Source organism: Polypterus senegalus, chromosome 10 (genome assembly GCF_016835505.1).
Source record: "Polypterus senegalus isolate Bchr_013 chromosome 10, ASM1683550v1, whole genome shotgun sequence".
NCBI lineage: Eukaryota > Metazoa > Chordata > Cladistia > Polypteriformes > Polypteridae > Polypterus > Polypterus senegalus.
In genome coordinates, this window is record NC_053163.1 from 141,835,472 (window position 1) to 141,907,560 (window position 72,089).

The window sequence follows — 72,089 nt, forward strand, 5'->3', positions numbered from 1 at the left end:
CACAGTTGGGTGAACGGATTAGAATCTGTGTAAGGTTCTAATCATTGCCAAACAAATCTGGAACACAGAATGAACATTAACAGACTAACTGATGTCCACTTGATACAAACTACTGTTCGTACGATGCAGTCAATGGTCGTTTTCTGCATTCTTTATAAAATTGAAGCTTCTAAGCAGAAATAGTACCGTTTATCGTTACCAAGAGCATAATCTAATTTTAGACAACATACATTTTCCAACATTCTGCTTTTTGGAGTCTTTGATCCACACTGTAGCACTATTAGTGTTTGTTGCTAATACACACCAGCCAAATACCTGCTTTCATGGAAGCACCTCTGTTTGCTTTCCCACTTGGGTAGCACGAACGTGTAGAGGTCACAATGTCTGCAAATGTGATATCTGACTTCTCAGCTCCACCAAATAAATTTGAGATTTCAAAAATGTATTTTAGATATCTGAACTGAGTCAATGTGACAAGGTCTGAATCCATTTTAAAAGATCTTGAATTCAACATTCAAAAATAAGCCAGGTCATTTTGAGACATCTGAAATGCATTTTATGATATCTCAGATATGATTTTAGATATCTTAAAGCATTTTTCTACCCATTTCCACATATCTACAATGCATTACAAGATAGCTTAAAATAAACAGGAAGTCCCATTAACCAGATAGGCAATTTTACAAGATGTCATTTGCGATAACTACATTTTACATATCAAACTTCCAGCAAGCTTATTTTCTGGTACGTCACAATGCACATGTGCACATTTCAAAGTAACTGCATTTTAGATATTTTGAAAAGTATTAGAGATCAAGAACCTATTTTAGAACTCTTAAAAAATGTGTTTAAAGTATGTTAAATGCATTTCCAGATATCAAATGAATTCTGAGAAATTTCAAAAGGGTTCATTTAAAAAGTGTGTGGGGGCGAGAAATATATATATATATTTATATACACACACATACATACATGCACACACACACACACATAAACATGCATTTATATTGCTGTGTATGAATTACATTAACTGGATGCAATTTCCTCCTCCTGAGGTTATATGGTGTTTGGGAAAATGTATAACACATGGGGCTTATAAGTAGGTGTGTGCTTTATTGGATTGCTTGACCAGAAGTAACCCTGAATTAGATTAAGCAAATTCAGGAATCGAGAGGTGAATGAATGCTTGAAATATTCCTCATTGGCAATTTTTTTTTAAATTGTGACTCCAAAATGCCATTGTAGACATGAGCAAGTTTCTAACTTGATTGATCTTCCAATAACCAAACAAATTGTTGGTTGTAATTTAGTAGGGGCTGTGCTCCTGCCACCGCTGCTGAACCTGTCAGAAGCTCTTCTCACATGCACACAGAAAGAGAATCTGAAGAGAAGAAAGCAACCATCTCAGCTAGCTGATCCAAAAAGAGAACTCTGGCACTGTCGGTTTGTCAAAGAGACATAAAACTGAAACTGGCTGATTACAGTCTGTGTTGCAATACACACCTGCACTCTGGCATACAAACCATCAGATGACTGATATTCTCCTGTGGAATGTGAGACAGCCATGTCATTTCAACCTGGAGGCACAATTGCTTGAGGTGCATCAATGGCAGGAACGTCGAAAACCATGCATTTCAATCCAGACCCATACATGCTTGGTTGGGGAGAAGTCTGGTCAACGCACAGGCTATGAGAGTTAAAAATTATCTAGAGCATGTTCGTTTGCACTAAGGAGGTATGGGTAGGAGTTTTTCTGGTAGAACACATCTCCCTTTGTACAAAGAAACAAGATCTGGACTGGTTCAATGATTTATCCTTCCACAGACACCAGAAATGACAGCACTCCACATCCTGCTGTTCCAGGCATTGTTTCCTTATAACAGGCATATACATGGACATTGTCACTCACCAGGGGCCTCATGCATAACAGCGTGCGTAGAATTCACACTATAACATTGCATATGGACAAAAGCAGAAATGTGCATATGCACAAAAATCCAGACGCATAAATCTGTGTGAACGCCAACTTCCATGTTCTTCCGCGACATAAATCCCAGTCAGCGTGAAAAGTAACGCACGTGCCCATGCCTGCTGTCCCGCCCTATCTCCTCCCAGAACTACGCCTATTTGAATATACAAATCAATATAAATAACCCTTAAGCTTAGCGTTCTGTGAAAAGGCAAAAGCAAGAACTTCAGCGAATACCAAGTGGAGGCAAGGAAAAACTTACTATTTGTTGGTTTAAACAACAAAAGGAAGTTGATTGAGTGACAGTGTCGGAGAAACTCGAATGCTTAAGTTGACAAAGTTGAACAGTGCTCGAAATAATAATAAAAAGTGGTCAGATATCAAATTCGCCGTGAAAAAGCGAGTCATAGCTCACCGCCCGAGTGTCATATGAAAGCTTATTAGGGTACAGAGGGGAGGAAAAAAAAAAAAAGTTTATTTTGTCATTAAAGTAGATCATAAACTTCATCTTAAAATAATTTACTAGTTTCTCAAATCCCATCATAACTAGAGTAGCACGTTAAAAGCTTTGCTTTATATTTGATCTTATATGTGCTCTGTGTGTAAATCACTATGTGCTTCTTAATGAGCGGTCTTCCTCCAACAGGACACAGAATCCATTAAATGTGATATTACAACTCTCTGAATAATTAAAATAATGCAATGTATATCTGATCATTTTCATGATGGGAGTTAAAGCATGTTATCAAACATGGGAACACGGTGGCGCAGCGATTGTTCATGTTTTAAGATGTTTGCTGCGCCATGGACGACCTTCGATGAAATAATTTATTGCAGCAGTACCATCTCTTAAATGTACTAACCCCCAATTCCTATCCTTACTTTTCCTTTCTCCAAATACCCAATCACCACACAATAAGCTCTGTAATAGACGTTAAGCCATCTGTAAGCTAAGAACACCGACTCTCAAAAGTTTTGAGGGAACACTGAAATATCTTCATAGTACATGTTTAATTATTCTATCCTTCCAGTGTTGCGCCAGCTCCAGCAAGCATACAGCGCGAGGCAGGAACAATCCGTGAACGGAGTGCCAGCTCCTTGCTAGCGCAGCAACGCCGTGTCCATGCATGTTTAAATTATTAACAATATAGATTTAAACGAAGTTAGTTTTATCTGTATAAACACATTTTGCTGCATTTTCTTAATGATATTGTCATCACATGTAAATACACACTTTATAAAGAGCCACAGGTTGTGCAATATTATAACTATCGCAAGTTTACAGTGAGGTGATTGTACTAATAAGTACAAACAGTTCTACAAGGAGCACCTGGACTGATTGATTGCATTTATAGTTCTTGGGATGAAACTGTTTCTGAACCACAAGGTCAGTACAGGAAAGGCTCCCAAGCGTTTGCAGTTTGAGAGCAGTTCAAATAGGCAGCATGGCTGAGAAAGTGTGTGCTTGATGCTGTATACAGAGAATTCTCTTTCCGATCAGCCGCTGTAGGTATTTGGTTCCACACTTGGATGCAGTGATATTAATACTCCGAGCGGTGCAGTTTGAGTAATATGGAAAAAGATGATCGCTGTGGAAACCCCTAATAGGAGCAGCTGAAAGGAGAAGGTGCTGCAGTGAGTGTAACAACGCTAAAGCAGCTATGGTATTTGGAATACTTTGGCTATTCCCTGGCCCATTATATTGTTACAGGTTAATTATAATCAGATCCCTTAAACTAACAATATGCAGTTAGTTTCAGTGTATATGATAAAGCCACATCAGGGATGTGGATCTAAAAATGAAAGGGTAACCACATAGGAACAGTAGCATAGCACTGCTTTGACGCTGAATGCCACCACTTTGCAAAACCGAGCAGAGAACTCGTGTATGCCAGGGTTGGACCTACCATGAAAATGTGTGTGTCTTTACGCCAAGTTTAGGTTTTATACACCGCAATTTGTGTGGAAATGTTCGTACGCAACACTTTTATGCATACACACCGTTATACACGAGTCCCCAGGTCTATAAATTGCATGCACCCCATCATTTCCTGGCAGAATCTGCTTTCATCTCCAAATAGGAGATGGTCACTGCTCCTTTTAATCCTCCTAATTGAGTAAGGCACAGCTTTGATAACAAGCAAGTGGCACTCATGCCAGGGGAACACATGAGTAACAACATCCTTCTTCCGGAACAGGCCATCCAAAGCATTTCCTCAGAAGTGGGTTATCCTAGTCTTCCCATTATCACCAGCCTAACTTCACACTGGCCAGCTCATATTCAATTCATTTCAGTTTGTCAGCAACACCATTCTGCTTTGTGATGGCCCATTAACAGCCTAAAGAGTACACAATGACATCAGGTTTGAGGAATACTTCACTGTACAGAACACAAAAAACTTTGTCTGGGACTCTACCAGCACCACTTTTTGACAGCAGTGGTGCAACATTCATCACACTCTGCATTAACGGGGTGATCCACGGACATTGGAATATTTTAACATGATATGAAAGATGATCAAAATACCAAACTAAAAACTCTTCCCGCGTGTTCCTTTTTCACTCTCCACAAGTATATAAGTGAGAAGTCAAGCAAAAATTATACATTTTATTGGCTAAGAAGATTACAATATGCAGACTTTTGAAGCAATGGGGCCCCCCTTCTTCAGGCAAGATGTAATCAGATGCAATGTTTACATCTTGCCTGAAGGCCAAGAGTTGCCTCAAAACTTTACATATTTCAGTCAATTTTGCCAGCCAATAAAAGGTCATTTTGATCAACTTTTCACCACATCCATAATGCTTAACACAGTACAACACCCTAGTACCACAAGCATATTACATATTTTTGCCTTTTGTTTTCATGGTTGTTGTGTGTCAGTCAGTAAGAAAATATTTAAGGTCTGATAGGAGAAACCCATGTGAAAGTGGTTTCCAGAAACTTCTAGGGGGAAGAAAAATGATCCTAGCTAAATATGGATTGCTTTAGACAATAAAACAAATTTATATCTTAAAAAGGTATCAAAGGCTCCAGGCATGCTTGAGCAGCTGCTGAGCTGCTCCAGCCTGAGGGGTGGGTCTTTGAATTATAGCCTTCCCTAATTAATACTCCATACATCTGTATACTCCAATATCACCTGCAGATGATGGCTGGAGCATTAAGAGCACCTCAGCCGGCAGCAATGGAAACCAAGGAAAAGAGCATTCGTTAACTGCTTCAGCACATTCATCCTGAGTTTATTTTTTTTTCTGCAGAGCCGAGTCTAGGATTATTTTATTGCCGTTGTAGCTTTCAGATGGTACTGTACACAGAAATACAAATTTTCACAGTGCATTTCCAAACACTGAACCTGATCCAGTCACGAAGCTTCACTCCCTGCTGGACACAATGAACAAATTTCAGGTGTTAAAATTTATGTATGGTGCAGAATGATCTTACTGGTTTAAGTGCCATACAACTCAATGTTTTGAGACCATGTTACCATTCTATAAATGGCTTAGGCTGATTATAATCACAAGTTTAAAAATATTTTGCAAATATAACTGGATTCATCGCATAGGCAAGAATGGGTTGTGGGCTATACATTAAAATTTCTAATGAAATTATCAGAATTAGGTTTAGTAGTATAGGGTCATTCATATTAAAAATATGAATTTGGCTTTGGACTTCCAGTCACATGCACACACTCACAATGTCACATTCTCCCTTTGGCTTGGATGCTATTTCAGGATACATTTCAGAAAGGCTCCTGCTGTATATCTGTCATCAGCAATGACTTATTAGAATAAGCTTTCCTCATTTGTATTAAGTGAGCACACCTTTTCAGAAAATGTTGCAAAACTGCTTACCAAGGGGATGTTAAACATTTAAGTATACACATAATTGCTTTAAGTGTTTACAGTATGTAGTTGTGTGGTTATGGAGAACATCTTTGGGCTACTTTATCTTAACCTTTCAGAATGTACCAGCTGCTTGCACTTCAAAAACAGGCTTTGATTCTCCACACAACAGTTGTCATAATGCAAATCACCAAAAGTTTGTGTTTTGGACAGAGGATCAATACCAAAAATGTCAAATAAAATTAGATCAGCTACAGCCAACTATGACTAAACTAATCAAACCAAATATGGTGACACCATATTAATGGCCATATTTATTTTAATACATTAGGTGAAAAATACTAAAATTCTAAAATCAGTGGTACTGGATTGGCATTTCAAAATTGAATAAATCAAAGTCATGTATAAGCCATGAATGGGTCTACAGGCACCATGCCACCACTGATGTGGAGAGCTTCAAGAAGATTCCTTTGGCAGTCTGGGGAAGAGGGTGAGAAAGGAAGTTTGGTTATAGCAATCCAATCCAGATTCTACAAGCAGAAGTGCATCAGAAGTGAAACTGAAGAAAAAGTTGGCATTATCTGCAGGAAAGCAAGAGAGTGTGCTCCAAGCCCGTAGTGTAGGACTCTCTCCACAGACCTGACCCATAAGGAGTTTAGAAGTGCAAGGGATTGTCAGCAGCCTGATAGTTCCCAAAATACATCACAGACTTCAGCATCAGACCAATTTAAACTTCGCTCTGCTATCATAAAACCCCTTTTTCAGAGGGCATATTGACCAAAACTTAAACTACACCTTTCAGAGCCACTTAAGTGTAACTGGTTACTTGTTAATACAGTACGGGGGATGCGGAATGGTGTAATATGCTTCTTTGTGGTCCATCAGTCAGAAATCAATGTGCAGGTAGGAAGAGTCAGCTGGTTGGCCTTTGTGCAATAAACTGTTCGATATTAGTAAAATGCAACACCTGCCTCCATTGAAGTGGAATCCAGACAGACTGCTAGCAAAACCCATATCCAGAAGAATTGTTTGAACTTACAAATGAAAAAGGGGAAAAATATTGGCACATTAATGGCATTGTGTTAAATTAAAATTCTGCTCTGGAAGCTTTTCTTTTTTTAATTTAAAACCAGAGAGAGACTTCATAATCTACATACTGTATATAAAACTGAAATTGTCAGATCATGCCAAAAAGCATTGCACCCATTTCTACATAACTTCACAATTTGTTAGTCTAACTTTGAATCCATAAAATATACATTGTATATATTCTATGCTGGTTTTTAAACACATGGGTATGCTCCCACTTATTTATCCGATAGTGTTATACAGTATTCATTCAGAAAGCTTAGATATACCGGATCAGTTGTCTCTTGTTGTACCTCGTGCTAAGTGCAAAACTAAGGGTGGTGCAGCTGCTGCACCTTGTCTGTGGTATTCTTTACCCCAATTACATCGTGTCACACTGAATTGAACTGATTAAAACTAGATTGAAGACATTTCTATTCTTTAGCAGTATCACTGAAGCTCACTATAGTTCCTTCATCAGGCATTTGTTTTCAATTTACTGTTGGTTGCGATTGTGTTTTACTATATTTTATTATATTTATGTTTATTCTAAAGCACTTTGGCTACAGCATTTAATTTTTAAATGTGCTCTATAAATAAATTGGCACAACAGACTGATTTCAGGGGCTTAGGTTAACTACAATTATATGTGAATTGTTAAGTGTTAAAAACATTTGCCTCTCAATAACGTTTGATAGTATCAAAACCACATTCCCCATTTTCTAACTGCTCATTTTATGGCAACCTAAAAAAAGGTCCTATTTTTGCTTAAGGCAAACTAAGTGAGCAAAGGCCTCATTTGTGACGAATAAGTGTTGGAGTAACAAAACACTTGAGACTGCAGGAGTAAGAGAGGGTGGACATGGTAGTGCTCGGCCATGAACACTGCACGGGGAGGAGGGGGGCATATGCCAAAGTGAGGTAAAAGAGCTAGCTTAGTTTTTTTGTTTTTGCCAAAAACTAACTATAAGCTAGCTCTTTTACCTCACTTTGCCAAGAACTGTTAAATGTTAACATTCGTAACAAAAAAAAAAAAAAAACTGACTCTTGGGCCTCCTCCTCATTGTAACAATCCCTGCATTTAAAAAAAAAAAAAACACACCTGTTTGGAATGTGGCTTACGTTAGCACAAGGAACGAACCATTTGATTTTTGCCACACCAAACAGCCGCCCTGTGCAGTCAACATTCCGGGAGTGGATGTAAAGGTGTTGCACTCAAAGTATTTGGGAATCCACATCAATGACAGCTTGGACTGGTCTCTAAACAGACACTAAAAGGGTAGAGTAGGCCCTTTTCCTTAGGAGACTCTGTGGATAGAGACATTCTTCACACCTTCTATAGATCTGCGATAGCCACTGCAGTTTAAGGCTGTAGTGTGCTCATTTATGGGGCACACTCTGGACCCAGTAGCAAAGGAGTGTAAACAAAGCCAAGTGTAATTATGTACAATTTTGCACATCCTTGGTGTGACACAGAGGACTTTTAGCCAGTGCATCAAGAAATGCTACTGGCGCTCCTTTATACTAACAGCAATGCCAATATAATGCCTCATTTGGACAGCAGAAGGCAGAAGTTTCCTTTCTTTTAAGAATTTCTTTAAAGTCATTCAAAGGCCAAATAATTCCTAACTTTAGAACAAGTACCAGACCTTTCATTGTAAGCATAATTACCTTGCAACACTGGGGGCTTTCCTTCAAAGCAGTTTTATCTTAAAAGGTAATGCCTACAGCATTCTCCACACCACAAAAGCTGCATACAAAAACCACCTGTAGCCATCACAGGTGTTCAAAAATAAATCACCTCAACCCTACCCAGCGGCATTAACATGCAGAGAAAAAGGAGGCGACGAATGTATAACTGAATATGCAAACAGAAAAAGGGAAGTTTTGCTAATACATTGTTTTACGTAAAACACATTACCTTTAGTAAGGCTTTAGGTTTACGTTTGAACGACCTCAGCTTGGTATACACCTCAAGGATTATATTTCTCACCAACTCCCAATTTTACCTCAAACATCGTCAAGCATTACCATCTTTCATAAGAAAATAAGGACTCATTAAAGTGCATCATACAGGCCACTCACTTCTGAATAATGTTAAGTTACTTTCCAAAGTTCTAGGAGGACTGAGGAAGTGCTTCCTTCAGTAATCTCACAGGAATAAACCAGATTTAAAGACAGACACTTGGCTTCCAATCTTCGATACCTGTTTAATGTAATATATTCACTTAAGTCTAATGCTAAGATCTTCTCTGAATGCAGAAAAAAAAAAAAAAAAAAAGCTTTCAATATGGTTGAATGGGACTGTTCACTACATTGCACAAGTTTTGGTTTGGGCTGAACAAGTGCAAGGATCAAACACTGTATACCAGGTCTAGAAGCTTTAAAATTTAACATTTCAGACTACATCAAACTAGAATGTGGTACTAGACAAGGAGGTCCCCCGTCACGACTGCCATTAGCAATCGCTATTGAGCCTTTGGATGTTCACTTCCGAGATAAAGGGGATAAACAGAGAAAGACTTAAACAGAAAATCACTATAAGCAGATATGGTACTATATATTAGATCCAGAAAATTCTGTGCCTGCAGTCCCAACACCACTAGATAAAAAAAAATCTGGGATTTAAAATTTGAATAAAAAGTGTGATTTTACCAGTCACCCCTCTATCACACATTAGATTGGACACCTTCCCTTTAATTATTGCAGATCAGTTTAAATACCTAGGGGTAAACATCACAAGTAAACAAAACCAAAATTTTTCTGTCTGCATGGAAAATATTTAAGCAAGACGTGCATAGATTGTCTACTTTCCACCTCAGTTTAGAAGGGAGAATTAACACCTTCAAGATGATCCTCCATCCTAAGCTTTTTCTATTTCAAAGCTTCCTCAAATACATTATCATAAGAAATTAGATTCAAATCATAACCTCATTTGGAATTCAAAACCTCCACACATCCAAAGGGCAACTACACAATGACCTAAAGCAGAAGGTGGCACAGCTCTACCCAACTTTCACTTTTATTATTGGACAGCAAATACACAGTACAGGCTATAAACCTGGACATTGACACAAATAGATGCACACACAGGCTTGGTCTGCAACAGAAATAAAATTCAGTACTTTATATGCCTTGTTTTGTGCCACAGTAAATACAAGTTATTGTCAATATACTAACAACCAAATTGTTGTTCATTCATTCAGAAAATGGAACCATGTAGGAAGCACTTCAAGACAGAAGCTTTCATTTGTGGCATCTCTACACAACCACCTTTTTCAACCCTCAAGCTTGGTTTTTAATGCTGGAAAACACAAGAGATTAAAATCAGAGATTTGTACACAGATAATGTCTTTGCATCCTATGAACAATTAAACTCCAAATTTAGCTTTCCATCGACATATCTGCACTCTCTCCAAATCAGAAACTTTAAACAAAAGCTACCCCAATTTCCCTCACCTCTCACTTATTTCTATTCCAGAAGAGAATGGCTTAAAGGCTTAAAGACTCAAGTAGCATCTAAGATTTATAAAAATATTAAAAGTCCCTTCCTTACAAAGACCTCAGTACAGTGGGAAAATGATCTCTCAACATTTCAGAAAAGGAATGGAAGGCAGCCATGCACAATTCATTCTATCACAAAGCATACAATTAAACTTAATCAAGCAGATCCGTCTCATTTAAAATTGTCTAAAAAGGTTTCCAGGGCAAGATCCATCCTGTGAACATTGCAATCGAGCTCCAGCCTTATTTGGCCACAAGTTTTGGGCATGCACCAAATTATGCTGGACCAAAATTTTTAAATGTATCAGAAAGCATTAGTCTCACAATCACTCCTAACCCATTAACAGCTGTGTTTGTTGTACTCCCAGATGGGCTTAAAGTGGAGAAAGACAAATTGCCTTTATCATGCAACTAAAACAGACATTTTGCTGAACTGGAAGAATCCTAGCCCACCTCTTAGGTCAGTGGGTAAATTTTATATACGATTTGAAAATTTGTAAAAAAAAATCTAATTCTCACTACTCATCTAAAACGGATAACATTTTAGAAGCTTATATATTGGGGACTAGGACTCCTCTCCCTCTTTTCTACTCTTAAGTTTTATTCTTGCTGTTGGCCTTCCTCTTGGGTGGGTATTGAACTGAATTTAGTTTTGTTAAGTTTCACTTGTTTAAATAGAATGTCACTTGCTTTTAGTAAATTCAATTAATTTATCTTAATGAAATTTGAGCTCAAGTGCTGGGAGAGTATCCTTAAAAAAAAACAAAAAAAAAAAACAAACAAACAAAAAAACCACACAACAGGAATTTGTTCCTTCATTGCCTTAACCTTCATAATTGTGCAGGCATTTGAAGAGATCAACTATTACTAGTATCCATTAAAAAATTAAAGTTCTACATTTTCAACAATGGCCCCATACAATCAAGCACAAGGCACACCCTCCCCCCAACCCAACTGTACTCAGATTGATATTACACATACAAATACAGCACACACTTTCTCATTTCACCCTTCTCAAATATTCCCAGTGCAAAGAGAAAGGATTATAGGTTGAAATATTCTACAGACTTCAACACAACCATGGAAAAATAGTTTATTGCTTACTTTTTCAAAAACAAACAAAAAACCCAAAAACACATGCACAAACACACACAAAGAGGCACTTCGTGCAAGACTAGTACTCCTCCAGGTACCAAACAGTTTTCTTTGAAAAACTCAAATTTTAGGCCCCTAGAGCTGGAAATGCCAGTCTTAGATCTGGCTGGTCTTCATTCTGCAAAACAGAAACGAAGCAGAGTTTTAATTATTAAAGATCTCTACTGTAAAATTTGAAAGGGTATTCAACCCAACTGACTACTAAAAGGCACTGGATGCCACTATTCTAGGCACATTTTTAAAAGTCTGTTCTTGAACACTGTTTAGGAGGTGTGCTGCAGGGTGATAGTGCAACAAAAGAGTTTTAGTCTTCTAAATAAAATGAGACTGAATGGATTAAAAAAAGCTTGTCAGATAGAAACAATCTAAAAACATTGCATAAACATTTCTGTGAAAAGATGGGAAACTGATTTGCACAGAACTAAAAAGCAATCTTTATACAAACAGGGAAAAATAAAAATTTAAATTCTCAAAAATAGAATTTAACAAGGAATCAGCATATAAACATTTCCAGAGTGTCCACACTTAAGGTGCAGCGGAGTATGTTACAGCCATGTCACATTTATATTAAAAAAAAAAAATCAGTGCAACATGCCCAGCAACTCAGTCAAACTAGACGCGCCTGATAAAGTATGTGTCTCAAATCAAAGACATGTTCTGCATGCATGAGATCTGAAAACCAATGAGCACAAACCTGGAAAAAGCAATGCATAAAATGCAGGACAAATGTATTGGACATTGCAAACAGAACAGAAGCTAATCCAGTTTTACATTTTACACAATAGAATGGGCTGGTCAGGGCCAATGGTGTGGCTGAACTCCCCAGACCTGTAAACCCTTTGCATGAACACTGGCTTTGTCGAGCAGCACACTGATACCTGGCAGCAAGAGGGGCAAGCTCACAATAATTTGGAAACTAGCAATTGCTGAAAAGTCATAAGGCAGTGGTCTAGAAATCACTAGAAATGTCAAATTACACATAAAATCGACATCCTCATGCAAGGAGCTCGGCTACTGCAACCGTCAAACTTGGCATTCCATCTGACTAAAAGTTGTTTAATGTGACATCAGCTTTACATATGAGCAAACGCCTTCACTTCTCTATACTCCACTCCATATACAATTTGAAATACTTTATACAGACAACATTTTTGCAAGAAATAGGGGGGTTTAAACGCAATAGTGCATTTTGCAATTGTAATTCAGTAATTTTCAAAAGCACTTCAATTACTGGAGTGTATGCCTCTACAATACCTAGTAAGTTATTATAAACAGCTAAAACCTACATCATGAAATGGTTCATTCAAATGTACAATTTCAAATAAGAAAACAGATCTTTGCACCTTATCAGGACTGCCGCTGTTCAGCACATTCACTTGGAGTATTGGCATTCTCCTGCAAAACAGATGTGCAGCTTAATTTCATATTATGAAAATTTGGATATCAGCTATCCAAGGATTCTGCATAGGAGCAGTTACAATTCTTTACATTTATTCAGCAAATGCTTTTACCCAAAGAAAGCCTTAAATTGCACCAACAGCATTTCCATACTCCTATAATTGGAACACTGCTCCATTGACTGTCCATGTCCTGGTTTTAAGTGCTTAAGTCCCTCTGTGCAAAAGGTTACCTTTATAAAAACGCTCAATCACCCATTTATCCTCCAAGTTAAGAGAAACTATATACTTTGGAACTCTGTACTGTCAAAACAGAGCGCAATTAATTTTATAAAACCAGATGGGTTATATTTGCTATTGCAGTTTACGACATTCGGAAATGAAACTGGTAAAGTCATTAAACTACAAAAACAAGCTTTCAAACCTATCCTACCTGCGAATACTCCTTGATCATAATCATCCCATCTTTATTTTCAACCTCAATGTCACTTTCTGTCTCATTATGTGTGCGGTTCTCCTCACTGTCAGTTTCCTCCTGGGTGCTAGGCTGACAAAAGTTGACAAATTTTAGCAACTGAAAGAATAGTCACCTTAAAGTGACAAAGTTCTGGTTAATAGCATTCTCTCACCTACCTCATAGGTTGGATCATCAAGACAGTCTTCATCTCCAAGTTCCTCATTTAAAGCCTCCACCCAGGATTGGTGTTCCTCTTCATCTAAATCATCCTGCTTTCTTTTGTTGCCTTTCCCAGAGAGTTTGGTTGGTGAACAGCGAATCTCTGAAACCCATACACAACACATCTTTGAGAAACTACAGACCCTAAGTCACTCAAAACAAATGTTTAATCAGCATAACCTGTTGATCTAATGTTAAAAAATTTGCCATTATATACACACACACACACTTTGCCACTGCTGTATTCCAAAACAGCAAGTGTTTACCTTCTGAAATGGGTACCTTGCCAATGCTACTAGGAACTGGATATCCCAGTGCACTTTGGAGTCTGTAAGGCATGAAGGACAGCAACAATCTGGTTACCCTGTGCAGGCGCTTCCTCCCACTTCGATACTGCCTTACAAAGGTTGGAGAATACTCTGGACCCAACTCATCAACAGTACTTGACAAACCAGCCAGCCAAGACAGAGCACGTAGCACACGTGTCTGCAAAAAGACAACAGTTTACTGGCAATAAGGTATTAGAAGATTGGAATTTCATCACAGAAGTTAAAGCATAAAACAGAGGCTAGAAAAGTTCAGACTGCTCAGAGTACAGTGAAATTTTTACTTGACTGAGACTAGAGAAAAATCATACTGCAAGTTTATAGTAAACAAGCGGCAAAAATTGAAGGCTGATTTTGAAATCAATCTACAATCTGGTAAAACTACATACATTCACCACCTGCTAGACACAGGCATTTCACCAAAGCTCATCCATCAATGGCTATAAATTTAATTGGAAATCCTGTATATATTCTGTGGATAAACAAAAAAAAGTGACTTAGACAACCCTTTGTCATAACATTTAGCTGGATTCATTTTAACCTTTAAAAAGGTACCCTTAATTGCAATGAAAATGACATATTACAGCACATACACAAATGATAACCTTCAAAGAGAACAAAAATTTAGACGAAACTAGACAAAGATTGACAATTAATCAATATTTTCAAAACCACGAGTTAAACTGAAAATGCACAATATACATGAGCAAGTACCAGTTAGGATAAATGGCTATAAGGCCACAGTTGAGAGTTTTTGCTCTTTAGAGTAATTTTTACCTATAAAATTGATCTTGTTTAATTAGTAGGGTTGTTCTGATCGCTTGGCCGTCATTTTCAGCCCCTGCTTTAAGCTTTATGCTAATGTAGTTGTAGTGCTCGTTTATGCAAGGTATTACTTGCATAAACTTCATGCAGTGTAAAAAGGAGCAGTGAGTGGAAGCTTGTTTAATCAGTGAACGAGAGGCAATTGGAATATTAGCCTTTATGTTAAAGAAAGTGGAGCAATAAAACTGGAGGTTTGGGAATTCATCCTGAGCAACTAGACAAAAATGGCAAGAAAACCTAATTTAAGGAATTCAGGCCTTTACTTTTGTCCTTTAAAATGGACACCGCTTGAGTTTTGACAACAGGTTTAAAATGCAGCAGTTTACACTTAATTGGGAAAAAGACTAAAATTTAAAAAAAAAAATGTTGCTTAGTAAACAAAGGGCTTTTTGTTAAAAAAAAAAAAAAAACAAAAACACGTTTGTTGGTGTGTCATGCATCTTAATATTGGTAAGAAACAAGTACTATTATAATAAGCCATTTTTATAATTACACAATTCTGAATGTCTAGTTGAAGAAACCTTTAATACAGTAAATACATTTTAACAAAAAGCTGTAGTACACATATTTGAATCATTTATCATTAAGTGCATGTATATTTACATTTAAGCAGTGCTTAGCTGCCAATATCAATTAATTGTGTGAGAATATATAGCTGGAGACATGGTGAAAAAAGGTGAAATACTGTATCTTTTATATAGGTCATTAAACTTGCCTGGTAATGCACGAGTGAGTAAAAGTATTAAGGGAAGCTGGGGGGTTTGAAGAAAAAAAAAAAAACACACCACACAACACAAAACACACCCCACCACAGAAGCAGCCGGTCAAATATAAAAATCTGCAATTGGTATCGGCCTTAAAAACCTGATCAGAGCATCCCCATTTAATTAGCTGTGCTTTTATTTTTGCCTTTAGAAAAGCACATTAGTGTTACAGTAATCCCTCCTCGATAGCGGGGGTTGTGTACCAGACCGCCTCGCGATAGGTGAAAATCCGCAAAGTAGAAACCATATGTTCCGTTCGTATGGTTATTTTTTTATATATTTTAAGCCCTTAGAAACTTTCCCACACTGTTTATATTGTCCACAGTTATATAGTAAACCCTCGTTTATCACGGTTAATCCACTGCAGACAAATGAATTTCCACAAAGTAGGATTCTTTATTTATAAATCTAATATTTTCACAGTCTGAGCAAAGAAAACCCGTTTACGACCTTCTAAACACGTTTAACATTTGGAGCCCTCTAGACAGGACACCCTTTAGTCAAAAGTTTAAACTGTGCTCCATGACAAGACAGATGACAGTTCTCTCAATTAAAAGAATACAAACATATCTTCCTCTTCAAAGGAGTGCGCGCGTCAGCAGCAGAGAATGTCAGCGAGAGAGAAAAGTAAACAAAAGCCAAACAGCCTTATTGATTTTTGCTTAAGTATGGGAAGCACTGCGATAAAGCTGCCACAATGAAGGGATCAATGTGAAGGTAGTCTTTCAGCATTTTATAGAGGCATCTTCTAAGCAAACAGCCCCTCTGCTCACACCCCTTCAGTCAGGAGCAGAGAATGTCGGAGAGAGTGAGAGAGACCGAAAAAAGCAAACAATCAAAAATCAATACAGGCTGTTAGAGCTTTGAAGTGTGAGAGCACCGCGCATATCTTATATCATTGAGTTTATTTTAATACGTAATACATGCTCTGATGGGGAGCTACTCAGCCATCCGCCAATAGCGTCCCTTGTATGAAATCAACTGGGCAAACTGAGGAAGCATGTACTATAAATGAAAAGACCCATTGTCCGCAGAAATCTGCGAACCAGTGAAAAATCCGTTATATATATTTAGATGTGCTTACATTTAAAATCTGCGATAGAGTGAAGCTGCGTATTTGCCTTTTCGCTATTTGTAAACTGTCATTTTCTTTTTATTCACTTTCTATGATGTTAGCTCTCTATTAAAAGTGCAATACTGGCAATTAATGACAAGTATAAACAGACACCAGAGCACGCAATACTCACTGCTAAACGGCAGCTATTTTAGTGTTAACCCATTTGTGTATATTCGTTCATAATCTCCGAAATCACCAGAAAACTTAGACAAAATTAAAATTTACAATTTTACTCAGTAAAAGTGCTACTTTGAAATGAACCAATACAAAAAAAAAAAAACAAAAAACTGGGAACTAACATCTTGCTTAGTGAAGGAAACCCACCCCCCAAAAGATTGTTGGGAATAAAAACCTGCAGTGTTGGGGGGTGGGTGCTCAAGAATGAACTTGAAAGCCATGGATTTAAGACTACAGGGGTGTATCAAAGAGGCTCAGAATAGGTCACACTACTATAAACAAAGTGCAATGAATTGCTCAAACTTCAAATGTTTTATAGTCTGCTTGTGGACACAAGCTGGACTTGCTTCACTCAAGATACTTTTAACTTTCATGGCACCATTATACAGCTCCGACTACAATCCATCCTACTCCCATCTTCATGCCTGAAAGAAATCAGCAGCTTCTGAGTTAGTCAAGCCAGAGAATTTGGTAGGTTTTTTTTTTTTTTAAAAAAGTTGTCACTGTTACCAACCAAAATCACAGCATTTTCATTTCATCTGCATTGAAGTACAACTTTAACATCTTTACTACCATTTCAACACACTACTGGTGTCACACAGAGTTAGGACAAGCCTGTGATAGGATAAACAGGAGCAGCCCTCTTGGTCAATCAATTGGTGGCTGTTTGAACAGCTTTGGCAGCCGAGCGGGTAATGGGGGAGGTAGGCGGTTACAAAGGGACTTTTACAATTGGAGTAACAGTTATTCACATAGTGACAGTGAGATAAAGGTGATGTTAAAAAGTAGTGAGAAGTGGTAAATCTGGAGTTCTCTAGGGAGTAAAGATGTTTTGGGTTTAGATTATCCCTTAAAAAAAGTGTTCCACAACTGGTGTGCCACGAGATGCTCAGTGTACTGCGGCACAATATCCCCAAAAGAAGGAAAAAGCACTATATGTGTAGCAGAACTACTTAAAATTGACTGCATTTCCCGGCGGTATAACCGAGCTTGCGGAACATTTTTTTTTAAAAAAAGATAACCAAAGTCACCCTGAGGACTGCCATCAGCCATCCATGTGCCTATACACCTCTCACATTCAACTGAATTGCAACTCATCCCTTGGATTACAGTTCCCACCTGGATATACAAGCGGTCCTGTGCCTACTTGTGCAAACTGGATACATCTTCTAGAGACCACACCCAGAACTGGCAGGACAAAACTTTACATTCCTTTTGAAGAGCCATTTACAAGGCATTTCTTTCACTCGTCCATCAACTGCCTTGGTATACTGGACTGTGTTGGATTGATAGCGTTTGTCATACTGTGTTGTATTTTTTTTATTGCCATCAGGGATCTGGGAGAGGGCCTTATATGATAAAAACCACATTCTGTTTATCATGAGTTTCATTATTTAATACATTTCATAATTCCTTATCTATGTATAGTGCAAACAGTTAACAAAAGGACTTTATGCGAGTGTGTGTGTGCGCAAGCATGTGTGCCAGGTCAAGGCTGGGTGAATTCCCCAGTCCCCACAAATAAAAAAGCCATGTGAATCTTAGCATCATCAAGACTGCTACAAGGCTGACGTTCACAAGTCATTGAAGAGAACCTACACACTTGTGTGGAAGGCACAGGAAAGGGAATGTTTGCGCTAAACAATTCAATTTATACAATACCATTTTAAATATGGAATAGTTTGAGGAAAGAACATCCAACCTCACCAACAAATGAACCCAGCCCAAGCAGCATTATATTAAAAAACACCACACACACGAAGATTGTGAAAAGGCAGAACAGAATACACTAGAAAAGGATTTTCGTTGTGTGGGAAAGACACGGCCCTGAACCCAGAATATGCAATTTGCAGAACTTTCTAATGAAGCAATGGTGCCAACTAATTTGCCATCTAAAAATCAAAACATTCTAGTTGCACCAACAAGGGCAAAACTATTTTCTGCATATTTTGAATCAAAATCTAAAGTGGGGGCAATTTGAGATTGTCAGTTCTATTAAAAAAAAAAAAAAAAAAAAGCATTAGAAGCAAATTACCGTGTTGCAAAATTGCATGTTGGTGGGGGTGGAACTATTGGTGAAACACAAACATGCACGTAAACATTCCATTAATGCTTGGGCCTAATGACATTAAGGAAACGTGCAAAGTTTTGTTGTTGGCCGATACTGTTAACACAGAGGGACATTCTGGAAACAATGCATAAAAAAATGCTGAAAAATTGACTTCATTGAAATGTACAGTGCTTTATTTGTGCTCACTTATCTGAAGAGGACAAAATAAAAGAATATTTAGCAAAGAGCTTTCAGAGCAGACAACTGATGAGGAAATTTAAGCAACATGATTTTTGTGGAGCTTAAGGCATTCAATGGAGTAATAGCATTAGAAAGGGGTGATAAAAGAGGGGTTTGTCTTGATTGTAAAACGACAAAATCCAGCAGTACATATTACACATTGCTGCATACATTGGGAAGCATCGATGGTCAAACACTTGTCAGAGGAACCATTGCAAACTATGAATGAATGGGTCATTATAAACCCCATTAAAACGAGCCTGAAACTCAGGGAATTTTTGAAATAGTGATCCCTTGTTATATCGCATTTAGACTTTCGCGGCTTCTAAATGTAAGCATATCTAAATATATATCACGGATTTTTCGCTGGTTCGCGGATTTCTGCGGACGATGGGTCTTTTAATTTATGGTACATGCTTCCTCAGTTTGTTTGCCCAGATTTCATACAAGGGACGCTATTGGCGGATGGCTGAGAAGCTACCCAATCAGAGCATGTATTGTGTATTAAACAAAACCCCTCGATATATGATATGCTTCCTGCGCGGTGCTTCGCACACTTAAAAGCTCCAACACCACGTATTGATTTTTGATTGTTTGCTTTTCTCCGTCTCTCTCACCGACATTCTCTGCTCCTGATGGAGGGGGTGTGAGCAGAGGGGCCGCCTGCTTAGAAGATACGGACGCTCCTCTAAAAAATGCTGAAAGACTACCTTCACATTCATCCCTTCCTTGCTGCTGCTTTATCGGGGCTTTGCATACTTAAAAGTCCAACAACCCTATTGATTTTTGATGGTTTAACTTCTCTCTCCGTGTCTCGCTCTCTCTGCACCTGATGCACACTCCTTTGAAGAGGAAGATATATTTGCATTCTTTTAATTGTGAGAAAGAACTGTCATCTGTCTGGTCATGGAGTACAGTTTAAACTTTTGACTAAAGGGTGTTATTTCATGTCTATAGGGCTCCAAATGTTAAACATATTTAGAAGGTCGTAAACAGGTTTTCTATGCTCTAACTGCGAAAATATTAGATTTATAAAGAATCCTACTTCGTTGAAATTAATTTAACACGGTAGAGTCTGGAACAGAATAACTGCGATAAACGAGGGTTTACTGTATAACTGTGCGGAGAATTATAAACAGTACGGGAGAGTTTATTTTTATATATTTTAAGCCCTTCTAACCATACCAACATATGGTTTCTACTTTGGATTTTCACCTATCACGGGGGTTCTGGAACGTAACCCCCGCGATCGAGGAGGGATTACTGTACACTGCACAGAACTGGGATTGGAATAGAAACCCTTATTGTATTATACTGGAATGTTAATGTTGGCTGCCCCAAGGCAAAGATATGGCAAGATTTGAGCTTTACTACAAGGTTAGTCAATTTCTATTAAATCAAAAACAAGCCCAAACCACACCAACATCTCGAAGATAAATACTGGACGGAGAAACCTGCATACATGGCCGATATTTGAGAACCTAAATGAGCTGCACAAAAAACTAGGTCAGAATGAAAATTTATTGATGCACTCTGACAAATTAAATGGGTTGAAACAGATTTATGACGAGGATCACTAGTAAAAGTACTAAACGATCAACCAGATTACAACAGAAAACAAGTAGATCATATTGGATTTGGCTCAAAAACCATTTACCATTGCTACAACAAATTTGAGCAATACCTTTACACAATTAATATGGACCAATGCAATTTGAATTAAAATCCTTTTGCAACTAATGCAATGAGACGTTAAGAAAATAAGACTACGTATATAGCACCTTATATGCTTACATGCAGCTCAATGTGCTTTCGACAGATCAACCAACAAGACATACCACACAAAAGTTCTAATAAATGTAAGTATAATACAAAATCAGCCAGGTATTATGAAACTTTAACCACTTAAATGTAAAAACAAACCTTCACTCTGATCAGGTGTTCTAATTAAAATTAGGATAACAGAACAAGATCTGATACAGATATACATCTATAGATTATTAGTGTTTACATTTTACCTAGACAACCCACTTTGTAGAAAGTTTAATATCAAAGTTAAAAATATACAAAAGCAAAAACAATCCATGACACCTTATTGGCTAAGTAAACAGATTACAATATGTAAGCTTTCAAGGTATCTTAGGCCCATTCTTCAGGCAACGTAGAAAATTCTACAGAAGCACTTCCCTTTGAAATTGAAGAGGAATTCTTAATTTTAATAAACAATGGTTGCTACAATTGAAATTCACAGGAGTTCCACTGGATGTTTTCTGGATTACAGTCAAGGAATATTCTCCAAATTCTGACATGGCTATTGCAGTTCGGCGCCCATTTTCTACAATGTATCTATGTGAACAAAGTTTTTCAACTAATTACAACCTATATTAATTTAAGTTAAAAAGTTAAACTATGATGTTAAATAAAAACACTTTGTAACTCCTATATTTTTGCTTTTGGTTTGTTGTGGCGAGGGTGAGAAAAGGTTGTGGAGTGGAGGTTGTGTATAGTATTTAAATTTGTTCTAATCAGACATTTTGCATGTGACAGAGACTAATAAATGCTCACAGTAGTAAGCTTATGTAAAGCGTGTCTGCGAGTTTACTAACAAAGTCTTGCCTTCGTTAAACATACAATCCTATCTCTCTCTCAAAAACAAACCCACCCTCAAGCCAAATGGCACAACAATGGTTTTCCCAGGTTACACAGGTTAACGTGCACCTATTTACACCCCATTCTCACTGAATGAGTTTATTGGTGAAAAAACAAGCACACGTAGGAGGCGATATGAAATGTGTGTATTCCAAATAACGATATGCGGTATTTATACAATTCTATGCACCTCACACAGATAACGAGCCTTCAGCTGGGAGAACTTTTTGCCAGAGTTCAGCTCCGTCAAGGATGGGGGATGGGACAGCAGGTTGCTTACAGCATGACAAATTTACAAAACAAAAATACACTGAGGGAGAGGTGCAATGGTATTACAGGTGGGCCGGGAAGGAGTTTAATTTTTCCCCCAGGAGGCTTCAGGGATTCTAGTGTTAAAGGGCTCAAGCACCTTAACACCCACCACACAAACAAGGACAGGATGAGAAGCATACACAGAAGCTTTAATGGTGTTAAACAGAGCATAAACACATTTTTAACAAAGGGATGGTTCTGCAAACATGAACATACCTTTTAATAGTAATTTGTTCATAAGAAAGTGCAAGTTGCACTTATGAATGCACAAAAGACTGCGTTGAATTTAAATAAGCTTTATATATTTCTCATTTATGAAAACTTATGTTTTTGTACAAGCAGTAGAAGTAAAAAGTTTGGAATATCAACAGGGATCAATTACCAGGAACAAAGACTATTAAAAATGGAGAATGTTAATTTTAGTACATGCGACCTATTTCTACAAAACACTTAAGCACTCACCACCACCACTTACCATAAATCTGAAGGGGCCAAACTGAGAAAGTCTATTCAGAACCAAGTGGATCACACCTTTTTTCTTGACATCTTTCTCCTGTAGAAGTGGAGGGGAAAAAATTCCATAAACTTAAAAATCAATGGTTCATCACATAGAAGCACCTTTACATGGTGTTTGTTCTTGATTTACCAGGATATGCATGTATGGACCCACAGAAGAGGAATATCTCAATTCTAACAGTAAAAACTGAGCCAAGAGTCATTTTGATGCAAACTTCCCAGTACAATTACAATGGCTTTTTACAAAGTAAAGTAAAGAGCGGTACAGTCTTGTGGTCAGAACTTCAGCCTAGACTACAGTCTGGTCCTGGATCAGAATTAACACAATACAGTACTCTTATAGTTCAAGTTCAAACATTTTACAAATGTTCATATCAAGTTATTACAGAAATAATTTGTCCCGACGTGGACATTAAAGGTTGTGTCTATTTTTATCAGTTTCATACACATAAATATACTGTACATATTCAAAGTAAAAAGTATATGAACCCCTAGGTATTCTCTATATTTATGTCTAATTCACATATAAAACATGGGAATATCTTCATTTCAGTCACAATAATGAACAAACAGTCTCCTATAACTAGATACAGATTGAGATTGACCATATTGAATAAATCATTCAAACTGTGAAACTGAAGGTTGGAAAAAATGAACCCATAGCCAATTACTTTAAAAAGCTCATTGCAGTCAGAACACCTGGAGTCCATTTAATAAAACGAGTTCAGAGGTGTGGCCTAGAATTACTTTGATTAAAAAAAAAATAAAAACCATATCCAGAAGGGAATCATGCCTCACATAAAAAAGCTGTCTGAAAAGCTACGATCGAGAATTGTTAATCTATATAAGGGAGGAAAGGGTTAAAAAGTTCTCAAAGATTTGATATTCAGTCTCCTGTTAGGCAAGTTGTCGATAAATGGAGAATTTGGTATTGTGGCTACTCTGCCTAGAAGTGAACGCCCTGCCAAGATGACTCCAAGAGCACAACATAAAGTCAGCAATGAGGTAAAGAACCCTAGAGTGACAGCAAAGGACTTGAAGTCATTAGACCTGGCTAACATGAGTCAACTATACGCAAAACATTGAACAAGAAAGGAGTCCATGGCAGAGCACCAAGAAGGATGTCACTGCTATCAAAAAAGAACATTGCTGGATACCTGAAGTTTGCAAAACACGTGGACACTCCACAACGGTACTGGGAAAAATGTTGTGGAGTGATGAAACCAAAATTGAACTATTTGGGAGGAACAAGCAGAAGTTCATTTGGCATAAAAAGGGCACTGCATATCATCAAAACATCATCCCCACAGTAAAGTATGATGGATGAATCATCATGATTTGGGCCTTTGCTGCATCAGGGCCTGGACAGCTTGTCATTATTGAGGGGAAAATGTATTCACAAGTTTATCAACAAATTCTCCAGGATAATCTGAGTGTGTCTGTCCATCAACTTAAGCTCAGAACAGGCTGGGTGATGCAACAGGACAATGACCCCAAACACTGCAGCAAATCCACAGCACAATGGCTTCAGAACAAACAACTTTGCCTTTTGGAGTTGCTCAGTCAGAGCCTAGATCTCAGTCCTATTGAGAGGCTGTGGAATGACTTGGAGAGCCATACACAGAAGACAACCAAAGAATAAGGAAGAGTTAAGGCAGTCCTGCAGGGAAGAATGGCATAAAATTCCCCCTGCACGATGTGCATGTCTGATCTGCAGTTACAGGGAACGCCTGGTTGAGGTCATTGCTGCCAAAGGAGGGATTTAATAACTGGTTGATGCAAGGTTCACTTTTTCCCCCCCACTACCACTGTGAATGTTGAATGCATTTGTAAAATAGACATGAAAGAATAGAATTGTATGTGTCATTGGCTTAAGCTCATTGTGTACATCAGTACCTAGGACTTCTATTTCAATCATAAAAAGTGATCTGATCATCTCTCTCATATACATACACGGTAATACATGGACTGTCACTCAAGTGCTGGTTCCCAGATCAAATAGATACTAGGAAATGGAGTAAACTGACAGCAAGCAGTTTTTCCTGGTGCCAAAGACTCAATGTATGCTTTTTAGGCCCACTAACCCTTTGTGAACTACCTTGACAAACACTATTTTGTGCATTTTATTTATTTTAAAAAACTGAGCAAAAGTGGAAGGAAAAATGGTCTATTGCAAGATTATAATTAACGAAAACTAAAAACTGAAACTATTAAAAAAAACATTTTCGTAAACTGAAATAAAATTAAAACTGAAATGAAAAACTAAAACTAAAGGAAACTATTAAAGTAGCTGGAAAGAGTAACTGAAAATTTACAAAATATTTTGAGTTTGTTTTTGAATTAATATTCTTACTGTTAGTCTTTAAACCTTGTAAGTTTTAACTCTAAAACAGAGTCATCCACCACAAGCCGCCCGCACATATTCATCCAGTGAACGGCAGCTGTTCACACAGCATTTGCGGTGAGAGAGCGAGCCGAGTGCGGGTGCATAAAGCGTGAGAAATAGAAAGCGATGTGTGTCGCCTTTCTTTGTGCTTCTTGTATATCAAGATGTAATTCAAATGGCTGAAATTAGAATGTGCTGGTCAAAAAAATGTTTACCATTTGGACAGGAAAAAAAAAAAAAATAAATAAATAACGTTTCAGTTTATTTCTCAGGTGTCTGCTTTTTGTTGATCACAATTCACCTGCCAATTCGCACAGGAGAAATCATTTTTACTTTCTCATATACGAAGTATAGAGGAGGTATAGTAACCATGAAAAAAATACAACCGATATTTTGATGAATCTTAACGTTAGACTAACTAGTGTCCAACAATACTGTTTTTTGGAATTGTGTGTGAGTGTGTATGCACAATACCTCAAAAACGCAACTAGATAGATGAAGTTCGGCATGTGGTTGTTACGCTATAATTGCAGATCTGTATTAACTTTTGGGCCAAATCCATCACCCGGAAGTGGTACTTTATCTGAACACATACTCAATGTTTATTTATGCTGCAGAGTCAGATTTATTCAACTTTACCTTTGTAATAATTGTTCAATATATTAATGTGTGTTGTCGATGGTTCCTTAATGTACATAATAAAAATATAATCATTGTCTTGCGGTTTACTCTTCAAATATCCATCCCAATAGAGTATACAAGAAAACTGAGGGGAGACCACTCCCGGTTTTTGAAAATAAAATGCCACTAATCGAGATACTGACTAGGTCATCATACAAGATCAGCATAGGGTTACTGACCAATCACTTTTGCTTTAAAAACATCACTTAACAATGAAGTGATGCAATCAAGCATAGAGCCTGACAAGTGATGAAAAACTACTAATGGGTTTTTGTATTTATTCCATATTTATTAATCTCTCATTTTTAGTTCATATTCAAAACTCAACACCTGATAGTGAAAGTAATTCATTAGCAGAATTATATTTTAAAATTTGTCTCCCTTTTTCAATGTTTCTCTCTCCCTCTCAAAATAGATAGTTGAAATATTCTTTGTTAACAGCCATATCATACATATTGCATACCAGGGATTTTTCCTGCCTTGCATCCATACCTGCTGCAGTAGGCTCCAGGTTTCCTGCAATCCTAGTTTGGATAAACAGGTTTAGATAATGATATGTTGTTCTTAAACTCAGATGTTGTCTGTTGTGTGCCTGTCCAGACTCTTATTACCTGCTCATTATAGGTTTACTGTTCTTATGGTGGGCTATTCAAGACTCACCACCCCTAACCTTGACACTGAATGCTGCTTGTTCTTCATTTCCCTCAATACAGCTAAGTGGGGTCTGCACACTGATTCAAGTCTATGAGCCCTGTTCTTCATAAGACCCTGTAATTTAAGAAAAAATTTTTAATTATAAAATTGTGTAAAATCGTTCATATTCAGTGTCTAGTTTTGATTATGCTTGCTTTTATCAGACAAAAACAAAACCAGATAGTAAACCAGTATAGTAAGCTTCCAACAACATTAAACTCATATCCAAATCTGTTAAGTGTACAGTTCTGTCCGATTGTGACACAACCCTAGGCGCTCCATGCCATAATTACTAAAACTAAAATATATATTTTCAAGTAAGGTCAGAATATAGAAAATATAAAAAGGAAAAACTAATAACCTTGCTCTATTGTATACAGATTAGTACTTTGGTAATACTACATGAGTAAATCAGGTTTAGTGCATACTATCCTGCCCCCTCAACCTGCTACCATTTAGCTCCTGTATTATAGAACACCAAACATCTTCATTACTTCACAATTTTAAATATCACCTCTCCACAACTATTTTAGAATTGGAGTCAATACATTACATGTTAACCAATACCTGCAGTCTAAAAATGTTTCTAGTAGACTTGCTAGATTTCATCTTCAGACTTTCAGTGGGAACACAAACAATATTTTACATTAGAAAATTTGGCCTTACCACTTTTACAAAATTTGAATCTCGTTCATTGTCTGTACATTCAAGACAAATTCAACTTTTTATATACAGGCTGTTAAACTTTTGGCTCAAATACCCACCCAACTCTGAAATCCATTTGTTGGGCTTTAGAATATTCTCCTTCAAATTTAATATCAATATTTTTGGAGAAGCATACCTTTTAAAATCAAGCAACACTAAAGAATTCTATTACAATATTCTCAGGGTTTAAAATATATACACAGGGAATGAAAAGTCAAAGCAAACAAGGTAGCACAGGAGGAAGACCTGTGGAAATGGAAGAATCAACTGAACAAAGAAAAACATGGTTAGTTTCAGAGAATTATTGTCAGAAGATACCTTTCCTGAATTAAAAAGTATAGAGATTCCCAAAATGAGGAGAGAAAATTAAAAATGGGTGGAGTGAATGGTCTGGCCACATTTATCAAATTGCTCATGTTCAGACTTTAAAAAGACCCCTTTATTGTTTCACATCATGGCATTTCATGAGACAACCACCTTTCTGGGATAGTATACAATCGGGTCTCACGTTTTCTATTGGAGCTTTAAAAAAAAAAAAAAAAAAAGATTCAGAGAGATTTGAAAATAAATTCAGAATTTACTTGGGTAACAAGCATGCACTACAGTAAAAATGCCATGTTTAAAACTCAAATCAACTTATGATACAAATAAGGAGTACATATCTTGCTGTAAATCCCACTACTGGCAGTCTTACTCAAAAAAAAACAAAAAAAAAAAAACACCAAAGTGACTTAAAAGAAAATGGGCATGTAAATTCTAGTTAGGATAGCCTATTTTATAAAATGCTTAAATGCAGAGAAATACGCCATTGAAATTACAAGTGGAGGAAATTTTTATAAACTTGTTCCTTCAATTAACATATGGCAGATGTAGATGCCAGTCAGGAACTGAAGGCCAATCCATCATTACAACACATTTTACACATCCACTCACACATGCCAGACCAACACTGAGATGCCAACTGGCACAAAAAGACCAACTAAAATTTATACTTTTATAATTCATTTAGCTACTTGAGATCTTTACAGTTGCAATACCCATTGAATGAACCACCACTAATTAAGAGGAAAGTAGTCACATAACCACTTAAGTATTGCTATAATGTAGGGGGTCCATAATCTGGTTTTTGACAACAATAAAATTAGTGTAATGTAGGATGGCAATGGATATTCAAAACATGCCTCCATAATAATGAATCTCTTTCTGAAAAGGGAAAAAAAAAAAAAAAAAAGTTTTTCAATTAACTTCTATCTATGCTTTTAAAACATTTGCAAACTTGCTGTCCCATTCACACTGGATAGAGGTTAATAAGGCCCAAATGTTTTTTTTTCCCTAAACACAGCAAAATTAGCATCTGAAGAAAAAATGAAGGCTGATACATTCATCATAGCTCAGAGGTCTTCATAGTCCAGTTTAATGAAACCGTACCAAATCAAATGAAAACAAGCTAACAATCGTGAGCCACCCCCTTAATATACATGGCTTTTCACTAATGGGTAACTAGAATGACTCAAACACCAGCTGCAATTACACTTTATACCTACTCTCACATAACAGATAAAGAGCTTTCTCCCCCAACAGCAAATTTGGGCTTTTTGGAGTAAAAATGCTTTTACGTCGCTAGAACCTTCATTTACGGAATCATGTTAGGGCCACGGTGAAGGGGGAAAAAAAATAAAATTACGGAAAGAGTGTTGGGTGGGGAAACTGACGAGAATAAAGTCGACAGATTGACTTTATTCTCATAATTTGCCATTAAAGTAGAATATCGCAAACTTAACCTTAAAATGATTTACTAGATTTTCTCAAATCCCGTCATAAGTTAATGTAGCACATTAAATACTTTGTGTTATTGAGCCATCGGTACGCGTTTCTTAAACTGATTTTCACTTGCACCAAGAGGCGGCGCAGGAAGCAATCAAAACACAGAATACATTAATTTCATGATATTACGGCTACCTGAACATTTAGAATGCCAAGATAAATACTTGATATCGTTTTGATGATGGCATGCATTAAAACATGTATTAAACACGAGGGGGCACGGTGGCGCGGAGATTGGGCAGCTGTCTCGCAGGAAAGGGGGTCCCGGTGTTCCCCGTCTTGAGTTTGAATGTTTTTCTGGTGGGTTTACTCGGAGTGCTTCAGTTTCCTTTCAAAGTCACGTAGGATGTGGGGTTGTTTTATGCTATGTTAAACCTACTAGTGTGTGTTGCTCGTATTCACCCTGGGATGAGCTGGCGCCCCGTTCAGGATTTGTTCCTACCCCGCACACGATGCTTTCTGGGATGGGCGCGACACTGAATGGATGGCATGAACATGTATAACGTTTTAAGTTCGGAAAACTCCGTGATCTAAGTTTATAACTAGTTTTAAATTTCACAAAAACGTTTATCATGGAGTGATTGGTTATGTGGAGAAAGAAAAATGGATAGGAACTGGGGGTTTGGTACATCAGATGGAAACGGCACGCATGCAAACGAAAGCCCGCTCAGAAGAACATCCATTGAATTCTGTGTTCGTGTCTCCGACCACCAGATCACGAACCCAACATTTACACAATATTTCAGTTAAACCAGTGCGATACCCATTCACACATTCAGTTTTTTGGAGCCTCGTCCCACCTGCCATAAAGTTCACTAGACTGAAGGTAGTACACCGTGCGGGCCACCCATGTTTAATAAATGCTTCATTTTCATGATGAACTGCGTTAAAGTGTTTTATCTTAGCATTCTAAATGTTCAGGGAGCAGGATTATTAAATGAATGTATTGTGTGGTGATCGCTGCCTGCGCCTCCTCTTGGAGAGAAAATCAGTTCAAGAAGCACGTATAATTAGCATGGTTCGGAGAACACAACACAAAGCATTTAATGCGCTACATTAATATTTATGACAGAGTTTGAGAAAAAAAATCTAGTAAATTAAATATATTTTACGATGAAGTTTGCTTTACGATGTTCTACTTTAATGACAAACTACGAGTATAACATGTCGACTTTTTTCGCGTCAGAGTTTTTTTTTTTTCCTTCAACGTGGCACCCATATTTGGCAAGACACGTATGTGCCAACATTACACCCAGGTCGGACGCAAGGGTATTTACTTTTAACGCGTCTTTCGAACGTACGATCTGATATAACGAAGCACTGCACCGCCCTCTTCGAGCTCCAATTCGATCCCCCTCCCTCAGACACTGTGAAGCACTAACTTAGCCGTCGCGTGTATTTCTGTTTGCAAGTTCAAAACTACTAGTAGCCCTACTGGACCTGTAAAATTTGACTAAGCGGGTTCCAAATATATGAAATGGCGATGAACTGAACTTCTCTATAGCCAATAGGCGTATTTATGACGTCCCTTGTGAGTAGAGCAGGCTTACAGAGACGGGTCAAAGCAATACAAAACACGAACGTCCACTATAAAAATAAAAAGTGTCGACATAAAAACATCGCTAAATTCCTGATATTTTAGGAGAATCGTTGAAGTATTTTTAGTCCTCAAAAGTGGACATATCCGGGAAAAGAAGGCTGCGTATAATCATCCTAATAATGAAAACGTACTGCATGGGTTAACCAGCATGCCATCATAAAAATGGCGACTGAGGATTTTCCAAAACTTGAAGGCAAAGACACTCAAATCACGCGATTCCACTCACCTTACAAATGTCTGCCCGGTCGTTGGTATTACTCTTCCCTTTACTGGTGTCCATTTTTCCGTCGCCGCCTGACGGAGCTGTGCTCTCAAGTTCTGCACTTTCAGCCTCCGGTTCCCCGCTGCCGCTGCATTGGCTTGCCCGGCATACACTACCATCGTCCCCATTGTTAGTCGCCGGTTCCACCGCGCCGCTGCTAGTGCCGTCTGCCCGGCTCACGGTGTCTGGTTCATTTGTAGATTTAACAACGTCCGTGTCCATGGCGCTGGAAATTTCGCACTCACCTTCCACGGAACTCGTTGCTAAAAGAAAAAACAACGAATAAAAGGGACCGACGCCAGACCCGCGCATGTAACTTTCCCGCCAATTTGCAAAGGTGGTGCCACCGCCAATCAAATGCACCCTTGTCAGCAGGAGCCACTTTATATAATTAATGAGCGCCCAATTGGACTGAGCGCCAAATCAATCCTTAGAGAACGTCAGACTGCGTCCGTTTATAGCCGTATGAGGTGCCGTTTAGGTTATAAATCATTCTTCACAGTAAATACACTCTATACGGAAATGCCTACTCTCTAAAGTGAAAAGGTTATATCGTATAATGAAATGCATACAAGGAAACACACATATTCTAAAGTGAAATGCATTAACTGTATATTGAAATGTATACATTCAAGAGTGAAATGCATACACTATAAAGTGAAAAAGTACACTGTATACTGAAATGCCTACAGTTTATAGTGGAACATATATACTGTATTGTGAAATGCATATGTTCTACAGTGAAACATATACACCGCATAGCGAAACAAATCCACTGTATGTTGAAACACGTTTGTTCTATATTGAAATGTATCACTGTACTCTGTGTAAAAAAGCACACTATATACTAAAATTTTTACACTGTACAGTGAAATGCATATGTTATGTAGTGATTTATATACCTTGTACACTGTATAGTGAAACAGACACACTGTAAACTGAAACACATGTTCTATAGTGCAAACTGAAACACTTAAACTGTGTAATGAAATGTATACATTGTGAAGTAAAACACATACAGTGTATTGTGAAATGCATGTACAGTATACTGAAATGCATAAGCTATATGATGAAAATTATATATCATCTATTGAGACACATAAACTGTAGAACATGCAGTTCACACCAAACTCGATTAATCATGTCTGGGAAGGCACTTTAGTGTCAATATATACGTATACTACATGAACTTTAACCACCTCTTTCAAATCCCCAATATTGTTTTATTTTTATGAATACCGGTACACTTCACTGATATCAAACTGCTAATAAACCAAGCTTCAGACAAACTAAATGCACAAACCTCTTAACCCTGAAGAACTGAATTTAGGGATTTTTACCAGGGTGGGGAGTTTTTTTTCCCCCTTTGGATTATTTGTAGGTATGTAATTAAAAAATAACTGTTAAATGAATACTCCTATTTGCGTTTAAAAAAAAACAGGTTTCTTTATAGCTACATATGGCATGTTCAGCTGACTTTCATAGATCCTCCAGTACCTCACAATCATAGCAGTGTGTGTCAATGAATTTGTTCATTTCGCAAGACAGCTGATTTCCAAGTGTTTCGTATGCAAGCTAACCTCTGAATTCTGTCTTTATCTGAAAGGGCAGCTTGTGCTCTACAACAATATATGGTGTATTCTGAACTTCTACCCTGGTCACTTCTTCTTTCAGACTTTTCTGATGCTGTGTTGTCAAAAAACATGTTGAAATGTCCTTATGGCCCTCCCTACTCTTTGCCTCCCTACATGATGTGGTTCTTGAAGAAATAAAAATAATAAAGTGTTTCATAATATTATACTACAGTTTTGTATTTATTATACAGTAACGGATTAAAAATGACAAATAATACATCACAATTACTTTTTTCCATTTCCATTAGTAATCATTTTAGCAAGAAAATTGGTTTCATTCATCTGAAAAATATAATTCATATTCTTAAAGTTTATTTTAAGTAACTACTTTAAAGAGCCCATATGTCCGGTCAGTATTCAGGGAGTGGATGCAGAGGTGGTGCACTCCTACAAGTATGTGGGGGTCCACATCAATGACAGGTTGGGTTGGTCTTGTAACATAGTGGAACTATAAGATGAAAGAGCAGAGCAGGCTATTTTACCATGGGGGACTAGATTCCTTTAATGTGGGTATTAACATCCTTCATATCATCTATGCTGTGTTGTGCTGGGCTGATAACATCATTTAAAGAAAGGTCCATTGACTCAACAAGCTAATTACAAGGGCCGGCTCTGTTGTGGGATGCACTCTGAACCCCCTGGAGTTCATAACAAAGGAGGGAATTAAAACAAAAGTGAGTGCCATTATGAACAATTCTGCACATCCACTTTCTGATACACTAACTCTGAGGACTTTTAGCCAACAAAGAAATGTTGCAGGGGCTCCATTATACTAATAGCAATACACCTGCATAATGCCTTGCTCTGTTTGTAACAGCCAAGTCAGAAGATTTCTTTCTTTTTAAAACTTCTTCCTTTTTAGACATTCTAGTGTGTGTGTGTGTGTGTGTATAGACATGCATGTTTATATGTCTATTTACATACTCAAGCTCATGGGGGACAATTTACAGGTTCAAATACTGATATTTATCAGCCAGACTGGGGGTTGGTGCTCTCACTTAATTGTCTCTCCTCTTGTTCTTCTGTAGTTCACCCAAAGATCTGGCCCCTTGATGACATCACCACCAGTCCAACCACTGCTGATGTCACTTTGATGACATAATTTCTCATACTCAGAATCCATCATACTGCCGCATCAGTTCCTATTCCAGCCACCCTGACTCCACCTCTTCCTTTTGTGCACTATATTTAAGCTCAGTTATTAACCTGTTAACCAGTTCCATTTTGAACTCTGCCTGTAAAGATTTTATTTTATTTTTGCAGAATATAGGGTGACCATCCTCAAACCTTTTTCTGTGTGCTGCCTGCTTTTTACTACACTATCTATTTATGTACAGGTATTTATTTATTTAAAAAGCTTCTGTAAAATAGCAAATTTCCCCCTGGGGACAGATAAAGTTCTACCTAATTCTAATCTAATCTATGGAACCTAAAATATCTGTCCATTAACATTATTGTGAAACTATAACAAGACCATATCAGAAACAGTCAGAGCCAACTGGCTACCTACATCTTCCTGTGCATTCTACAGTAAATTCTTTGCTGGACCATCTAATATGACCTAATAAGAATCTTTCCATCAGTCTATTTCAAGACTTCCAGTATCACAGATGTCTTTCCATCAGCAGGAGAACAACTTGGAAGTACAGCAGTGGCACCAAAGAGAAACAGAACAGAGGCAAGTTATTAATAGTTCATAAATATTGAATTAGTCATATCTTTTATACAAAAGACTAACAGGCAGAGATGCAATATGCACAGCTAATTAGCAGCTCTAATAAGGGTAAGCAAGAATAAAGTACTGATCCTCCAACCTGGATTAAAATGCTGAGATGAAAGGGGGCATCTCTGATATGAGTAGCCGGATCATTTCACAGCTTTGGGACCCTGTAGCTAAAAGGTAGACCTCCTACTTTTAGTTTGTTAATCCCTGCAATCTTTAGTAGTCCATCACCTTGAGATCTTAATGCATTCTCTGAGTTGTTAGTAATGATAAGCCCCGATAGGTAAGCAGGGCCTTGGCCATTTAAGTCTTTGCATTGTAAGAAGGAGGCTCTTCAAATCAAATCTCAACTAAACTGGAAGCTTCTGTTAAAATGTAAGAACAGGAGTTATGTTTACTTTCTAGTTCTTGTAATGATTCTTGTAGCAACATTTTACTGTAAGCTACGAATATCGGCAGAGTTTCTTTGCAGCCTTTGTCGATTTTCGTAAAGCATTTGACTCAGTTGATTGAGCTGTCCTGTGGGACATCCTAAAGGTTCGCAGGATCCTCTCGAGGTTGCTGGATACCATGTCTTGGCCTGTACACTGGTACTGGGAGTGCTGTGTAGAGTGGAGGCACAACCTCTGTGTTTTTTCCAGTTGTTTCTGGGGTTCATCAGGGGTGTGTTCTTGCTCCTACTCTGTTCAACGCTTGTGTGGACTGGGTGCTGGGCAATGTAATGGGGTCCAGTGGCTGTGGGGCATCTGTTGGTGAACAAAAATTCATGGATATTGACTTTGCTGACGATGATTTGATCTTCGCAGAGGAAATGGAGGCTCTGATCGGGGCACTCGAGAGACTGAGTGAGGATTCTGAGTGTCTGGGCATGCGAGTGTCCTGGATAAAAACCAAGATCCAGGCCTTTAATGACCTCTTGGGCACAGCCATTAGCAGTGTGTCTGTTTGCGGAGAGAGTGTTGACCTTACTTACCTCGGCAGTGACATTCATGTCTCTGGTGACTCTTCCTATGAAGTCAGTAGACGGATTGAGAGAGTATGGGGGGTCATGAGGTCACTGGAAAGGGATGTGTGGTGCTCCCGATATCTATGCAAAAGGACGAAGGTCCAAGTCTTTAGAGTCCTGGTGCTTCTTGTCTTGCTATATGGTTGCGAGACATCGACCCTATCTAGTGACCTGAGACAAAGACTGGACTCCTTTGGTACTGTGTCTCTCCAGAAAATCCTTGGGTACCGTTGGTTTGACTTTGTGTCGAATGAGTGGTTGCTCATGGAGTCCCGAATGAAGCACATTACCTGCATTATGTGGGAGTGTCAGTTACAGCACTATGGCCATGTGGCGCGTTTCCCCAAGGGTGATCCAGCTCATAAGATCCTCATTGTTGGGGACCTGAGTGGCTGGACCAGGCCAAGGGGTCGCCCACGTAACAGCTGGCTGTGGCAGATAGAGGGTCATTTCTGGAGAGTGTGGACTAGATCACATGTCTGCCTGGGGGTTGTCAACTGGGATCCTGAGTTGTTTAACTCGTGTAGTGGGTGTGGCAACGCACTATACCAGTGCATGCTACCCAACTTGACTTGACTTGACTTGTAAGCTGCACATATAATTGTTTAAACATCCCATGAATAGTGCATGGAAGTAGTTAATCCTATTAGAAAATAATGCATGGATTAATTTCTTAGTAAATTGAGTGCACAGTTACTGAAGTCTGTCTGTCATCTTTTCTTCAGTTGTAGTGTTTGAGTATAAAAGAGATTTAACTGGGCTGGAATTCTAGCCATTCCCATGGAGGTGCCCTCTTGTGCCATTGCACTGCTCTTTTTCTATGAGATATCACATCAAAAATAAATAAAAAATGACCAACATTGTTCTTGTGCACTGTACACCTTTCCTGAACCTATTAGTAATCAAAAGGCATATTGCTTTATGTAAGTTCTATGTAACGCCTGGCTTGTGTCTGGGAAGCATTATTTCCAAATTAACCCACTGGCCGTCTGCTGCATGAAGGTATAGAACAGAAGCTGTGGTTGTTCATTCTCCCATTTTCAATATGCCACGGCTTTATATAATTTGTGTGACAGCATTTTGCTGAGTGGATGAAGTGTTATATCTGGTTCAACACTGTCATTGCCTGGGAAGTTGGAGATTTATGTTACTCAGGTTTATTCCTTTCATAAGTTGACCAGAAATAAACTTGTGGCAGTTTTTACCACAGCATACTTAGCAGTATATGTACTTTAGTCGGTTTTTCTCATAGAAGGCATCTGTAACTCTAAGATATGTTAAAGACTGAAATGTATTTGCATATCTCACATTTCAGTGGGGTAAAATGGTTTGATCTTTATCGATGAATTGTGATGATATATTGACTGTCACAAAAATCATTTATCATGTGATTAGGCTCAGTAAATTGGAAAGGAAAGTTTGTCAGAAAGATAAAGTCATTATGTACTCTACACCATTATAAGACTGTAGATAGTTGAGTTAATGAGATGTGCTGTGCAGTCCTTCATTGGGAAGAGTTTGACTGAAATAACTGCCTTAAGTAAATTTAATTAATGTTACACTGAATCAGTTTGAAAGTGCATTCATTTTGTCTGAGAAAATACCTTAATTCAGTCCCTCATATAATACTAGTTAGTTATGTTACTGCTGTATGACTCAGTGATGATGGATTTCTTTTTTCATACTTGTCCTCAAGGAAAGCAAGCAAATACATAATACATATAATAAACTAAGTAATATCATATAGTGATATTTGCTAAGAATGCTTCCAATTATTTCAGAGTACTATCACTACTCTCACAGTCTGCTAGATATATGGCAATGGGACACATTTATTGTAACAATATTTCAGTATTTGAAAGTAATAATCAATACATTTTGAAATCTGCCAAATAAAATTATATTTTATATTGTGATATCTTTGTACATACTGTGTAATGCACTTTTCATTTATCAACAAAAACACTACCTCCCATTTAACTAAAAAGATGAAATTGGCAAGTTGGCATTTCTAGGGCACTAGGTATTTACTAAGAAAAGTCATTTCGATATATCAATATTTAGGGGTAAACCCCTCTATAGAAAAACAAAAAAAAAAATCTTAAAAAGACGTTGACTGATTTGATTGAAATATGGTGACGTTGTAAAAAAAAGAAAATTAGCCGACCCGTATTTATTTATTTGATGATTTTTGTCCTTAATAATGTTGTAGCGAGTGAAAAATTCTAACTCACTGTGTTTCTTTTTCACCACACAGCTGATGGCGATCACACAGAGAATTGGGGTGTGCTTCTTTCTATTAATAAAGCCGTCTGCAGAAGTGAAGTGCAAGGAGGAAAATCTGGTAAAGCTCAAAGAAGACGTGTTTAGCAAGCATTATGAATCTCAAGTGCTTGCCAGATGCAGCAGTTGTGAGCTAGTCAATTTCACGCACCTAATCCAGTAAAAATGATATTTAATATATATTGACCCCCTTCATATTGTCTGCAACCTTGTGGCAAATGTAGATGTGTGGCCTGTGTGCTGCACCAGACAATTTCATCCTTACTTACAAAGTTTAAATAAGATCATCACTAAATGTGGCAAGTCATGAAAAATAGTGATTATTTGGTTTTGCCGAATTACAGCTATTATTTTCGAGTATGTCCTTTTGTCTCATCCTAGGTTATTTACATTTACAAAAGACACTTCTACCGTGTTGGGGTGGCAAAGCTGCCTCGCAATAAGGAGACCAAGGTTTGTGTGCTGGATCTTCCATGCATGGTGTTCTCCCCATGTCTGCGTAGGTTTACCACAGGTACTCCAATTTCCTCTCAAAGACATGCATTTTAAGTGAGCTGGCAAAGCTTAATTGACCTTAGTGTATGTTTGTTGTGTGTGTGTGTGTGTTTTTGTGTAATTATCCTGGGTTTGTCGAGGGTTTGTTCCAGTCTTGCATCCTATGCTGCCTGGGATAGACTCCAGCATGCCTTGTGACCCTGTTCAGGACTAGCAGGTTCAAAATGACTTTTCCACTGTTTTAATCTGGACCCTTTTCTGAGAAATATGTTGCCCAAGCCAGTGTATGCAGCATTGCCAAAAACTCAAAGAGCAATCTTTCTTTCTTTCTTTCTTTCTTTCTTTCTTTCTTTCTTTCTTTCTTTCTTTCTTTCTACTTCCCCCACCAAAAAAAGAAAGAATTGAAAAATTAAATATTAAAAACTCCCAAACCCAAATGCCTGTTTTAGTAAGATTCGCGACTTCAAACTCACACGTGAAACATAATTTATTCAAAAGGAAACTCAGCTGTTTTGGTTATCATTACCGGTTATGATGTTCTATTTGACATGAGCTATGGCAGAAAGTGGTGACATGATGCACTTGGCAAGTGTGAGCTTTATTTTAATGTGTATACCATATGTGACAATAAATCTGAAATAAACTGATTACACTACATTTTTTAATTAGTACATAGCCTTACATTTTTGAAAAAGCCAACACTTTGGTCTACCTGGATATTGTAGATAGATAGATAGATAGATAGATAGATAGATAGATAGATAGATAGATAGATAGATAGATAGATAGATAGATAGATAGATACTTTATTAATCCCAAGGGGAAATTCACATAATCCAGCAGCAGTATACTGATACAAAGAAACAATATTAAATTAAATAGTAATAAAAATTAAAAAAATTAAAATAAAATTAATGTTCGCATTTACTTCCCCGGGTGGAATTGAAGAGTCGCATAGTGTGGGGGAGGAACGATCTCCTCAGTCTGTCAGTAGAGCAGGACGGTGACAAAAGTCTGTCAATAATTAGCACTTTTTGAAGTTAAAAAAAAATAACACAATGCAAATAAAACTGATGGAGCTACCGTTTTTAAGAATGCAATAAGACAAGAACAGGACAGTGCTTCTGAGTAAGCAAAAATAATTAGTAACTTGTGTTTTTATTTGGTGGTAGACATTTACTCAAACCCACTTTATAATGTACTAATTTTAGGCTTTGATGCTAATAGAGAGTTGAGGTTTTTATCAGTTTTTAGCTTTCTGTGAATCAACTGTAAATCACCTGTGTACTATTACTGAATACAGCTACTGATAATGTCCTTTAATATGGCATTTCAATCCAAAAGATTGTTTTTTTGTGTGAAGTGTTTTGCATTAAATTTTTACTAAAACTTTTAAAATGAAGATATTTGGATTGTGGAATTATTTGAAAATACAGTACATCATGCTTTTGCCTGAACTATCCTATGATGCAAGCTAAAGGCTGCAGAACTTTGCTAATTTTCAAATAACACAGCTACAATGGTTATAATGCATTCTTAGTATTAAGTAATGATTATTTGATTATGTATTGTTATTTTGGTGTTGCAGTCACATTTTGTGTACTTGTTTATCAGTTTTCTTGTCATTTTGGAGGTTTGGAAGATATGAATTTGCTAAGCACACGAAACAATCACTTTGTGATCATTATGTCATGATGGTCACACTCTAAAACATCTCCGTATGTATTAAGCAGTGTCCAGTCGTTAAGAAATTAGAGAAAATACTTATTGGGAGACTTGTGCTTGAGCCAATAAACCATGGGCTACAAGCTTAGTGTAGCCCTTATAATTTGGTGATTGACCAACCTTTACAAAACTATTATCTGGATAAGCCCTTAAAGAACAATGTTAACAAACCTGTGCCTCTCTGAGTATATAAACCTTACTGTGATCATCAGAGGTGACTGTGTGCAGAGGGTGCAGACCTATAAATATCTGGGAGTGCAGCTAGATGGCAAATTGGACTGGACTGCCAATACTGATGCTCTGTGTAAGAAAGGTCAGAGCCAAATATACTTTCTGAGAAGGTTGGCATCCTTCAACATCTGCAATAAGATGCTGCAGATGTTCTACCAGACGGTTGTGGCGAGTGCCCTCTTCTACGCGGTGGTGTGCTGGGGAGGCAGCATAAAGATGAAAGACGCCTCACGCCTGGACAAACTTGTTAGGAAGGCTGGCTCTATTGTAGGAGTAAAGTTGGACAATTTAACATCTGTGGCAGAGCGACGGGCATTAAGCAAACTCCTGTCAATCATGAAGAATCCACTGCATCCACTGAACAGGATCATCTCCAGGCAGAGGAGTAGCTTCAGTGACAGACTTTTGTCACTGTCCTGCTCCACTGACAGACTAAGGAGATCGTTCCTCCCCCACACTATGCGACTCTTCAGTTCCACCCGGGGGAGTAAATTCTAACATACACAAAGTTATTGTCTTCTTTTTTTATTTTTATTTTTTCATTTTTATTACAAAGTACAATTTAATTTAATATTGTTTTTTGGATCAGTATACTGCTGCTGGATTATGTGAATTTCCCCTTGGGATTAATAAAGTATCTATCTATCTATCTATCTATCTATCTATCTATCTATCTATCTATCTATCTATCTATCTATCTATCTATCTATCTATCTATCTATCTAAACTGTTCGTGAAGACTTTCATCTGAGTTCTCTTTGAACGTGACAAATGACAGAGAATGGCTGTCACTACAAAACTTGGACACTGCCATCTTATGTCCTGTCAGTTCAAAAGACCTATGCAATAACAGGGGCTATGTAAGTTGCAATATTGTAATGCTGGAGTCTCCATTGTCTAGATAGAGCTCTCAACTTAGGTCAGAACAAAGACTGACCTGAAGAAATATAATAATCTGCCAGGATATTAGGGAGGCATGCGGTCCAATTGTATTTATATAGTATTGTGTTTTCTTTCTATGGCAGGTAGCTAAGGTGCTTTCATGAATCCTGACTCTTTAAAGCTCATACTAAATACAAGTTAGCAAGGATACTTGAAGCCACCTTTTACAGCTCCAATGTGGTGTCTAAATGTACACCAGACACTGACCCTCATGTATCTCTGAGCACTTAGGCAGAAATAGATGTGACGCCAGAGGAGCAATTAGACTGTGCCCCGGTCAGACAGTGGACTGACTTGTGTAGGTAGGCCCATAGGACAGCAGGTTACTCAGTTTTTCTTAACTGTATTTTGTTTTCTTGTTTAGTTGCATAAATTCTTACTTTATAATCCAATTCTTTACTTTGAAATGTTCAGTCTGTGTGTGATTCATGTCTCTTATTAACTTGCTGTTTCTAGAGATGTGTCTGCAATTAACTTTATAGTTCTGTTTTGTGAGTGGTGCTTTAAACAAGAAATTCCTTGCATTTTCTATTATCAGCTGAATTGTTTAACTGTAATGGTCCCATTGTTGTAAATGTTATGGTATGCAGGACATACTGTAACACCTTAAACATTTTTTTGTTTTTATGTATTTTGGCTTTAGTTTCATTATGAATTCAGAGAGACTTCATGGGTAGCCTAAGTCATTCACCAAACGAGAAATGTTGTACTGTAGCTGTGCTGTATAGTAATGAAGCACCTTGGGATAGGGTTCACTGTAGAAGAGCATTTTGTAAGTTTTCCATCCATCTGTTTACTAAATTCACTTACTCCAGTTTTTACGGTTGATGGGAGAAGGAAGCACTCACAACTATGTGTTAAGTGAAAATAACCCAGGACAGAACACCAGTAGCACATATACACCTGCACTTTAGTGTTAAGATGTTAAGATGTATAAACTTGAGGTGTGGGGAGGAAGACCACAATACCTTTAGCGGTACCCATACAGACTTGGGCAGACTGTGTAAACAATGAGCAGGTTGAGAGCATGCGCTGATGGCACATTGCCACACCCACCACATGCCTAACCACCTAGATTTGGATCTGAGTGCAGCGGGTGACCCTTCAGCACCACACTGGAAAAGTTTTTTTTTTCCAGTGGCTGGAGTGCCAATCCTGCCACCAACCCCAAGTTCTCCCTGTAAATTGGAGGACCTAGTTGCACGGCTGAGTGTAGATTAACATCATACACAGGACACAATGACCAGGCTTGGCTTTAAATTCCGTCCTCCTATCCTGTGAGGTAGCAGCCTTAACTACTTTCCCCTCCGTACTGCCTCTTATGTGAAATGTCTCTTATTAACAGTTACTAACAATTCAATCACAAGTCCCCTGCACTATGTTTTCCTGCAGGAAGTGTTTACAAATTCAGTTTAGTCAGAACTCTTATTTTACACAAGTGGGCATATCACAGCAAACCACCTGTGCCCTAGCTGTCAGTGTTGACAGGTTCCTGCTGATTTTTTTTTCTTTTTAAACAAAAAGATTAATATTTTAATGGTGGCATTGCTATACACTAAAACCTGTGAGTACGTACACATTAGTGAAACTGAATTTTGCAGGCTTTTTTTTGCAATCCAGGTGCAACCCATTTTTTCTTTAGCTCAACATTTCATGCTTAAGCATCCCCTCTGAGGTAATCGAACCGTAACCATAGATGAGGTCCTGTGGTTCATGTTTCTTTCTGCTGAGTGATTCCAATTAATGTGCAAACACTTCAAATCATTCTGAGCCTTTTGATGATACAGGTAACAGTATCTTACAAGAGTGCTGTTCAGAAAGGTTTTGAACATCTGACAAAAGAGAGGGTTGAATACCAATTTCCCATGTTCACATCCCCACACATCATAACCTTTTATCTGATAATGTAAATGGTTTGGATGGCTAACTACTAAATGCAATTGTATTTTTAATTCAGCTGCGTAGAACTGAATATGAGGCTTTGAGCTCTGTTTAATTTAACAGATGAACATTACAGGTGAGAAAAGCAATTTTGGTAAATATTTTCACCACATGAAGCTTTTTTGTTTATTTACTAGTTGGCTTACTTTGACATAAGGCATGATTATTATAAATGAGATTGATGCTTTATGAGAAAAGGGTACTTTGATCTATGTATTGTGGTCAAATAAACGTCACAAAGCACAAAAATAAAGATTTGGAGACCGTCCCCGTATATTGTCGTCAGGCAATAAGAAAATGAAATGATTCAAAACCTTGAAAAAGTACAATGAACAATTTACTGTTTTCAAAAATGGCGGTTATATAGGATGCAAAACACATGTGACAGGAAACGGTTGGCAATGTGGTGATGTGGCAACAGGATCTGGCAACAGGATCTGCTGAGCCGGAAGTGAGGTGTTTTGTGCGGAAGTGACGTCATCAGTGGTGGCCGGAAGTGACTTCATTGCGGCCATTTTGGAACCCGGAAGTTGCGGTATTATTTTTCTTCTTGTTTTCTGTTGATGAGAGAAAAGAGTTCAGGTAAGTACCACGTGACAACCCTTTGTTTTACTCACCTTTAGGCTCTTTGACTGCCTCCTAATCGCCCATTTGTGACAGTATTGATTGATCCATTTCAAATGATTATATTCAGTGGTATCTCTGAATTCAGGGCATATGAGGCACTGCCCCCTGCCATTTCCCTGCAGGTCCTACTTTCTTCTTTTTTATGTATTTGCCAAACAAACTGAAGATTTTATACAAAGGTGGCTATTATTGTCTGGAAATGAGGGCAAACTGGATATAATCAGGACAGATAAAAAAGAGAAAGGCCCAGATGAACAACTCCATAAAAGGATAAGTACATCAGAGCCTGTAGTTTGAGAAACAAATGCCTCACAGGTCCTCAGCTGGCTTCCTCCTTAAATATATGCCAAATACCAGTGTTAATGATTCCAGGATGCTGACAATAATATGCTTTACCAGTCATCTTCTGTCCAAATGGAGGTGTTTTTTTTGCCCATTTTAACTCTTTTTTTCTTTTTATGTGACAATTTCAATTATGTTTTTTTTTTTCCTTTGAAACTCAGCCTCTGTGCCAGCATCCTGGAATGGTCTTTTCTCTGTTGCAGATTACACTCTCCATAGGTCCATACTTCCAATTCTTAGAAATGCAGGCTAGTGGGAATGAGAAATGGTGAGATCTGTCTTTGTGGCACACCTTGAGTTCTCTGATATGAGGATAGCAATGTGTCATTTGATATCTAAATGTCATTGCCATTCAGGCATGTCCCAGATTTATCCTTCTATAAATGGGATTTGTTAAGGAAAGTGTTAATATTCTGGAATGGACCAGCCATTAGAGTAAATAAATGTTCTTGCAGATCTAGTCCCCAAAGTAACCATTTCTCTGTTTGCTGTTTAGTTGGCTTTACCCCTTTCTAATATCACAACTAAATAATCTTTCTCTTGCCTCTCTCCATTGCAACTTGCCTTTGCCCAACTCAAGCCTCATACGGTATAATAGTCCAGGTGAATGTAGCAGCAAGGAGCTGCAAGAGAGCCAACCTAACATACTCTAGCTCCTTCTCTACCACAAAGGGATTGATAGGTTCATTTGGGGAATACTTAACCACAACACCACAGACTGAGACATAATGTTCTAGGAGAGAACAGCTTTTAAGCTCCAGCCAAATATTTTAGATTTCTTCTGCCAGTTAAGGCAATATCTTGCTTACTACAATATTGAAAAAAAAACTCCTTACAGGGTCTTTTTTCTAAGTAATGATGTCTTTGCCCTACTTCTAAAATGGACCTGACTGAGATCTGAGAAGAAACATAAAGTAGCCACAGAAAATATCCTAGAAGACCAGGGCAAAGTACACATTATACAGATGGTGACTGGGCTAGTGATGAAATCCAGGACACAGGAGTCAAAAGACAATGGTGCTATCAATTGATTAAAGTAGCTGAAGATGTATCTGGTCATAAGAACATAGGTGAACAATGAATATTATAGGGGACTCAGCTCAGCACTGTGAAATGCTTGCAATTATGATCAGTATGGACTATACTGTATATTACCAGCCTATATATGATGTGGTCTGACAGTCAGGGAGACTAAAATCCATTTGTAGAGAGTCGCACTAAGTCTACAATTGTGGACCTTGGTTATCAGATTAAATGCCAAGATATAATCTATAAGAAGTCTTTAATGCTATCTGTATATATAAAAGATGATACTCGAATGTAATGTCATTCTCTGTCCACAAGATGGCTACAGAGTCTGATGAGCGAAGGTTACAGAAACATAAAGAAAGAGGGACGTAAGGGCTAACATCTGGGGCCTCATGCATAATGTTCGTACACACAAAAAAATACAGATGCATTAATCTGTACGTTTGCCAACTTCCACGTTCTTCCTTTTCATTAATCCTAGTCAGCGTGAAAAGTAATACATGTGCCACTCCTGAAACTCCTACCAGAATTATGCCTCTTTGAATATGGAAATCAATATAAATAGCCCTTAAGCTCAGCCTTCTGTGAAAAGGCAATGGCAAAAGCACAGGGGAAATAGAAGAATTTCAGCGAATACCAAGTGGAGGCAAGGAAAAACGTACTAATTGTTGATTTAAACAGTGGTATAAACAACAAAAGGAAGTTGATTGAGTGACATAGAGTGTCGGAAACTTGAAAGCTCAAGTTCACAAAGTCTCACAATGCCCGAATTAAAAAACAAGTTGTCAGATATCGAAGTCGCTGTGAGAAGGCAAGTCGTAGCCCACCGTCTGAATGTCATATGTTATTAGGGTACAGAGAAAAGAAAAAACATAGGGACACAGTGGGAAAAAAGCTTGAAATGTCAACTTTAATCTTGAAATTTCTACTTTAATCACGTAGTTTATTTTGTCATTAAAGTAGAACTTCATAAACTTCATCTTAAAATCATTTAATTTACTAATTTCTCAAATCCCATCGTAACTAAAATAGCACGTTAAATGCTTTGTTTTGTATTTGTTCTTCTATGTGCTCTATGTGTGTGAATCACTACGTGCTTCTTAAATAGGCATTCTCTTCCTTCGACAGGACACAGAATCCATTACATTCATAATATTACAGCTCTCTGAATAATTAAAATACTGAGATGTATACGTGATATCATTGTCATGATGATAGGAATTAAAGCATGTTATTAGACATGGGAACACAGTGGTGCAGTGATTGTTTATGCCCCACGCAAGATGTTTGCTGCGCCGTGTTCGACCTTTGATGAAATAATTTATTGCAGCAGTATGTACTAACCCCCAATTCCTGTCCTTCCTTTTCTGTCTCCAAATACTCAATTGCCACACAATCAGCTCTGTAATAGACGTTAAGCCATCTGTAAGCTGAGAATGCCGATTCTTCAAAACTTTTAAGGTACATTGAAATATCTTCGCAGTACATGTTTAATTATTCTATCCATCTATCCTTCCCTTGTCACGCCAACTCCAGCAAGAATACAGCATGAGGCAGGAACAATCTGTGAACGGAGCGCCAGCTCCTCGCTAGCACTGCGGCACTGTGTCCTCACATGTTTAATTATTAACAATATAGAGTATTTAAAAGAAGTTAAAGTTTTATCTGTATAATATAATAAACATATTTTGCTGCATTTCATCTTAAAAATGATATCATTGTCATATGTAAATACACTCTTTTTTAAGTGGCTCAGGTTGTGCAATATTATAACTATATTGCAAGTTTACAGTGAGGTAATTGTACTTATAAGTACAAACAGTTCTGCAAGGAGCACTTGATGGACTGATTGAATGTATTTATAGTTCTTAGGATTAAACTGTTTTTGAACCGCGAGGTCAAACAGGAAAGGCTCTGAAGCATTTGCCGTATGAGAGCAGTTCAAATAGACAGCATAGCTGAGGCAGCGTGTAGGGAATCCATTCCCGGATGGGTTTATCCATTCCTGGGAATTCAGGAATCCCGCATGTCACTTCCGGGAATCCCGGGAATCCCGGGCTCCCAGGAATGACACAGTGCACGGGCATCTCACATGTGAATGGTTTTAGAACGACCAACACTTATTTTCAATAAAACTACTACAATATGTTGACACCAATAAAAGACTAACCTTATCTACAAGCAGTTCATGCTGTCATATAAGTACATGTATCTAGTTCAGGGGTGCCTAATGCATTGATTGTGAATGACTGGTAGATCGCAAAGGTTGTGCAGGTAGATCGCGTTGCATTCAAAATGTTAGTCTATCATATATCCTCCCTATGGCATTTGCCACTTGATTGACATACAGGGCGGCCAGCCTGAGATCTCTTTTCTTGTAACACGCTGGTCATCCCGCATGCACGATCAAACGTGCGTGCTACTTCAAAACTCTGGCTGTGATCTAGTTAGCCTTCCAATTTATATCGACTAAAGAAGGGATTTAAAAAAAATTGTTTGGGGTGGGTATGGACTGGATGTGAAATTGGAAGAGGATTTTTTTTCTCACACTGTCACAGTTGAAGTGCGTTTGTCTGATCTGTCAATCTATCATTGGTATTCCAAAGAAGGAAAATGTGGAAAGACACTTTTGGAACGTTCATAAAAACTACGAAACTGACTTCCTTCCAAAAAGTGATTTGAGAAAGAGAAAGGAGAGGGAACTAAAATCACAGTTAATCGGACAGCCATCATTTTTCAGTGCCTTGATTTGGGGAACATCCAAAACCTCGAGTCAAAGCTGGAGATGCAATGGAAAACGTGTGTGCAACTTGACAGCATACGCTACACAGAGCAGAATGAAAATTGTCTGTCAGACTTTGACAGCCGGTTTCAAGACTCAGCTTTCCTTGAGCCAATCGCTACATTTAAGTGCTATCCATTTAGGGAAGATGTTGAGGGTGATTTACTCGCATCAGAAATTGCAACGCTGTTTCACCGTGGGCCAAAAAACCGTGCCACTTAATTATTTTCAACTATAACTTTGTTATTTCTTGATCGATTTTTACACTTTTACACGCTATATATGCAAGCTTGGCTGTTCCCGGTTTCCCGGGAATTACAGCAGTTTCATTCCCGGGCAGCGTGTGCTTAGTGTTGTATACCGATAATTCTCTTTCCAATCAGCTGCTGTAGAGCTGTGATTTCTCAACTCAGATACAGTGATATAAATACTCTGAGTGGTGCAATGAGAGTAACATGGAAAAAGATGATCCGCTGTGGCAACCCCTAACAGGAACAGCTGAAAGAAGAAGAAGAAGGTGCAGTGAGAGTAACAGTGCTAAAGCAGCTATTGTATTTAGAATAGTTTGGCCATTCTGTGGACCATTATATTGTTACAGGTTAATTACAATCAGATGCATTAAACTAATAAACAATATGAGGTTAATTTCAGTGTATTTATAAAGCCGCATCAGGGATGTGGATCTAAAAGAGAAAGGGAAACCACACTGGAACAAAAGCACTGCTTTGACACTGGGTGCTGCCAGTTTGCAAAACTGAGTGGAGAACTTGAGTATGCCAGGGTTTGATCTAGCATGAAAATGTGCATGGCTTTACGGCAAGTTTATGTTTTATACATCGCGATTTGAGCACGGAAATGGGAGTATGCAACATTTTTGTGCGTATGCACCGTTTATAAATGAGCCCCCTGGTGATCACAAGTTCCTAAATGCACAAGATAAAACAGATGGACTTACCATAGTGCCATTTTGATTGTTGTAATAACTGGGTGTTTTTCCATGATAGTGTATATATACAGTATATACTGCATATATATCTGTTTAATTATATTGGCAGAGCTGTTTTATACCATAGGTTGTTTGGAGGAGTTCCATCTGGGTTGATTTCCATCATAGTGGATGTGACGTTTTTTACGGTTTGGCCTGGTTGTGCCCACTCCATCATTTGTTGGCACAATGTTAGTGTGCTGGCATTCTTCAATAAGATCCATTTACTTGTACAGTAGGAGCAGTTTCACCCCCTAGTTGTGTAGAATATTGAAACTGGAAGTTGCTAGTTTCTCATTTGCTAAATGTGATATTAAGAATGTATACTTTGAGAACATTTTGTGCTACAGAGTAGAATTATTCCTAGATAAATCACTTCTATAAATTAAATTTTATTTTTTTCATATCTTATATTGTTCACTGATATCCAGTTTTTTATTTCAGTACTGGTTAATGCATATCTCTATATTTCTTGCATCATTAGTTGTTTTAAGTGGGACAGTGAAATAACGGAAATTACTAATAGTTTATATAATGCATATTTTAAAGTTTGCCATTATTAGGACCTCAATTGTTCTCTGCTGGATGACATCATGGAAAGGAAGGTCAGTGGGAACCTGGGTTGACAGGAATACCAAAGTTAATGATGCATGTGAGGAGGCAGAACAGGTGTGAGAAGGTCTCAGTGTTAACAGCTGGCAGCATCTACAAACAGCTGTATATACTGTTCAGGCACATCAGAATTCCCTGACAATGTAATGCTAAATACAAAGCTCACTGACTGACTCACTCACTCACTCACAAGCTAAAACACAATTTCCTGTTTATTTAAATAGCTGGCATTTGCCATGATTTTATATCTAGGGTAGCATGTTATCTGCTACGAAAGGACAATTTGATATATCAGCATTTAATGGTTAACCCCACCCCCCAATAGAAAAATGAAATATCTCAAACCTGTAAAATGCTTTGATTGACATTTGGTGTTTTTTAAAGTTTGGTGCTGTTTATCAATAATAATGCTGTAGATATTTAAGGCTCCCTGTTTTTTTCCCGCTCAGAGCAGACAAGTGTAGCTGCCAATTGGATGCTACCAAGCACCACAACACCACTTGCCAGTAGCCTGAGTGGATGAATAAATCAGTGAAGATATTGTGGCAAGGAAAAAAGAAAGTTTAAGAGGCATCTTTCTGCCACGCATAAGTTAAGTCACTTTTTTCAGTGTCTCCATGCTGTCCTGACACTTTCACTTTTTTCACAGTTTACCCCTAGTCATGTTGTACTCTGGAACTCCAGTAAGGGAATGGAAAGTGAGGTTGTAGATTGATGTTTACCTTTCATTATAGGAGGTCCTTTCTATTCTTGTCCATCTTGTTCATCTATTCTTGCATCATTCTGTCTTTTTGGGCTCACCTTTGTGCCATAGTTGCCAGGGACGTGCGGTTCTGCCTCACCTGTGATCATGAAAAGTAATAAAACTAGCAATGATAACATAAAATGAATGTGTCCACTGGTCTGTGCTATAAACTTGTTTCCAGTATGATTCCAATAATTTTGATAATTTTTATAGTGAAAATCACTGAATTGGCACATTTCCTGTTCAACTACAGGGGAGAAACATGAGGTGTGACAGCGACGAGCCACACCTCACCTTGGACTGCACTGTCTCTAACACATGGGGTTGATGCATGCAATTGTCGTGTGCCTGTTGCTGTCTCTCTTTATGTCACCAATATAATGTTTGCAGACATTTTTATTATACACTCTGACTTTCCACAGTCTGACTAATATCTTTAATGAATGTGTGTGACATATTTAGCCTTGCTGATCAGATATAAAACTGCAGTGGAAAGACACAAGGTGAGACAGATAGTCCCATGCCGCACTGAAGGTGGTGCATATGAGCCCAACAGGTGCTTGTTGTGGTTCTTCTACGCAGATAAGTTAGCGACATCAGAAAGTCAAGTGCACTGCTTTATTTTTATTTGTTGATTTTTACTTTTTGTTGCGACTGACTGCCAAAATGGAAGATTTAAGATTTTTAAAACTAAAGGAAAATAAAGAGGACTTGAACAAGAAAGTGACAGAGATTTTCGTGGATAAGGATAGACGCATGGACTTCATTTACAAATAAAGTTCAGACCATAAACAGTTTTCAATTTTATAAAAAAAAGGGATCAGACTGAGGACAAAAACAATCCAATATTTAAAAAGTAAAATAGAATGCTGATGAGAAATAAAACATAACCAGTAGGCAATGTGCTTGCTGGCTGGCAACTGAATAGTAAATAAGCTACTCTTTTGGGTTCATATTTTTGTAAATCTGACTCTGAAGGAATCAGTGCCTCACCAGCCATGAACCTCACCACACGTCACTGATAGTTGCTTAAGGCATCATTCCAGTTGTTCACATTCTTCTCAGCCTTCTCCTTACTTTCTTTGAAACCCACTGCATCATCTGCATACTGTGGACACTACAGTGCCTCTTCTTTAACCCCTGCCATTGTGATTTTGAAAATGATCACAAATAAGAATGAGTTTAATGCTGATCTCTGACATCCTTCAGACTCTGACACTGAATTCATCTTTTTCTTCACTTACACTTCTTGATGCTGTTTTCACACTTTCACACATCTCTGGCATCACTCTAACATACTGTACATCTGAAGCACTTTAACGTTCTAAGGCTCCACCAAATCAGCCTCCTTGGCACTCTGTTGTATGGCTTTTTCCAATTTGTCAAATATCACACATAGGTTTCTTCTCTATATAGATTTCCATTAGTTGCCGTTGTGCTAAAAAGGGTCCGTTGTGGATTTCCCATACATAAACATTTCAGGCATCTCCTTTTTCAGTTTGTTTTCTTCATTTGGCAAATTACTGAAGTTCTTGCATCAGTGATCCAGGATATCCTTGGCTCTTATACTGAACTGCACCATTCTCACCTAAGAGTGACCTAATCAGAAGATGTTCTTCTCTTCTGGTGGATTCATCTTCTTGTAGACATTTTCAAATGATTCTTGCTTATTCTTAGTCATATCAACTTTTTTCCTCATTCTTGTTTGCCTTATATGCAGTATAATCCCCACTTTTGCAAATGCTGGAATGTCACCTTTTTTCCCCTGATTATTATACTGTACTATGGTGTCTCACCATTACAGTGTCACCTTGTCACTGCATCTGCTTCCTCTGGTCTCTCTGCACACTACTTTACTACGTGTTATTACTCTTGCTATTTCATTTCTGCTTTTTGAAGCATTTAATAAATGTTATATCTGAATATTTAAGCTGTTTCCTTCTCTTGCAGTAACTGCTGCTTGATTGCCGGTTCAATTAGTCTCACCATCTTGGTTGCAGTCTGATATTGAATACTTGGAGTCAGGGTTGAGTTGCAATACTTTTGCTTGTTACAACTTTTCACTTTTTTTAATTACATATTCTCATTAAGAAATAGTCAGTTTAGTTGGTCTTCTTTCAATTTTGTATTCAATAAGGTGCTCATCCTGTTTCTGGTAATAGATATTCACAATAATCTTTTCACTTTCCTCTTACAAAGTCCTTTATCTATATCCTCAGTGGACTTCTGTGTTGTACCCTTTACCAACATGGTCACTAAGATATCCTTCAATGATCAGTCTAGTATTGTTTGGTGTTTGCTTCATCTCCAATTCCAGCTCTTCCCAGAACCTGCCTTTCTCATCCACAGAGCACCCATGTCTCCTCATCACTGTACCGTGTCTTTCCACACCTTTTCTGTAGTTTCTTAGCCAGTATTATGTCAACACTATTTCATTTACATGCTCAGTCATGATGTTAAAGTTTAAATACTTCTCTAGTGTCCTTATTACCTTTCCACTTAAATGTGTTCCATGTGTGCCACTTGTACTCATTTCGTTTTCAAATTGTCCACTGTCATTACTGTCAAATGTGACCTGTCATTAATTTGATATTCCACTGCAACCTTATATTTTTTGGGTTTGAGCTAGCTTCATTAGCCTTACTTTCCCAGTGCTGTGAAGTATTCCTTACATACTTGTGAACACCACCAGGGTGTTTCTGTGTAGGGAATGTGCCAATCCAAATTGGTCTGCTTTTGATGATTAATCCTGATTGGTTTTCAACCATGTTTTATAGCCAAATGCCTACTGGACACCAGTCTTACCACCTTTCTCAAGCATGCTGTGTACCAGCTATGGCAATTATTTATTTTTCTATTTCTATTTGTTTTACTTTTTAATGTTTGTAGGTTTTTGTTTTTTCTTGGTGTTATTTTAACTTTAATGTGTTATGCATTTGACTTACCTAATTTTAGGATTGATTTCATTTTTCTGCTTTGTACAGTATTCTTGTGTGCTTTATAAAGTACATTATGATGATGCACTTTTTGAAATTTGCTATATAAAATGAAGACAGATTGATTAGCTAGCAGTCGGTTTATTGGTAAAAGCACATTGTGATAGTTCACTCTGTGAAAGTCCTTTATAAAACACAGACACACTGAGTGATTGGTTAACATTTATTTTGGTATCTGTGAAGGGTGATATATAAAATAATTATAGGTAGATGGATGTAAAGTTAGTTTAATATCCGAAAAGGTTCTTGTGACGGTCCTGCAGTCCCAGATTGAATTAAACTGGCTCTACACTAGATGGATCGTCCAGTGTGATTTTAAACTGTGTAAAAATTGTTATAGAAATTGAGGAAGTGGGTTCTTTGTCCTCTTTTTTATTCTATTTATTTTATTCATTTATTAATTTATCTACTTATTTTTACTAGTTTAAAGTTTTACTCTGTTGGCCTAGCTCTCTTTCTCAAGGGTAGGGGTTGATTTGTTTCAAACTTAGTTTTGTTAAATTTGACTTCCTTGTATGGAATGTTATTTGATTTTAATAAAATCAATAAAATGCAAAAAAAAAAAACTGTTATAGAAAATAAATAAATAATTTACTGATTAGACAACACATTGTAAATCACTATCTGACATTTTCTCTCTAGCAACTGAAAACCAATGCTAAAAATCTACCTGTACTGATTATTGAATTCCAATATAATTCAGAATATTTTCTGTTAAACAAATTCTTTAAAGTTGTTTTTGTAACAAAGTGCTTTAAAAATCTGATTTTTCATAGAATCCCTCTGTTGGTAACATTTGCTACTGTAAGATTTATGATTACATCATTATTTGTTTTAAAAAGGTTACTAAAGGGTAATATTTAACAGATCAGTCTTATTAATTCAGATTTCAAATGTGACTAATCTGATCCCTTAATTTTTTACATTTATCCAAAATTTAAGACATCCTGTGTGAAATCAGACTCTTTAGTTTCACCTTAATTGCTCAGCTTGTATACAAATCCAGAAGTAGAAAATCAACTGGACCCTTGTCACCTGTAGTCAATTAATCCTAACCATTCAACAATATGTTTGTAATATGTTTGTCACAGCTTAGGAGTTACATTCATGTTTGACTTCAAAAACTAAATGAGTGACACAAAATGTCGTATTTGCATATTCATATTCAACAATGAAGTATACCCCTTTGCACATTCTGCTGACTGAGTGTAGTAAGGGAGGAGGCTAATATTTCAAGATGTGGTTGAGGGTGTGCCATTTGGTGGGGTGTGTTACCCAGCCGGGACGCCCATGAGGACCAGAGAAGGGCTTACGCCTCCTCCGGACCACGAGGGGGCGGCCTTCCTGGTGGCTTTGGGCACCATGGGAACTGAGCTTGGAAGCTCAACCCTATAGAGGCCTGTGGTCACCACCAGGGGGGGCCCTGATGCCTGAAGAGCCCTGGTCCTCAGTTTCCAGGTGTGTAGCCGGTACTTCCGCCATATTGGGGAGTGCCGGCAGAAGATTATCGGGAGGCACCTGGAGCACGTCCAGGTGATTATAAAGGGGGCCGTTCAATGGCTTGAGTCAGGAGCAGAGAAGGACGGAACTCAAGAGGAGAGGAAAGGAGGCGGCCTGAAGAGAGGCATCATTTTGGTAGAGGTCTGGACTTGAGGGGAGTTTTGGAGTTGTGTGTCACTTCATTTGTAAATATGTACAATAAACGTATGTTGGTGTTTGAACCATCGGTGTCCTCCTGTCTGTGTCTGGGCCGAGCTCCACAAGGGGAAGATAAGAACACTTGTGATGAGGGGAGTGGAGAGCTGTGGACAAAGGAGACAATAAAATCCATGCACTCAGCACATTGAACCATGTCCCTGTGCCTGGTCACACTTATAGGTAATCTAACCTAAATACACTTAAAATATCCAACTACGCCACTGAGTTTTATTAAGAGTCTGGGAACTCTTGAAATTTAAAGATAATAGCATACAGGTTTCTTTAAATTGGGCAGTAAGTAAACACACAATGAAAGACATGGGAGCAATTTCAAGAGAATCAACAGTGCGTTGTATTACAACAGACAATGTAAAATACATCAAGAAGATAAAAGTAGATAAGAGACAACATATCAGGAATGAAAACCATTCAAAAAGAGACCACACCATCCACACTCTAAAAGTTTGTTAAAGCATAACAATGAAAGATGCAATCTTTGGTGGTGCGAAGTTCAAGTTGGGTGCTGTGTTACCAGAACAAATAATCTTCCAACTGTCCCACTGAAGCACTTTGTTTCCTGAATGTTTGTTTTCCAGCAGAAATTTTATTTCTTGTCCACCGGATTCACTTGCTCGTCTTGTAATTCTTCCCCCTCTTCCTGGACCTGAAGCCTTTCTGGTGAAACTGTCTTTCTTCCTGGAGGTAGGTGTCACCATCCTTGTGCCTTGCATCCTGCCACCTATGTACCCTCATCTGCCTTTGAGTCCCTGTGCTTAGTGTGAGTGATCTTGACAGTGTTCTCGCTGGACTGTCTGCCCTCTCACACCATCCTCTGGACTCTCTCCATCCCTTCTGCTCGCACTGTCTCTCTTTGCATCGCCTGAACACAGCCCACTACCCAAAAGTATATAACTGCTTCAATCACTGCTTAGTGTACCAAAGAACAGCCACGGTAGCATATTATATATAAAGATATGTGAAACATTACATTTAGAAATATGCTATACAATAACTGTGACATGTTATTTCCATTAAGGTAAAGTTATAACAAAAGCATGAAGTTATCAAAAGAATGAATTAATAGCATCCTGATATTACACAACGAAGAGGCCACATGGGCTGGATAGACATCCCAGCCAGAAGGGGAGATGGTTCCTTACCTGGACAGAAGGCTCCTAGCAGACAGAAAGGCTGGGGAGGAGAAGAGGATCAGACCTGACAGTGAGGGCCAGAAGGGATGGACAGACAGCTCACCGGAAGTGGAAGATGTCGTTGAGGAATTTTAATTCCCCAACACGCTAGATTGCAGAGGCCCTGGATATCGGTGCCCAGCAGGAGTCAGTTGGTGCTGTAAGAGGGCGCTGCAGGGAGACATGCTCCCTGCTGTATTGGACTTCCGCATGACCCGGAAGTGCTTCCAATGGGCAGCAGCCTTGGCACCAGAAGTACTCCCGGATCTTCAATAAAAGGGACCTCACTCCCTTACCCAGACGAGTCGGAGCTGGGAGGACGTGGAGCAACACTCAACTACAAAGGGGAAGTGCAGTGGTGAGAGGAGAAGAATTTAATTGTGGAGAGAGAACCTGTGAATCTGTGCTTGTGTTACATTGTTACTTTTGGAGGTACTTTATTTGAACCGGGGACTCAGTGTGTGTTCATGTAAGGGTATGGGGCCGGCTGTCAGCCTGGTTTCCATCACATCAAGTAGTTATATATTTTTATATTTCATCTTGTAGGAGGTGGATTTAGTAGAGTAGTCAGTACCAAAAAAGCAACTGGCCTCTGATGAACAGGTTTGCTTCACAAATGAACTGCAGAAACACTTTAAGGACATCTCATCTCTGGTCATTTTGAGGTCCCAAGGAGCTACACACTCCATCTGCTTGGTCCAGTATGCTATCCTCTCTTCAGGTTCCATTCCCCTCCTCTATTTACTGCTGATTGTTGTCTTGCATGTTAATATTCTCCGCTTATAATTCACTTGGGCAAAGCATGAAATACATTTCTATTGCTGCCTGATTATTTAAATTCTAGAGTCTGAATGAATGAGACAGACAAGCAGAAAATGCTGAAATGAGAAAATGAACGGGTGTTTGGTAGTGAAAGTGACAGCCTAGACAGGATCATAAAGAGATCTGTATAAACAGTGTAAAAAAAAAAGGAGAGAAAAACACAGCACTGGAGATTCCAGAGACATGAGAGTGTGAAGAAAACTGAGGAGGAGCATTTAGAGGTGATCAGAATAAAACCACGAAGTAAGTACAAAGGAAACACTTACTGCTAATTTAGGAGGTGGGCAATGAAAGAGCCAAAGTGTTTGCTCGCCTACACATAGGCATACATGTCTCCTGGTCATTGATTCAGGTGGGCCACTAAGTGCAATTCCAGTCCTATCTTTGTCGTCAGATTGTGGAAGCCATAGCTGAATATGTATTAGTACTCTAAGCCTACAGGAGAGGTGCACAATCAGCTCAAAATAGCTAGCTGTGATAGAGCATTTGTACGTGCGTGGGCATCTACATAGCTGGAGAAGCTCTGGGTGCAAGTGTTACTTAGGCAGCCTCATACTCATATTGCAAGCATTTCTAAAATTTGTAGTCCTGCACATATACATCCAAAAGGTTCTCTGCTATTTAATCAAGCCATAAAAGATTTACAAGCAACGCTGATTTTTATTCTGTCATTCTGTAGTAAAGATTTTATACTATAGTTATCGGGTTTGTTGTTCTTAATATTCTAGTCTGTATAGAAGTAGGCTTCCCTTTTATACTTCTTAATAAAATATTATTAATATATGATAATATACACCATGCTTCATATATCACCTTCTTATAGAGAACACTATACCAAAATACTTTGCAAGTGCAGGACTGTAGAACAATTATATACTTCTCATTTATACAATTTCATCTCTAGCAGGTTACATGACTCATTCACAGTGAACCAGAGGTGGTGACCAGGTACTGTAGCTCACTTTCCTTACCCTTCCCTGTAAGGACCTCATTGTTATTGTATGGTGAGTGTCCTTAAGGACCAGGTAACTTGCTTTACATGTCATTACATTTTTTACTTTAAATGTGTTGTTGATTCTAAACAGTGTTCTTTTTTTAGAAGGCATCTACACAACATATTACAATAGTATGGAAATCAGCTAACCCTTTTGCCTAATCCAAGTCAAGTCAAGTCATGTTGGGGAGCTTGCACTGGTACATGACGAAACAACTCGGGATCCCAGTTAGCAACCCCCCAGGCAGACCACGCGGTCCAGTCCCATCCTCCAAAAATGACCCTCTATCTGCTGCAGCCAGGTGTTACGTGGGCGATCCCTTGGCCTGGTCCAGTCACTCATGTCCCCAACATTGAGGATCTTATAAGCTGGATCACCCTCAGGGAAACACGCCACATGGCCGCAGTGCCGTAACTGACACTCCCTAACAATGCAGGTAGTGTGCCTCATTTGACACAAAGTCAAACCAATGGTACCCAAGGATTTTCCAGAGAGACACAGTACCAAATGAGTCCAGTCTTCATCTCAGGTCACTGGATAGCGTCCATGTCTCGCAATCATATAGCAAGACAGGAAGACCCAGGACTCTAAAGAGTTGGACCTTCGTCCTTTTGCATTTAATACAATTTAAGATTACAAATTAAGATTTTGTAGGTTCCTCCTGTATCAGCATGATGTCACAAAGCAGAATAACATGTGTCCCACCATATGCCAAAATGACATCTGCATGTTTTTGATGAACTCTGTAAGTTAAAGGCTAATCCATGGAGAATGTACCTGTTGTGCCTGATCTGCAATTAGCACTACGTACAATGTTAATAGATATTAGTATAAATAATAATTGCTTACATTTTTATTTCTTTATCACAAAGTTTCTACTTTTGTGTTGGCAGGAATTTTCTTTTCAGATCATAGTCAGCAACAAGTGAAGCAAAGCGGCAAACTACACTGGAACAGTCATTTGTCCATTGCAGGTTGCATGCACAATGTAACAAATTAGAAACACATAATTAGAACAAATTAGACCTGAGAGAACATGTTTGCTCTTGTGCAGACACACGGAGGGCATTTAAGCTCCATTCATAGGACTCCTCTAGATTGGGTCCTGCAGACCAGAGTGTGCATCGAGCATTGAATGCTCAATCATGGATAGATCTTTGAAATGTATTCTTTCTGTTTAGACTGTGGTTAGTTGGGTGCTGCATTAAAGTTTAATATACTCCTTTAGAAGTGTATTAAAAGAACTGTTACTGTTCCACTTTTATTGGTAAAAGCTTGGCAGTTTGATGTCATGAATCTGCCTTTTTTTGCCCTTCAGCGTTTACTTGTCTTTACTCTTGTGATGGGAAAGTTATGCCCATTCCTTGGTGGTTTCACAGTTTTATTAAAATGCCAAGGGCTGCTAAAATTCTAGTCAGGCTTATTTATCATCTTAGCTTTATTTAATTTAAATCCTTTTATAGTGAGCACAAAAAACACAGAAAATGGGATAACTTACATTTCAAGACTATCTAAATTTTTGCAAATGAGAGAAAGTCGTTAAGTTTTTCAAGTTCATTTAATTAACTAACTGCTCATTTTTCCAAGTGTCTGATCAAGCTTCTTCTTAAAATCCTTTAGATTCTCTTTGTTAATTGCACCATCTTGAATTCTTTTTCAATAAATTTTCATTAGGTGTCCAAAAATATGTTGGTTCACTGTTTAACTGAAATAATTTGCAGGATTTTTTTTTTTTTAATCAATCAATGGTCTTGTGAGTTATGACTCTAAGGCCAGGGATCTGCACTGGCAATTGGAAAGTTGTCGGTTCGAGTACTGCAAATGCCAAAAATGACTCTACTTAGTTGGGCCCTTGAGCAAGGCCCATAACCTGAAATTGTTTTATCCTGGGTGTGACATTAATCGGCATGCAGCCCTGCAAGCAGGTCCTCCAACTTACAGGGAAAATGTGGCGGTTGATTACAGGATTGCCACTCCAGTTACCATAAAACATCTCTTACTGAGGTGTCACCTGCTGCACTCAGGTCCTAGTTAAGGTGGTTTGTTGTGTGGTGTGTGTGGCAACATGCTATCTGCGCATGCTCTCAAACTCTGCCTCACTCTTGAGAGTCTTTGTCACAGTGTCATGTCACAGTGTCGTTGTTTCTCTCATTTCCATCTCTGATCCTGACTTCATTTAATCTATCTAAAAGGAAAAGCCCCTTTAGGCTGCCTTTTTATATACAGCTTTTACTGCTGCCATATCCATTTTTTGTGAGCTCAGAATTGTGAATATGATATGATGTGATTAACCCAAATATCCTGTCTGGGTTTGAAGAATTCTTAGGGTGAGTTAGGGTGCATATTTTGTTGCAACCTCGACTCCACGCCGTGCCGCTCACTTTCAGGGACAAGTGAGTTTTACCTCCGCGCCTGATCAGAGCGATAACATCAACGATGAGGGAATCGGCCTGTTTCAGCTATGCAGGTGGGGGTTTAAGGCTAGATCACCTCCATCATCCCAGGCAAGCATCTCCACCCAGAAACGGCTCGACCCTCTTTGATCCCCCACTATGCTGGCAACCCCAGGTGATGTATTTGTGATTGGAAATTCTATTGTGTGAGACCTAAACATTTCTTGCCCTAAACAGAAATCTTTTGTTTCTTGTTTTCCTGGTGCTCATGTTTGAGATATTATGAAAAGAGCACCGACAGTCTTCGAGAGGCACAAGAACAGGGCAGTGGGAGCCATCGTAATACATGCCGGGGTAAACAACATGAGATACCGACAGTCAGAGATTCTTAAGGCAGACTTTGCAGCACTTATTAAAGCCACAAAGGAGAGGACCCTGGCTGTGAGAATCTTCATCTTGCATTCCTTACCTCTGGTTAGAAGATCAAACAAGTGCTACAGTCTTCTGCTGGCATTAAACATCTGGCTGAAAGGTTTCTGCGAGGGACAAAACATCGGGTTCGTGGACAACTGGGATCTCTGCTTTGAGAAGCTGAATTTCTTCAGGCAGGATGGTCTGCATCCTAATAGATTCTGTAACTGGGTCCTCTCCGAAAACATCTCTAAGGTAATTCGTCTCTCTTGACTATATACTTTTTATTCTAATTTTTTCCATGATGCCTTACTAGGACAATATAACTCTGTAGTGAACTCTTCTTCAAAAGTGCACTGCATCAATACTTTAATAACCAACTTCGGTTCATGTAAAAAATCCATACAGTGTGGCATAAATGTGAAAAATGTAATTACCATTTCATCTTTTCACTTTATTAAAACTAGTAAAACAGAGTACAGATTAAATAAAAAATCTGCACAAAGCAGCGCTAATATGAATAACTTAATTACCATTTCGAACACCCGTAACGCTCCGACAATTCAGTTCTGCACTTCCGAGACCTTAAATGTGGCCTTATTAAATATTAGAATATTAACCAAGAAGGCATTTTCCATCAACGATCTTATTAATGATAGGAAAATTGATTTAATTGCATTAAGTGAAATATGGGTTAGCTCTGATGGTGCGGCTGTTTTAATCAAATCTGCACCTATGAATTACAACTTTACTCATGTGGTTTGCAAGGTAAGAAAGGCAGCGGTTTAGCAAATATTTACTTGAGCTTGTGAAAGTGTAAAGATGTCGGCTTTGGCACATTGAAGTCTTTTGAGTACCTTGCTATTGTTATTCATGGAGTTTCTCAGTGTCTAGTATAAATATAATGCGTTGTTAGTCAGCCAACACACAAAGGAGGGCACACATTGGATTTAGTGATTACTAAAGGGCTAAAAGCTGATGTGAGGCAGTTTATCAGACCATTTTCTCTTACTATTTAATATAGAAATACTTATAAATAAAATAAACGAGAAGCATATTGTTAAAAAATGCTTATTTGACTCATCTGCAGCTTCAAAGTTTACAAACATTTTGTGCAGCCAGTCCTTTCGTAATGCTTACTTCAATAGTGATAATAATGTAAATAGTAAGGTGGAAAATTTTAATACTAAAGTGAGAGCTGCCACTGACATAGTTACTCCGTGGAAGACCCAAAGAAATGCTTGATTTAAAGAAAGCATGCCGGAGAGCTGAGCATAAATGGAGAAAAACTAAATTGATTATCCACTATGAGATATTGAAGGCTAAAATAACAGAATTCAACAACATAGTCAGTTTTGAGAGGTGGTGCTGTTTCTCTAAAATTATAAATAATAATGCTGGTAATCTGAGTGTTTTATTCTCTACTATTCATCGTTCGCTAAACCCAGGTCACTCAGTGGAATGCCTCCAAAAGACTTCCAGTGAAACTTGTGAGGCTTTTTATATATTTTTTAAACACACAATTAATGATAATTAGAAAAAATATAGTACATCCCCTCAATACGAAATTAAATTCTTTCACCAGGATAGATTTACCCGATTTATATAAAATCATTTCTCAACTGAGACCCTCCACCTGCATCCTTTACCCAATACCAACAAGTTTTTTCAAAGAAATGTTCTGATGTGCTGAGAGTGATCTTGACATAGTAAATTCACCATTAGATATGGGGGTCTTCCCAGACTGTTTTAAGATTGTTGTAGTTAAACCCCTGCTCAAGAAAAATAATCTTGACTCCTCTGCTTTTGACAATTTTATCCCTATTTCTAACCTATCTTTCTTAAATAAAATCCTAGAAAAGGCAATCATTACACAGTTACATGATCACTTGAATAAACACGCTGTTCTTGACAAGTTTCAATCAAGTTTTTGAACAAATCACAGAACAGAAACTGCACTGGTTAAAGTAGTAAATGACTTGTGGTTAAATGCAGACAGAGGCTGTGTATCTGTTCTTATCCTCTTAGATCTGAGTGCCGCATTTGATACCATTGATCACAATATTGTTATAAATCGCCTCAGTCAGTGAGTGGGCTTCCCTGGCAGTATCTTAAATTGGTTTGAGTCTTATTTGGCAGGTAGAAAATTCTTTGTTAGTTGTGGTAATTATACTTCAAAGACACATGATTTTCTATTTGGTGTTCCAAAAGAATCTCTCCTGGATCCACTGCTGTTTTCGATCTCCATGTTTCCATTAGGTCAGATTATCTCGGGGCATAACATGAGCTACCACAGCTATGCTGATGACACACAACTGTATTTATCAATAGCGCCTGATGACCCCGATGCTCTTGATTCACTGACAGTGTCTTACTTGCGTTTCTGAGTGGATGAGTAGTAATTTCCTCAAACTAAATAAGGAGAAATCGTAAATCTTAGTGATTGGAAAAATGGATATAATGATGGTATTGGAAATAAACTTGATCCATTAGGCTTAAAAGTTAAGATAGAGGTAAAGAATGTAGGGGTAAGTATTGACTCTGACCTAAATTTTAAATCACATATTAATCAGATTATCAGGATAGCATTTTTTCACTAAAGAAATATAGCAAAAGTTAGACCCCTTACAACTTTGCAAGATGCTGAAAAATAAGTTCACATTTTTGTTTTTAGTCAACTACATTACCGTAACGCACTTCTCTCAGGACTACCCCAGAAAGACATCAATCGATTGCAATGAGTGCAGAATTCAGCTGCTAGAATCTTAAATTGGAAAAGGAAATCTGAGCACATCTCTCCAGTTCTGAAGTCACTACTTTGGTTATCAGTGTCATTTAGAATTGACTTTAAAACACGGCTTATGGTCTACAAAGTCTTAAATAATCTCACTCCATCCTATACTTCAGAATGCCACTCACCTTACACTCCAAATCATAATCTTAGATCTTCAGATGAGTGTCTGCTTATAATTCCAAGAGCTAAACTTAAAAAAGTAGTTGTGAGATGGCCTCTGCTGTTATGCACTTAAAATCTGGAATAGCTTACCGAGAGAAATTTGCCAGGCTAATATGGTGGAGCAGTTTAAAAAACTTCTAAAAACACATTACTTTAACATGGCTTTCTCATAGCTTCATTTTAGTGTAACCCTGCTATTTTGTATATGCATTTAATTAACATTTTTTTCATGGCTCCAAAAACCGTACTAACCCCTACTTTCTCTGCTGTTGTTTTTCACGTTTTCTGTGGTGCTGATCTGCGCCATCACCACCTGATCAAAGCACAGTGCAGTGCTTACATTGATGGATTGAAGACCAGAAGTCCACATAACCATCATCATCAACAACAACAACATTTATTTATATAGCACATTTTCATACAAACAGTAGCTCAAAGTGCTTTACGTGAAGCGTGAATGCCGTGAGGATTGACTGAAATCATTTATGTTAGGTAGAATGCCTAGAGGGGGCTGGGTGGTCTTGTGGCCTTGGAACCCCTGCAGATTTTGTTTTTTTCTCCAGCCCTCCAGAGTTTTATTTTTTCTGTCCTCCCTGGCCATTGGACCTTAATATATTCTTTGTTAATTAGCATTGCCTAATTTTTATATTTTTTCTTTTTTCTTTCTTCATCTTGTAGAGCACTGCATCATTTGTATGAAAATGTGCTATAGAAATAAATGTTATTGTTGTAGGGTATGGTAGGGTTAACTTAGGGCACATTTCTGAGAATGGAGTATTAGGGGTGGACATTTTCAAGGACTTCATAATATAAACTGCTCAAAAAAATTAAAGGAACACTTTGAAAACACATCAGATCTCAATGGGAAAAAGAAATCCTCCTGGATATCTATACTGATATAGACTGGGTAATGTGTTAGGAACAAAAGGATGCCACATTGTTTGATGGAAATGAAAATGATCAACCTACAGAGCCCTGAATTCAAAGACGCCCCAAAAATCAGAGTGAAAAAATTATGTGGCAGGCTAGTCCATTTTGCCAAAATTTAATTGCAGCAACTCAAAATTGTACGCAGCACTTTGTACGGCCCCTGTGTTCTTGTATACATGCCTGACAACATCGGTGCATGCTTCTAATGAGATGACAGATGGTGTTGTGGGGGATCTCCTCCCAGATCTGGACCAGGGCATCACTGAGCTCCTGGACAGTCTGAGATGCAACCTGGTGGCATTGGATGGACCAAAACATAATGTCCCAGAGGTGTTCTATTGGATTTAGGTCAGGAAAGTGTGGTGGCCAGTCAATGGTATCAATTCCTTCATCCTCCAGGAACTGCCTGCATACTCTCACCACATGAGGCCAGGAATTGTCGTGCACCAGGAGCCACTGTACCAGCATAGGGTCTGACAATGAGTCCAAGGATTTCATCCTGATACCTAATGGCAGCCAAGGTGCCTTTGTCAAGCCTGTGGCGGTCTGTGTGACCCTCCATGGAAAAGGCCTCCCCAGACAATCATTAACCCACCACCAAACTGCTCATGCTGAATGATGTTACAGGCAGCATAATGTTCTCCATGGCTTCTCCAGGCCCTTTCACTTCTGTCACGTGCTCAGGGTGAACCTGCTCTCATCTGTAAAAAGCACAGGGCACCAGTGGTGCATCTGCCAATTCTGGTATTCTATGGCGAATGCCAATCGAGCTGCATGCTGCTGGGCAGTGAGCTCAGGGCCCATTAGAGGACATGGGGCCCTTGGGTCACCCTCATGAAGTCTTTCTGGTTGTTTGGTCAGAGACATTCACACCAGTGGCCTGCTGGAGGTCATTTTGTAGGGCTCTGGCAGTGCTCATCCTGTTCCTCCTTGCCCAAAGGAGCAGATACTGGTCCTGCTGATGGGTTATGGACCTTCTATGGCCCTCTCCAGCTCTCCTAGAGTAACTGCTTGTCTCCTAGAATCTCCTCCATGCCCTTGAAACTGTGCAAGGAGACACAGCAAACCTTCTGGCAATGACACGTATTGATGTGCCATCCTGGAGAAGTTGGACTACCTGTGCAACCTCTGTAGGGTCCAGGTATCGCCTCATGCTACCAGTAGTGACACGGACTGTAGCCAAATGCAAAACTAGTGAAGAAACAGTCAGAAAAGATGAGGAGGGAAAAATGTCAGTGGTCAGATTAATATCCCATAAGTTTCATTGACTTTATGCTATACTCTGATTAAAAAGTGTTCCTTTAATTCTTTTGAGCAGTATATTATTATAATATAATTCAAAGATATTGCATTTTCATAATTTGTAGTATGTTAACTATTGCAGTTTGTAGTGAAGGTATTGTTGACATCAAAGACATTTTGTCAAAAATATATGGAAGATTATTTGTGCCAAAATTAAATGCAATTGAACATGCTAACTGCATTGCAATACAATGCATAAATATGTGGTGCATCTTATTTGGCATGGTTTTATTGTGAAACAATTAAAAACATATTAACCGAATGCTCAATTGCTTTTCACTACAGCACAGTTGAGGTGTCAGTTTACAAATGCAATACAAAAGCATATTGCGTTTTAATTCATGCCCATAGATCATGTGTCATAACTAAAATTAAACCAAATGGGTAGCATTTCCCCTCAGAATGTATTGCATTTTGATTGAAGACTTTGCATAAATCATGCCAAAGCTAAATGTAATCAAATGACAAACCAACATCAATGGTGGCACAAGGGGTAGGAGCATTCCATTTCTAAAATTTGCAATGCAGTTAACGTTTTGGATTGCATTTACTTTTGACGTGTAAAATTTCCCGTAAAATGTGCTGATCTACTGCACCTAATAAGAAAAAACCTTGCAATACTTCATTCCTCTTAAATCATTTTAATAATGGATATGCATTTCAGGTATTCAACAGTCTTTACGATAAGACTGGAAATACTTGGTTATGGTACATAATTCATACATTGATGAATTTGTTTTTCTCAATTCTACATAAATTTTCTTTGTGCGCCCTGAAGCACAATTTAGGTTGGATCTAAAACAAGACATAGACAAGCGTAGTGTGTCATAGTCACAGTATAATCCAATTCAGTGTCCTCAGTTAACCCATTAAGCACAACCTTAGGGTATGGAAACAAATCAGGGTGTCCAGGGAAATCTAAAAAGAAGGTTCAATGAGAAATTAATCAGACCCAAGTACTTGGAGCTCGGAGGCCACAGTACTTACTTACCACAGCAACACCAAGCCATCCTGAAACTAAAATCTGGTATTAAATATTATTATATAGTGTAATGTTCCTTTATTTGAAAAGTGCATTTGAGAAAATGGAAAGACAGAGGGTTAATGCGTAGGTTTGATTCCTAGCTTGCTTTGCCCAATGTGGATTTTGTAGGCTCTCTCCTTGTTTAAATGGGTTTCTTCTGGAGGTCCTAGTTTTATTTCTGATGGTCACTCTGATTTAGATTGGCATTATCCAGTGCTGGATTGTGTGCGTCTATGTGAGGCTGTGACCTGTGATGGACTGCTGGCCCTTACTAGTTATGCTGTTCTGAACAGAATCGGCATCAGCAGGTTAGAAAACAGACTGGTAACTTTCATACCAAAGAATACTGTTGATTTTGATGTTATATAAACCTATATCATAAATGCAATCAGGTGTTTTGAATAACACTTTATACCATTTGCTATTTTTATAGTGGATCGTATTTTTCCACATACCTCTTGAATTTCATGCCGACAGTGCACAATGTGTTTTCTTTAGTTCATTTCCATTAAGGCAGCAAAGGTCTTTAGTTACACACACTCGTTTCCATGCATTATTGTATTAACTCATTGCGTTTTAGAGAGGCTGTAGAAATTTGTAAATACCTCCTCCCCCTCATTGTTGAGAGCTTCATGCACATCCGACACATGGCAAATGTCACATTGCTGTCAAAGTTTGACAGGGATTTAAAATAAAAATATCCTCTTAGAGCAGAGAGTGTAGTAGGCTTAATTTGCATAAAGCAGCAAGCTGCTGCTGGCAGGTGACGGCTTTTTGACGTGGCTGAATTTCAGGATGCATTCTGCTTTGTGTGTGTGTGTGTGTGTGTGTGTGTGTGTGTGTGTGTCTGTGTGTGGATATCCTCTTTTGTATAAGGTTTCACAGTGTTTCACTTATGTCCAAGCTGAAGGAAGCCTTCCCAATTGTTCATTACTTCTTCTCTGAAACCAATTTCACTTCTCTAACCCACTGACAATACTGAAACAGATGGCTTCCTCTGTCTCAGCTTCTATACAGTACTCCTGAACTACTGCAAATTCAAAATGCTAACAATAATGCCCAGTGGCTTTTCAGATATTGTCTTACATGTTTCTTGTTCCTGATTGCTGGACTGTATCAAACAACAACTCCCTTCTTTATGTCCCCTGAAGCCATGAGCCAATGAAAGGGGAGTCCTCATTGAGACCAAGAAGGCATCTCAGTGACTGACAATGAAACAAAGATGGCACTCTGGATAGTTCTTTTAATCCATAGTTCCTCTTCCGTTCTAAAATTAGCGGTTACAATAAAGAAAACCTGGGACAAACTATGGCATTATTAGTAATTTCTGGGGCATTCACTGTCATAGCGATAGCCCTTATATAGAGTACATTTCAGAGGCATACATCCAGCACTTGAAGTGGGCTGGTAGTCACCTCTTCCAATTTCTGCCTTGAGTACCAGCATCCTTTCTGAGCTACACCTGGTCTTCAACTGAATGTCAATGTATTGCTGCTCTAGAAGTTTCAGTGGGAACTCATCTAAACTACTGCCACCTTTTCTTAGCCAGTAAATTGCAGGGGTACACCCCATGCTCTCCCAAACCCCACTCCACTCAACCCCATACTCATGATTGAATGCTAGTATACCACTATAAAGAGAGTAACGCCAGTAGTTTGGCTCTACTTCAAGCACCGCATAAACTCACAAGCCACTTAAGGGATTAATCAGAAGTGAATCACATTGGGACACCAATGGTAGTCCTGCACACATTTTATACTATAGTGTGAGAAACGTAAGGACATATTCAGATGAATCCTTCATATTGGGACAGCCTTTAAAACAGCAATAGTCCTCCAGAATGCATGAACTAGTTTATTATTTACAGTCACGTGAACACTTAACAGGATAAGAACTTTGTTTACCCCAATTCCAAACTTCTGGTTCGAGGTAAATGCCATTTATATACAGAGAAGACATAATGCACATGTGAGCTGAGGAATTTAGGAGCAGACACTTGATTAAGACATTTCATTTAGAGTAACACTAAGGAATATGTACTAAAACAGAAATATGACAATAAAAATGACCACAATCATATTTTCAGAACTAGCCAGCTGGAAAAAAAAAGCTGACAAAAAATTGCTTAATTTAAACAACCAACCATTGTATCATATAATGCATTTCTAAACTATTCAGAAGTGGTTTAAACGTTGTCACACACATGCGCTTGGGAAGCAGTCATCAAGCCCCAAGGTGAGTGATATTACAAGAGATGAGGGGTTGATTGTATGTATTAAAGCCTCTCTCTCTCCATCAACAGAATCAAAGAAGACAAACAATAACTTACCCACAACACTTCTGGTCAACCAAAATGGCTTCCATCCAACGCCGAAATCCATCGATGACGTCACTTCCGGCTTGTCAGAGATGATGTCACTTCTGGTTCCCAAAATAATGTCACTTCTGGCCGTCCATGATGATGTCATTGCCGATTCTCTGCATTTGATGTCGTCTTGTTTTCTTTTTTTCGCATCTTCACGCCCCCTTTTTGTTACTTCACGCCCCCCTAGGGGGGCCGCCCCACAGGTTGAGAACCACTGGTCTAAGCAATCCTTCAAGTTCTTTCCTTGCCCAAGCACTTCCTGTCTTGATTGTGTCTGACTAAGTAACCGCGATGATAAAGGACTAACCAATCAGATCAATGCCAAACTGACCAATCAGATTGCTCTGAGGGACTGGACATACGCCCACACACCCACACACGCAGACAGACATTTGGGTTTTATTTTATAGACAGATTGGTCATTTTACATTCATAGTTTAATTTCATTTGGTAATTTCAGTTTTTGTTGATATTTTGGCATTTAGTGGGCAAGTGTGTGGTGTGGCTTTGTTACTATACCTGAGAAACATTTGATTATATTTACTGCACTACATATTTGTTGCGGCACAGAGGCTCAGTGGTAGTGCTGCTGCCTTGCAGTTAGGAGACCCAGGTTTGCTTCCCAGGTCTTCACTGCGTGGAGTCTGCATGTTCTCCCAGTGACTGCGTGAGTTTCCTCCTACAGTCCAAAGACATGCAGGTTTGGTGCACTGACGATTCGAAATTGTCCCTAGAGTGTGTGCACCCTGTGGTGGGCTGGTGCCCTGCCCGGGGTTTGTTTCCTGCCTTGCGTCCTATGTTGGCTGGGATTGGCTCTGGGCGGACCCCCTGTGACCCTGTAGTTAGGATATAGCGGGTTGGATAAGGGATGAACATACTTTAAAAATAGATTTTTTTAATTTAAAAAAACCTTACATTTCATAATAATACATAATTTCTCCATCCATCCATCCATCCATCCATCCATCCATCCTCTTCCGCTTATCTGAGGTCGGGTCGCGGGGGTAGCAGCTTAAGCAGAGAGGCCCAGACTTCCCTCTCCCCGGCCACTTCTTCCTGCTCTTCCGGGAGAATCCCAAGGCGTTCCCAGGCCAGCCGGGAGACATAGTCCCTCCAGCGTGTCCTGGGTCTTCCCCGGGGCCTCCTCCCGGTTGGACGTGCCCGGAACACCTCACCAGGGAGGCGTCCAGGAGGCATCCTGATCAGAGGCCCGAGCCACCTCATCTGACTCCTCTCGATGGGGGGAGCAGCGGCTCTACTCTGAGCCCCTCCCGGATGACTGAGCTTCTCACCCTATCTTTAAGGGAAAGCACAGACACCCTGCGGAGGAAACTCATTTCAGCCGCTTGTATTCGTGATCTCGTTCTTTCGGTCACTACCCATAGCTCATGACCATAGGTGAGGGTAGGAACGTAGATCGACTGGTAAATTGAGAGCTTTGCCTTACGGCTCAGCTCCTTTTTCACCACGACAGACCGATGCAGAGCCCGCATCACTGCGGATGCCGCACCGATCCGCCTGTCGATCTCACGCTCCATTCTTCCCTCACTCATAATTTCTCAGACATCACAATTTATCAGCAAAGCCCCAGACCTGCTCTCCATCCTGATTTGAAGTAGCCGACAATTTCACCTTGAGACTTCAACAGAGATTTTATGTCTCCATTGGGCACTACTTTTAAAAATGCTACGTTTAAGAAATTTGAACAGCAGTTAACCACAGACCCTCCACAACTGACAACAGCACATCCATTGATGTCAATTTGACATCACTCAGATTGGAGTCTGCTGTCTATAAAAACTATTGAGCCACCACAAGTGTATTATGGCCATGCTTTTAATTACATAATATTGTAAAGTTCTGTTAAAAAGCATGTTTTTAATGAAGTCTGTCATGTAGTTGCGTATATTATATGAATATGACTTATTGTTACAAAAAATATTTAACGAACAAAAATGTGATGTAGTAATCAAAAATGCACCAACTTTTAAATCAGTTAACAAAGTGCACAAACCCACCTGAATGTTACGCACATGTTTACATTTTTCAACTTGTTTGTGCTTGTTTCTTGCTTAATATGCTCATCATTCCCTTAAAGACTTTTCCAGCAGTTATACATGTTTCTTATCTTTTGGTATTTATTCTAGGTCATGGTGACCCCTAGTGGGCATACCACTACAGCTGCTATGTAAACAACATTGTAACAACATCATTTAAATGTGATGATTAAATTGTAATCTCCAGTGTTATCTTGACTTGCTTTGTATTGTATTCTAGATTGTACCTTGAAAAGCCGCTATATAAAAGCAAACTTGATACTTTGACACAGCCACATTAAATATACAGTATTAGTAAAATGAAACCAATGTGAGATTGTTTAGCATCAGTGTGTCAGCTGCATGGAATTTGATTTGATTTTCATTTAAGTAGAAACATACAACATAAGGGTGTAGCACTTCCACATAAATTTGTTTCTGGTTTGTCTTTTTGTCTCTCTACGTAAATCCTGCTTCCGTCTGAGCACACTGTAGCATAAGATGGGCGGGTTGGATAGGGAGGACCTTTGTGAGGTATGGGGCTGTCGTTGCGATTTCCGGGAGTGCCATGTATAAGGAATGTGAAAAGGCAGGAAGAGAAATGGAAAAAAACAGCCCAAGCTTTATGGTGGAGGAGAAAGACGTGACCTATCTAAGACCAGGAAAAAGATTGTTTCTCGTGGTGCACCACAAGTCCGATGCAGTTTGGGATGGCCACCTCAAAGATTCCTGATACACTGAGGGAAGTGGACTAGACCACGGATGTCAAACCCCAGGCCTGGAGGGCCACAGTGACTGCAGGTTTTCATTCTCATCCTTTTCCTATTCATTGACCAGTTTTCACTGCTAATTAACTACTTTTCCCTTCAGTTTAATAGCCTTGTTTTTAAGCAGCCAGTCCTCTGTATTTATTCCTTTCTTCATTAAATAGTAGCCAAACAGAAATAAGACGTGAAATGAGCTGACAGATGACCAGGTAAATTGGGGCTTCAAACTCCAACCAGTTTCACTCCAATCAGGTTCTTAATGAGAAGACAATTCTTGCTGTTAATTAAACCCGTTATTTAATTCCACAGCTTGTTGCTGCTTTCATTCTGCCACAGCAGACATTTCCAACACTGTTGATTTTCTCT

The 72,089-nt window shown here is 38.5% G+C and overlaps 1 protein-coding gene across 1 annotated transcript; it reads right to left on the reverse strand.

Annotated features, from left to right (window-relative positions):
• Positions 1-11,458: 11,458 nt before the first annotated feature.
• org (oogenesis-related gene) lies at positions 11,459-31,082 on the reverse strand. The gene is made up of 7 exons (XM_039764614.1): positions 30,701-31,082; positions 22,545-22,622; positions 13,876-14,095; positions 13,567-13,712; positions 13,367-13,480; positions 12,880-12,931; positions 11,459-11,654 (listed from the first exon to the last, which is right to left on the reverse strand). The coding sequence occupies exons 1-6, from the start codon at positions 31,046-31,048 to the stop codon at positions 12,884-12,886; spliced, it is 954 nt and encodes a 317-aa protein (XP_039620548.1). The 5' UTR covers positions 31,049-31,082; the 3' UTR covers positions 11,459-11,654; positions 12,880-12,883.
• Between the last annotated feature and the right edge of the window lie 41,007 nt (positions 31,083-72,089).

What these genes read in the sequence shown, in the direction of transcription:
- org (XM_039764614.1), bottom strand. Translation starts at nt 31,048, where the DNA reads ATGCGCGGGTCTGGCGTCGGTCCCTTTTATTCGTTGTTTTTTCTTTTA. An exon ending in ACCGGGCAGACATTTGTAAG is followed by an intron (nt 22,623 to 30,700) that starts GTGAGTGGAATC and finishes CCACTTCTACAG; the next exon opens with GAGAAAGATGTCAAGAAAAA. An exon ending in TTGGCCCCTTCAGATTTATG is followed by an intron (nt 14,096 to 22,544) that starts GTAAGTGGTGGT and finishes GTCTTTTTGCAG; the next exon opens with ACACGTGTGCTACGTGCTCT.